Here is a 72,089-nt window from a genome sequence, read left to right as displayed (position 1 = left end):
GTAACCATAACGGAAATCCTGATGGAGAAAATTAGATCCTCTTGACATGGTCTTCGAGATTACTCTGAGAGTGCCGACCTTACCATTTAAAAATGACACATTTGATCTAAGGGTGAGTCAAAATTGAGTCAAGTCCCTTTAATATCGTAAGTCCTTGTAGACACCCCATTTTGACCGAACCCTAAACCCTTATTTTAAATAAAAATTCCTTTAAATAGGTGTTTTAGAGTCCCAAATCAGTGAATTAGGACCCCAAATTTCATCCTAAGCTAGGTTAGGGTCCCACCAGGGTCCCTGTAAAATTTTGTTGAAATCTGTGGGCATTTGCCTAAGCAGACAAGAGTCGTAGCATAGCATAGTGCAATAGGGGAGTGTTTTATCTCGCTTATAGGGTGGTCCAGTTAGAATAACTCGCGGTGGATGTGTGTCAATACCAATTTCCATGTGTGTTGTTTGTGAAGAGGGAGAGATTCCTTTCTTCCTCTCCAAGTTACAATTAGGCCTAATCATGGGTTAGTGTGAGCTTAAGGTTGGGATTAGTTGGGAAGGCATCTTAGGAAGCTATGCTTTTAGGGTGTTGATCCTAACCTCTCATTTGCAAAGGCAAAATGAAGGTTGAGATTAAGAAAGAGAGGAGAATTTTCTTACCCCATTTTCTGCTTGGACCACCCCCCTTGTAGGTCGAAAATTGTCAAAATTACACTAGAAGGGGTTGTTCAAGGCCAAAAATGGGAGGGGGGGGGGTATATAACATTTCTCTTTACAAGAGCATCGGTTGGGGTTTTTGGGAAAAAGCTCATTTGCAGAGAGAAGAGAGAGAGAGAGAGAGAGAGAGAGAAGTAGAGAGAGAGAGAGCTTGATGAAACCCTAGCTCCAAACCCTTCTTCTCCGGTCGAATCTTCTTTTCTCCGGTCATTTTTCTGATCAATTTCCAACCGGTTCGTTATTGTCGGCGGATTAGAGCTCCTGCTAGCACCACCACCACCATCTCCATGAATCACCACCATCTTCATCTTCCCCAAAACCCATCCGAGCCACCCACTCCCATTTATTTTTCTTCTTCCCCATTTCCGACCACAATCCGACACCATCATTAATCCTTCAAGGCCCAACTGCCATTTCTCAACACAACCTTCTTCTTCTCCATCTTAATCTCCATCTCTGTCAAACCCATTTTCATCTAGCTAAAAACCCCAATTACCACCCCTAACCTTCATCTCCTCCACCTCCAATCGGTTCCAACCCCGATTTCCACCCCCACCACCATCATCTTCTCCTCTACTCCATCTCAACCTCCATTGAAACCCATCTCTACAATCAACCACCTCCTCCAACGAGCCACCATCTCCGACCACCACTTCTAAGCTCCGGCAAATCAGAGCTTCGGCTCCACCATCACCATCTCTGCAACCTAACTCCACCGTCACCATCTCTGCAACCCTCATCCCATTTCTACCAAATCCATTTCAAAACCCTCTCCTCCACCCACAAACTCCGACAACCTCACCGGAATCCGGCATTCCTCCCTGCCAATATAACCCCCATCTTCTCTTCTACAATCTTTAAACCCATCCCCGTCTTTGTAGACACCCCATTTTGACCATGCCCTTAACCTTCCAATTTTATGCAAAATCCCATCAAATGAATGAGTTAGGGTCCCAAACTTCACCCTAGGCTATCTTTGGGTCTCATCTGAGTCCCCGCAAAATTTCGTCAAAATCCGAGCGCGTTTGCCTAGCGAACGAGCTAAGACGGTGCCGTAGTGTAAACCAGAAAAGGAGGGTGAATTATCCTTAGCGGTACAAATCCAAATCCGAATAGGACACGATTGTGTCGTGCGCCTATCAAGATTTGCACAACCGCGCGCTTTATCAAAATGGAGTGTCAATATCAATTTTTTTTTAAAAAATGTCTATAAATGCGAAATTCAAGCTCGTTTTTTTTTTAATTTTTTTATTTTCTTAAACTGAAAATCAGAGAGAACGAGAGAGTGAGAAATACCCCAAAAATCCAAAACCTTAAACCATGCTCTTCTTCTTCTCCGGCAAGGCTCCGGTCGGCATCCTCTTGCTACATCTTCTTTATTCTTCTGTAGAACCTTAGGTTTTTCTCCATACCCTTGTGTCAAACCCTAAATCTCAGATTTCTAAACCCTAACCCTTCGTGCTAATCTCCGGTCAGATCCTGGTAAATATCTGGCCATAGCTCCTTATTCTTTGTCTATTGTTAATTTTGCTTTCCTTATTTCTTCCTTTCATGATCTCAAATCCTAAATCTCAGATTTTTAACTCCAAACCCTAATTTTGTTTTTACTCCGGTCAAGAGTCATCTTCTCCGGCCAGATTCCGGTCGTTCTTGTCGACGGCGAGCTTTTCTTTGCTGAGTTTTCCTCTTGTGGCTTCATTAGCTCCTTTTCTTCTTCCTCATTTCTTGTTTTGAAATCCTAGTTTAGCTTAGAAATCATGGATTCGAGTTTTTTTTTTAACCTTAATAATCTGCGATCTGTCTTTTTTTTCTTTTCTTTTTCAAAGCCTTTGATCTACTGATTTTCAAGCTTTAAATTCTGGAATCTTACATTGAATTTTAGGATCTGTTGTTTTCCTAGCTATAGGAAATCGATTTAATATCTTGATTGAGAGCTGTTTATATTTATCAAAATTTCACTTCAATCAGTAGATGTGAGTTTTAGAAAAAGAAAATTTGAGATCTTGAGCAAAGAAATCAAGCTCTGATTTGAAGGTTCTCTGAAAAATTACATCATCATCTATTCACTGGAGAATTCTTCCTCTCTAATTGTGGTGAAAATTTCAATCAGGTAAGTTTTGTTTATTTTCTATAATTTTGTTTATATACATGAAAATTCAGAGCATGTATACTGTACCTTGTTTATCTGCACTTATTACATGTTCTAATTTAAGGCTGTAAGATTGTTGAGAATTATGATGTGAATTTGGGGGCATGGATTAGTCTAGGTAATTTGGTGGCTTAATAGTGATTTTTTTTAAAAGATTATTTTTCGATGGCTATTAGAAAGGTCTTATACATCAGTGTTACTTTCATCTCATTGTAGCAGCACATTTTTTTTTATGACCCGTGTGTTATTCTCCTTGTTCTTCTAAGTCACTGGCCCTCATTTTAGTGATATAATTGAGGAGAATATGATCCTTTGATTCAATGTAATTTCTGAATTTAAAATGAAACACTAGAGATTCAGGTGATTATTTGTTAACCAGTATTGCCGATGAAAATTAGTATGAAAGTGTTGAACTGTTTTATTTTTGATATATTTTCTTAAAATGGTTGGTAAAATCTGATGCTCTCTGTGAATGTTAGAATGAAATAATGATTGATATTGTTTCCCCATGACACATCAGTTTAGTGGTTGATTTAGCTTGTTGAATATAACATGTCGATATGGGTTGTGTACCCACGCTATTTGCATTTTTTGTTTTACTTAAAAGTCTTAGACAACACTTATACTTAGTTTTTTTTTATCTCAATGTAATTCCTGTGGTTATCACTATTTTTACCCAAATGTCCACTTGTATTACTAGGTTCCATTGATTGTGCAGACTTGGCCTATTTTAGAAAACTAGTTTATGATAGCCTCCACATTTTTTTTAATATATATTGGTAGCCCTCACTCCCCTTGATAGTAGCAGCCCTCACATTTTGATATTGATAGCCCCCATACCTTTGTGACAATAGCAGCCCTCATTGTGTTGTGAAATATGGCAATGCTCATAGCAGCCCCCCTTTTTGTTAATTCGGTTATGGTGATGTCTATAACAGCCCTTGTTTTATTAAAACTTGATGACACCCATAGCAATTTTTTTTAAGGTGGTACTCATGGTAACTTATCCTTTTACTGATGGGTAAAAGTACTGTTATGCTTTTGTATAAAATTTTCATGGTGGTCAGTACGGTTTGGTTGTACCATGAATTGAAGTTGAGGCCTATGATAGTTTTTTTTGTTTTGTTTCGATAACAGTTTAAACAAGTCCAAACTCTGTTGATTTATTATTTTTTAATTTAAATATTCTCAGTATGCATAGTCTTGTAATCATATAGATAGTTGGGAGTCCCTCAAGAAATTAGCCTTATCATGGTCATTGAATCATTTAATACTGCTTTGTATAAATTGGAATTTGGGAGGAGGGAAGTATAGAATCTTATATTAAATTTGAGGTCTTCTGTACAAATTATAAGTTTACTCGGTCAATTTGATTATTATCTGGTAAGAGTTTGAGTATAGTATTGAGGTGTTGACTACTTATTTGGTTCATTTGTCTCCTCTTGAAAATTGTGAAGTGTCAAGAGGAACTTATTATATCTAGTAAAGTAATATGAGAGTTTGTTTCATGGTAAAGTTATCTTCTGCAATAGAAACTTTTCGTCATGACTGCTTACTTAATATAGTTTTCCTAGTTGAATATTCATATATGCAGCCATTAAGTGCTAATTCTTCATCATATTTCACACGGTAGTAAATATAATTTGATCTTTGTGAACTATTATTTCTAAGGAAATGTATTGCTCAAAGTATATGTTGTTTTGTTTATCTTATCATATCTACACTAGTTCTTAGATTTGATTGATAAAACCAATTTTCTTCAATCAAGTTATGTATGTTCTAATTCTAACAAAAATATGTATTGCATTTGTTCAATTGCTTTGTTTCATTTAATATTTCTTCTTTATAATTTTGGAGGGCGATGAAGGAGTCATCCTAAGCCCATCTTTAGGAGACTAGCCTAGTCCATATAGCGTTCCCCTCTCTTTTCTTTCCTTCTAGAAGATTCTCTAAATTTTTAGACAATCCTCTATCATAGTATAGGGCTCTTTCAGTCTTATTACCTTGCTTGCCTTCTTCTTTTGATGAAAGGTTTTGTCTCATTTGTTTTAGGGATGTCACCTCCTTTAAACATGTTTTGTCTGATTAGCGTTTCACCTGTTTGTGAGCATGCTAGTTTACTTGTTTGTGACCATGCTGGTGTACCTGTTTGTGAGCACGCAGTTTACTTGTTTGTGAATCACACTTGTTTACTTGTTTAGCATCTTTATCTTGGAATATGTTTCGAACTACGTTGGCTTGATCCCTTTCCATAGGGTACGTAGTGCAGCTTGGGATCCATATCCCGAGTCCAGTCAAACCTTTAAAAATAAACTTTTCAAACCTTCCAAAAATACTAAAATCTTCGAAACCTTTTTCAAAAAGATCTTTCCCTAGAGTTAGGAGTAAGTCCTAGATATTTGGGGTGTTCTAGAGTTAGGAGTTTGTCCTGTTTGTTTTGATATGGTGTGTCCTGTCGTGTGAGTGTCCCTAGAGTTAGGATGCTTCGAGTCGATCGGTTAGACATTTAGTCGTACTGATGGCTAGACTAGGAAGCATATAGTCAGCCCATGGTTTTCATTAGGTTGTACAGCCTAGATACACATAGGATGTAGGGCCCACCTGCATTAACTTAAGGCTAATCAACTTGCATTAGTTAGGGCATATAGAGAGTCCTAAAAATTACAATTCACATGAACTTAAGCAATGATACAAAAAGCTTTAAAAATCAGTCGAGTCTAGTGGATCGAGTCTAGGATAGTGGTTCTAGATGGTTAGGCATTGTAGTTTAGAATAGGTCATCGAACTACGTTGACTTCGATTCTTCCCGAGGCCGGGATACGTAGAGCAGCTGGGATGGACGGCCATTTTGGTTCGAGTCAAGTCCTGTATTAGAGTTTTAGGATTTGTCTTATCGAGCCGTGTATAGAGTTGAATTATGTTGTGTGTTTTGTTGTGTTTTCTTACTTTCATGTACAGATCCTATACTTTTAGCTGTAGCGTGCATGTGTTTGTCCAACGGAACTTAGACACTCATTAGGAATGTCACTCATAATCTAGCTATGTTTAGGTGGCACCCTTCTTTCATTTATCTTTTGTATGCTTATTATTTCTATTCTCAGGAAATGCATGCTTAGGTAGACGACTCCTGAGGATTGTTACCATTTCATATGATTTTACCCAAAATTCTTTGGATCTAATAATAAATGGCATAAGAGACCAAGTGCTTGCACTCAGACAAATTGGAGGCGCTCTTCGGACCTTCTCCATTCGTAATCAGGCACGAACCCATTCATTTCTGGTTATCCATGGTATACAAAGCATATTTGTTTAAGGATCCATGGCCGTATACTATGGATGGCGACTCTGAGTTTGTTTAGGTACGTTTCGAATCCAGACTTGTTCCCGAATCGAGAGGTATCTCTTTTATATCGCCACTCGTGCTATGCTATGAGGGTGGCATTTGTGTCGAAAGTTCCTCGGTAGAGCTCTCCTTCACATGTGGATGATCCAAGAGGCCCCTGGGGGCTCGTCCCCCACCTCTCTCCCGGATCGGGGTTCACAGTCTTCGATCGACACCACCACCTCGGTCACCATTCCCTTTATTAGCCGCCATTTCTCCACCCACCATATTCCTTATTCCCTCTTTTTGATCCAAACCCTAGTCACACAGAGAGAAGAGAGGATGGGCTCCTCTTCTCCGATCAACCCACCCCTTCCTGCAATCGTCTTCTCCACATTTTCGCCTCCAACCTCCAATAGATCCATCCCACCACCGATTTTAAGAGGAAGAAGGAATAGAAGAAGTAGGGTTGGGCATAGAGATTGGAAGAAGTAGCGAGAAGAATAAGTGGATTGGGTTTTAGGGTTTCAGTAGGGTGAAATTGCAGCAGATCTGAGTTAGAAAAGGGGATTTAGGGCTCTCATTTCGGGAGAATTGAAAGAAAAGGAAGGCCGGCAAAAGTTAGCTCCGGCCGTAACCTGCCGGATCCGATTGTCTTCCCCGGCAATTCTAATTCTCCCTGCTATAGCTTTGGATTCTAGAGTGGCCACAAAATGTGAAGAGGATAATCTCGGAATCGGCGATTCTTCACGGCATCAAAGAGTCTTTCTCCGGCACAATTCCGAGCAATAACTTAGGTAATTCTTCCTTTCTTTTACTTTAATTAGCAAATAGCATGCAGATTGCATCTGGTCTAGAGTTCATCTGTTCTTTTTCTTTGCCCATTATTTTCCCATCATCAGATTATTCATTGAATTTCTAAGAGATTGGAAGAATTATCCATTAGTCTAAAGGGATCTGATGTCAATTTCTTTTTAGTATGAATTTCTTTAGTTTCATGATTCCTTGGTACCAATGGGTCTATTGATGTTCAATTGAGGCCTATTTTAGTGCCCTGGGCTAATCCAGACAAATTGTTGCAAGGGTAATTGAGCTCTATTATTTCGGTGTTCTATGTAGATGAAATTGACGAGCCAAATCAGACTCTAAATGATGTTTTGATTATATTTTTCATAGCAGTTTTTTATGCTTATATGGTGGTGTAGCTCCTATATTTTGTAGTCCAGGCTTCTATTAGATGGGAAATTAGTGCTAAAAAGTGTTCCAAGATTTCATTAGGCATGGGTAATCAGTACACTGATGTAGTTTTACTTGGTTGTGGCAATAGTGTTTCATGGTTGTTTGGGTTACATAACTGCTCTCACATGCTAAGCAGTTATCATATGATGCTTTATCTCTCCATATATGTTGGAATGGATGGGTTCCATGGTATGTGGTAATCATGTTCTAAAAGTGATAGTTACAGACACTTTACCATCCATTATTTGATTGTTGAAGTTTAAATTTTCATTTAGCCATGTGTTCTGATTCAATGATTTCCAACATTTGAATAGCGATTGTCTGCCCGTATATATATATATATATATATATATATATATATATATATATATATATATATATATATATATATATATAAAGAGAGAGAGAGAGAGAGATAATAGAGTTCTTAAGGTGTCACCTCATATAGCTTATATGAGGTGGCGCTTAAAAACATAAGGGGCCCACTTTGTTTGGGGTAATCCAAACCACTCATTTGAAAGGCCCTTAGATGGATATGGTGCCTACAAAAAATCAGGTCCATAGGATCATCCTAACCCTTCCATTTATGGAGGTAAAAAATGGGCATATTTATGGAGGTTTATACCCATCCATTTCAACCTCCACAAATGGAAGGGTTAGGATGATCCTATGAAGTTGATTTTTTGGGCACACCCTATCTATGTGAGGGCCTATCAAATGAATGCTTTGGATCATCCAAACAAAGTGGGGCCCTTTTGTTTTTAAGCGCCACCTCATATAAGCTATATGAGGTGACACCTTAGGAACTATATTCTCATATATATATATATATATATATATATATATATATATATATATATATATATATGAGGTGTTATCTGGAGAGAAGTAATTTTTTGCAATGATGGTTGGATGTCTGTTGATATATAGAGAGAGAATTATGTAGGGGGTAAGGTAACATCGAACCAATACTCTGAATGGTACAAAATTTAACCAATTGATTCGCATGATTACTAGATTAGTTTCTTTGCTCATTAATCGTTACTTGGAGCTATTGCGGCCTGTTATTGTATGGCAATACAGAAAGAATTAGGTCCGCTATAGCTCTTAAGTTAGGTTGTGCTCTTATTAATGTGAGCATGAGTATCAAAATTTAGGGCGATGAAGGCGTTAGCCCAAGCCCATCTTATAGGGGACTTACCCAGTCCTAATAGAAACCCCCTCTCTCACTTAGTTGATTTTCTTAGTCTTTTAGACGCTTATAGACGTTAGTAGTCCCTTCATTGCAAGGGCGATGAAGGCGTTAGCCCAAGCCCATCCTTAGGGACTTACTCAGTCCAAGTAGCATACCCCTCCTTTGTATAGTAGACTTGCCTAGTCTGTTAGACGCGTTTTAGATATTAGAACATTTCTCATTGCAAGGGCAATAAAAGAGTCATTTGGAGCCCCATTAGGAGACACGCTCTGTCTCATTAGGTGGTTCTCTCATGGTGACAAGCCTTGTTGTTTAGAGTCTTTCCCTTAGGGAGTTTGCTTTAGTTTTAGTAGAGAGTTTACCCATAGGAGGCATGCCTTGCCTCATTTATAGAACCCTCCCTAAGTTGTACCCTCTACTAGTTGAGGACCAACTTGGTCAATTAGTTGCCTCATTCCCTTTTCATCATTGCATGGGTGATGATGGGGATACTTGGAGCCAGCCTTTGTGTCTAGGAGGCATGTATTGCCTCATTTGCAGAGCCCTATTTGGAGACAAGCCTTGTCTCATTTAGAGAGTTTTTCTTTTAGGATGCTTACCTAGCCTCATGTTGGAGCCCCCCTTTCTTCTAAAGAGAGTCTTGGCTTATTTACCCTCAAATTTTGGTAGCGTTATTAGAGAGTCATCGACTCATTAGCACCCCTTCTTTGGTGTTGGTAGCTAGGACTTTCTCCTTTAGAGTCGAAGTCTTTCCTTTTTTTTAGAGACTAGCACAGTCTTATTAGAGCTTTGCTCGCTTGGAATTTTAGATTTTTTTTTTCTGTTCTTGCGACGCCTGTCTACTTGTTCGTGGATTATTGCATCTTGTTTTATGATACTAGTTTGTTGGTTTGAGGTTTCCCCTTTACCCTAAGGGTTTTACCCTAGGATGTTGCATTGTGTGTTCCCTTTAGCCTCTGACCAAATGGGTGAAAACATTTGAAATTTTAAAATCCATAAACATTTGAAATTTTAAAGTCCATAAACATTTGAAATCTTAAAATTACAAGAACATTGAAATCATTTAAAATCACAAAAAATATTGGAAAGCTTTAAACTCCAAAAAAATTAAAAATTAAAAACATCAAAAACATTTGAAAACATCAAAAACCTTAAAATCTAAGGTGTTGAGTTTTAGAAGCGTAATTAGGAAAGTTCATATTTGAACTACGTTGGCTTTATCCTCTTCCACGAGGTACGTAGTGTAGCTTGTGATTTTTATCCTAAGTCCAGCCAAACTTTGTAAATAAATCATTTGAATTCTTTAAAAAGCACAAAAATCTTTTAAAACCTTATTTTCAACAAGATCTTCCTCTAGAGTTAGGAGTTTGTCATAGATAGAGAGTTTTAGAGTTATGAGTTTGTCTTGGATGTGTTGTGTATTTTGTTTGTGTTTGTGTTAGGGTTAGGAGTTTGTTGCGCCTCCGTCCGGTCAGTTGGCGATTCACATCGCCGACTGATGACTGGGTCTAGGATGCGTTTAGTGATCCCATTGTTTTTCTTAGGACACACAGCCTAGTTACACATAGGTTGTAGGAACCACCAGCATTAGCCTAAGGCTAACCTGCATTTAGTTAGGGCATATAGGGTGTCCTAAAATCCACAATTCACTGAAATATAAATAATTGCACAAGAAGCTTTAATAACTAATCCGGTCTTTTAGGTTGAGTTTAGGATAGAGATCTAGATGTCTTAGGCATCATAGTTTAGAATAGGTGCGAAGAACTACGTTACTCTGATTCTCATGGAGGCGAGGATACGTAGGCGGCTTGGGTGAATATCAGACCATCCAAGAGTCGAGGAGTACGTGTAGAGTTTAGGAATTTGTTGTGTTGTGTCGTGTGTGGTATCGAGTCATATTGTATGTTTTGTTATGTTTTTTTACTTTCCTGTACAGACTTTATACCTTTAGCTGTAGTATGCATGTGCTTGTCCATCAGAACTTAGACACCAATTATGCATGACACTTATAACCTAGCTATGCTTAGGTGACACTTCTTTCATTATTTTGTGTGGCTTATTCTTTCATCCCCGAGTTATGCATGTTTAGGTAGACGTCCACTCGGAGATATTTGTTCCCATTTCACATGATTTTCACCCAAAACTCTTTAAGGTTAATAATAAATGGCATAAGAGACCAAGTGCTTGCACTCAGACGAATTGGGGGTGCTCTTCGGACCTTCTCTATTCATAATCAGGCACAAGCCCATATATATTTCTGGTTATCCATAGTATACAGAACATATTTGTTTTTGGGGTTCCATGGCCTATCCATGGATGGCGACTCTAAGTTATTTTTAGGTACATCTTGGTTTCGAGCCCTGGCTCCGGATCAAGATGTATCTCATTCGTTATGTATCGCCACTCGTGCTATGCTGTGAGGGTGGCACTTATTTTGAGAGTTCCTTGGTAGAGCTCTCCTTCACATGTGGAGATCTTTGAGGATTGCAGGGGGATCTCGCGTCCCTCAGCACTAGTCCTCACGATCGGGGTCCACAGTCCTCTTTTAAAGAGTCCATAGGAGTCTGTTCGTTGTTCATACTTGTTTTCATTTAAAATCCAAAGTGTTTGGCACTGGAAGAAATAAGTGTACACCTTCCAAAGTGAAAAGAGAAATCTACAGCGGATCCTGGTTTAGGATCCAAAGAAGGGCAAGTGGTGTATTTTTTTCAGACCTGCCTGAGTCATCAAAGCCTTAAACATTGAGCAAAAGGAAGAAATCCCAGATTCAGCCTTTGTGAAGATGGTTTTACCATTATACCAAAGAAAGAACCCATACAAATGTAAATTTTTCCTACTTACCTTGGTTTTGCTTTCTTAAGACTTTGTTGTGTAAGTACATCACAGTAGGAGCATCTTCAAACACAATCATAACTGGGACAACTATTCTCAACAAATAGAAACTAGAGAAGCTTGAACATACTCTTTGAGTTAAATTCCTTGATTAAATTGTCTCTTTTAGAGTGAAAGTTTCGAAAACTTTAATTCTCAGCGGAGTCTAGAATCTACTCTCGCAACCTTCAAACCACTGCAAAATGCTTTTCACCTGTTAGAGAGAGTCAATATCCAAAAATTTCATCAAGTTACTTGAGTTTTGCTTTCAACAAAGATCATGCACTCCTAGTTACTCTTGGCAAGAGATGACTAATCCATCTAGTGAAATCAATAGAAGTTGGTAAATATTTCCATCATTCAATAAGTTTTTAATAAGGATAGAAATTGACAGCTCTGTACTTCAGAGTCTGGTATTTTCTTCCATTATTTTGAGTTTTAATAAGGACAGAAATTGACAGCTCTGTACTTCAGAGTCTGGTCATATCTTCCATTGTTTTGAGTTTTAATAAGGATAGGAATTAACAGCTCTGTACTTCAGAGTTCGGTCTTTTCTTCCATTGTTTTGAAGTTTTTAATAAGGATAGAAATTGACGGCTCTGTACTTCAGAGTTTTGTCTTTTCTTCCATTGTTTTGAAGTTTGTAAATAAGGATAGAAATTGACAGCTCTGTGCTTCAGAGTCGAGTCTTTTTATGCATCATTTCTTTAGAGTTTGGTCTTTTCATCCCTCATTTTGAAAAGTTTTAATAAGGATAGAAATTGTTGGCTCCGTGTTTCACGGTTTGGTTTCTTCTTCCATCGTTTTGAAAAAAATTTAATAAGGAAGAATTTACTATATTCTGTTTTGCATGGATATATTCTTTTTTCCATCTTTTTGAAAAAAAAAACCTATCGTTTGCACTTGGTTTAATAAAATTTCAATACAACAAAAAAAAAACTCTTTGAGTGATTAGTGTGTACTTGTTTGATTTGCACATTTTGAGTATTTGGTTAGTGTCTGCTTTGGTAAAACCTTAATCTATAAAAAAAACTCTTTGAGTGTTTGGTTTGTACTCGTTATTATTTTTTTTAAGAAAAAAAGACTCATTAAGTGTTGCAGACTCTTTGAGTGTTGGAGGAGTGTTGGAGACTCTTTCAGTGTTACAGACTCTTTGAATTTAAATGTTGAGTTAGCTTAAATGTTGCAATACCCTAAGTATGAAGTTGAGAGGGTGATCCACAATGTGTCGCTACCTAACGAGTTAGGAGTCAGGCATATCTGCGAAGAGGTTTGTATGGAACCGTATTGCATGATGGGCATACGAATCTGGATTTATATAGGACAATTTAGCAGTACCATATGAATCCGGGGTGGCTCGCTACCTTGAAAGAGAGGAGTCAGAGTTATCAGGATAGCTAAACAGATGAATTTTCAGCAATGGTTTGTATAGCTATCGCCCTGGTATTAGATGTTTGAGCTTTGGTCGAATATACCAATACCCAAGTAATTAGTTGTTTGGTCTTTGGCCTGGTTGACAGTAAAAAAAAGAAAAAAATAATAAATTTCTCTTTGATTAATTGAGTTGAGACTTTTTGAGTGTTACATGTTGAGTTAGCTTAAATGTTGCAATACCCTAAGTATGAAGTTGAGTGGGTGATCTGCAATGTGTCGCTACCTAACGAGTTAGGAGTCAGGCATATCTGCAAAGAGGTTTGTATGGAACCGTGTTGCATGACGGGCGTACGAATATGGGTTTATATGGGACAATTTGGCAGTACCATATGAATCCGGGGTGACTCGCTGCCTTGAAAGAGAGGAGTCAGAGTCACCCGGATAGCTAAACAGATGGATTTTCAGAAATGGTTTGTTTAGCTATCGCCATGGTATTAGATGTTTGAGCTTTGCTCGAATATACCAATACCCAAGTAATTATTTGTTTGGTCTTTGGCCTGGTTGACAGTAAAAAAAAGAAAAAAAAAATTTCTCTTTGATTAATTGAGTTGAGACTCTTTGAGTGTTACATACTCTTTGAGTATTTGATTTGAGACTCTTTGAGTGTTACAGACTCTTCGAGTGATTGATTTGAGATTCTTTGAGTGAATTATTTGAGACTCTTTGAGTGTTACAGACACTTTGAGTGATTATTTTTTAGACTCTTTGAGTGTTACAGACTCTTGGAGTGATTGATTTGAGACTCTTTGAGTGTTACAGACTCTTTGAGTGATTGGTTTGAGACACTTTGAGTGATTATTTTTTAGACTTTTTGAGTGTTACAGACTCTTGGAGAGATTGATTTGAGACTCTTTGAGTGTTACAGACACTTTGAGTGATTGATTTGAGACTCTTTGAGTGTTACAGACTCTTTGAGTGATTGGTTTGAGACTCTTTGAGTGTTACAGACTTTTTGAGTGATTGATTTGAGAGTCTTTGAGTATTACAGACTCTTTGAGCGCTTTGAGTGATTGATTTGAGATTCTTTGAGTGATTGGTTTGAGACTCTTTGAGTGATTGATTTGAGATTCTTTGAGTGATTGGTTTGAGACTCTTTGAGTGATTGATTTGAGATTCTTTGAGTGATTGATTTGAAACTCTTTGAGAAGTTGATTTGTATATGTTTGAGTAATTAGTCTGTACTCGTGTGAGTGATGAGGTTTATACTCTTTGAGTGATTGAATTATGTTTGCTGTTGAAAAATCTTGATTTAGAAATAAAAGAGTGTGTTTGTGTTTGTGTTCGCTTACATTAATAAGAGTTAAATAGTTGAGTCATGAGTGTTAGAGAGAGGCCATCTCATTGAGATGCCATGATTGTCGAGTTAAGAGACGGTGAGAGGCTATCTCCCTATTGTTGATAGAGTTTTATTCTTGTGAAAAAGTCATTTTGCTAGTTTATCCTTTATGACTCATTTTAGAATCAAAATCCAGAAATTTTCATTGCTTTATTTTCGGGTCGATCAAAATGTGTTGTCTGTTCAGGTTTAGCATTTGCGCGTCAAGCACGCTCTACCAAAGAGGGGCATCTGGAGACACCCCATTTTGACCTGACCCAATTTCCTAAAGTCGAATAATCCAGATCCTGAAACCCAAATTCGTAGTCCCTAAGAATCAAGTCTCAAGTTCTTGAAGTGTATGAAACCGAGTCCCGAAATTCCTGAAGAACCGAGTCCCGAGTAATAGATAAACCCGAAGAGTCCCATTCACTGTTAGTTTTCTGAAATTTTTCGTAGCATTGATCCTCACACTCATTTTCTCGAAGTTCGCAAAAGTTGCAAAAATACACCTGAGCTTCTGGTATCGACACTCCTGTATTCGTACCTCTAAGCTCCAATGACATGTTGGATAGCTTATCTTCTTTAGGTGTTTAAGGGTTCATTAGTGATCATTGTCATTTATAAAATACGCTGCAAAAATCATAAGCGAAGAAGAAGAGACAAGTTGGGTTGTGCAAATATCGAAATTTAGTGTGTTGATATCATTTTCCTTATTCAAGGCGAAAAGAGGATTTGCTATCTTTATGAGGGTGATTTTGTAATTCTAGTATGCCTTGTGGTGCAAGCAATCTTTAATGGCTATTGGATCAAATCAGAGGGTTAGGATCATGTATAGAGAAAGGAATTTTTGCCTTGTTTTCTACTTGGATCACCCCCAGTAGTGCCAAAGAGTAATCATAATCATACTAGAAGGGGCTGTCCAAGTAAGTAAGGGATGGAAGGCCTGAATATAACATTTCTCTTTACAAAAATCCAACGAATGAGGGTTTCGAGGCTCTCTCATTTTTCGCCCACAGTAGAGAGAGATGAGCAGAGAGAGAGAGTGAGAGGGAGGAAGAGGATGAGGTAGAAGAAGAAGAAGAGAGAGAGCATCTGGCAATTCGTGCCGGAATCTGACCCTACCCATACGCCAATTTGGCTGAGCCGTCACCATCTCCAAGCTTCGGCCACCATTACCCTCATCTCTTCTTCTCCCATCCTCTCCTTCTACAACCACCATCACCATCATCTTCTTTGCTACAGCCACACCATCATCTCTGTCCCCATCTACCTCTACCTCCTTCTCCACATCTCAGCCACTAATCATCAAAGCCATATCCGATTATTAGCCTCCATTAGAACCCGTTCCATTTTCTTTAAAAAAAGAAAGAAAGAGAAAATCCAGAGAAAGGGAGAAGGGCCATTTCCTCACCAAGCTTGAGCTCCACCCCTTTCATCATCAATTTCAGCCACCACTTCCATCCTCTTGTCACCATTGCAGCCACCATCTACTCCTCAAACCATCTCATTCCAATTTCTTCTTCCACCACTACCCAAAGTCTCTTCCATTGCCAGCCGAGAACCACCTCCACCTCTTCTCCTTCAAATCTCCATCACTATCCTCTACAACCACCATCACCATCATCTCCTTTGCTACAACACCTTTCATCATCAATTTCAACCACCACTTCTATCACTTTTTAAAGAGGTTTTGGTCAATCAAAAGGTAAGAAAGAAATCTGCAATTCTAAAGGGATCAAGGATCAGTTCAGTGCATCGAATTACTATGAGTATAGATTGTTTATTTAATTCCTTTTTGTGTCTTATCCTTGATCTTATGATATGTTGATAGTATACATTGCTATAATAGTGCTGAGATTTTGTGCATTTTGTGTGCAATTTGAATTAAAAAAAATCATCACGTGAATGGAAGAATTCAGCTCAAAAAGGGGTTTAAATGAGGATTTTCGTGATTTCTGCTCTGATCCAATAGGATTTAATAAAAGCTTTGAACATGAAAGTTGTTAAGCATGATGTACAGAACATTTTTTATGTTCATAATATTTTTCGATTTGAAGTGTGTGAAGAGCTATAGTGAAAACGAGTTTCAGTTGCTTGAAACTCTATTTTCTTGGAATCAGATCGGAAATGTCAATTTACCGGCCATCACTAGCCAGATTTGGCCGGAGTGATGAACTAGAAAAGTGTTCTTTCATCTATTATTAAAACTTTGATGTTGAGTACTTTTCTTGAATAGGATATTTGAATGGTTAAAATTGTGATTCAAACTTTCCGCTATCTTGAAACAAAAACTGAGATTCTGAATTCTGACAGAGATGTCGATTTTCCGACCATCTCTGGCCAGATTTGGCCGGAGTGATGAACTAAAAAAGTGTTCTTTCATCTATTCTCTAAAACTTTTATCATGAGTACTTTTCTTGAATGTGATATTTGAATGGTTAAAATTGCGATTCAAACATTCAGCTGTCTTGAAAAAAAAACTGAGATTCAGAAATCTGACAGAAATGTTCATTTTCTGGCCATCTCTGGCTAGATTTAGCCAGAGTGGTGAACTAGAAAAGTGTTCTTTCATCTATTCTCTATAACTTTAATGTTGAGTACTTTTCTTGAATGTGATAATGAACGGTTAAAATTGCGATTCAAACTTTCAGCTGTCTTGATAAAAAAAACTGAGATTCTGAAATCTGACAGAGATGTCCATTTTTCGGCAATCTCCGGCGAGATTTAGCCGGAGAGATGAACTAGAGATATCTTATTTAATGAGTGTGCTAAAACTTTGTTGTTTTTAATTTTTAGTGAAAATGAAGTTTAGTGTGTGAAAAATTCAATGCAAAATCTCAATTTCTACACTAATGTGCTTTTAATGGCGATGAGCCGGAATGGCCTTTTTCCGGCCACTTCCAGCCGGAACCAGACGAAGTGGTCAATTGAGTAAATGTCATTCATGATGGGATCTACAACTTGGAATGATGAGATATTTGGTGGTCTTGATGTTTGATAGGTCCAAAATTCAACAAAAAGTGGCATTTTTCACACTAATGTCATAATTATGTCATTTTTTTATCATGGACAACTTGAGCTCTATTCAATTTTAATGATTATTTTGGATGTTTTGAGATTGGTGGCAAGTAATGAATCATCTTTTGGATGTCTTCCAAGATTTACTTGCCATTTTTGGGACATTTTTGTGAAAATTACATCCTTAGTTGTTATTTTACCTTTTATTGCTTTTCAATGCTATTTTGGACGTAAATTGATTTTAATGCTTATAGTTGGATATGATGAGCATGCTAACAAGTTTTAAATCATATATTTAATAATATTCATGAATTGTTTGGCATTCTTAACCCTTTTTGGTGAAAATTGCATATTTGGTAGAAATTTTGCCTTTTTTTTAAGGTTGTTTTGAGCTTAGATTAATTCAAATGAATGCTTAAGATGACTATGCAACATTGCAAAGAGAAGAGCTCTAGATGCAAGTATTAGCGAAATGTGATTTTTTTATTGCAAAGGCGATGAGAGCGTTAGCCCAAGCCCATCCTTTAGAGGGACTTACCGAGTTATGGTAGTACCCTCTATCTTCTTTCTCTTTCTTTATGTAGATGCCTTATAGTCTTTTAGACAACTTTTGAACCCTTGCCCCCTTCATTGCAAGGGCAATGAATGTGTTAGCCCAAATTCATCATTAGGGAACTTGCTCGGTCCAAGTAGCACTCCCCTCTTTATTTAGTAGACTAGCTCAGTCTTTAGACACATTTAGCTTTTTAGTAGCTTTATCATTACAAGGGCAATGAAAGAGTCATCTAGAGCCCCCATTAGAAGACTTGCTCAGTCTCACTAGCACCCTTGTTTATTTTCTTCTAATAGAGAGTCTTTGACTTATTTACCCCCATTTTGGCAGCGTTAATAGTGATTCTTGGACTTATTTGCACCCCCTCTTTAGTGATACTGGTTTATGAGTTTATTCTTTAGTTTAGGGGTTTATCCTTTAGTTTAAGAGTTTGTATTTTAGTGTTGTTATCACTCTTCTTTATTAAATACTAGTACAATCTTATTAGAGCTTTGCTTACTTGTGATCTTACCATTTTGTTTTAGTTGGCACACTAGTTTACCTATCTGGGGTCATAGAACATTTTCATTTAGTGGGACACTAGTTTACTCGTTTTGAGGTCATTTCACTTTTAGTGACTGTTTGCTTGGGGTTTCCCCTTTACCATAACGGTTTTACCCTAGGGTATTGCATTGTGTGTTCCCTTTGGCCTTTGACCAAAAGAGTGGAAGTTTTTTAAAAATCTAAAAAACACTCGAATATTTTAAAATTCAAAAACATTGGAATTATTTTAAAATCCAAAAACATAAGAAATTAGAAATCTAAAAAAATCAGAAATTCAAAAATTCAAAAACCCTTTGTAAACTTAAAGTTTTTGTAGTAATTAGGAAAGTTTGTTTCCGAACTACGTTGGCTTGATCCTCTTCCACGAGGTACGTATGCAGCTCGGGATTCTCGTCCCAAGTCCAGTCAAACTTTGTAAATAAAACATTTCAAACCTTCAAATTTCGTAAATAAATCATTTAACCCTTTTAAAAATACAAATTTTTTTCATGAAACATGTTTTTGAAAAGATCTTTCTCTAGAGTTAGGATTTTCTCCTAGATGTGTTGTGTGTTTGTATGTGTTTGTTTTGGTTATTTTGTATTTGTGTTAGAGTTAGGAGTTTGTCCTAGCTAGGAGTTTAACGCCTCCGTCCGGTCAGTTGGTGGTACTTTTCGTTGACTGATGACTAGATATAGGATGCGTTAGTGATCCCATTATTTTTCTTAGGATACACAGCCTAGTTACACATACGATGTAGGACTATCCATGATGCTCTCACTGCATTAGCCATGGATGTCTCTCTTAGACATGGGATTCTATTGATCCCTCTTATAATATCTAAGTTCTATAGATTTAAGCTTAATTGATAATGTATATAATCTATTATTATTTCTCCTTGTATGCTACTGGGTACATGGTAAAGATGGTAAACTCAAATTTAAAAATCACTCAATTGGTACTCTTAGTCCTCTTACCTTGTAAGTTGGAATGTGTACACTAACCTTTAATTAAAACACTAATTTCTTTGGCTTCTAGCCAACATATTAACCATGATAAGCCATATGGGTTGTGTATGTTATACATATATTATATGCACATATTTAGGGGAGCATGATATGCTAGGTTGATACCTTAAACCTTAGCAAATCATGCATTAATGGCCCAAGGGTGGTTTGAAAATCATTCACCTTTAAATCCCTTAGTTTCCCTTTGGTTGGAAAGCCCTTTGGATTCATACATTGTACGAGTCACTTACAAAGGGAGAGCTATACATGCCCAACGTCTGTCCATCCATCTTATCATATGATGTTTGAAGTGCACGGATCGTGTAAATATGGGTCGAACTCAGGGAAGAAAAATTCAGTTGTCAATCCTATTCTTGTACCGATTAGAATACTAGCTATGATATAATGTTGCCTGGAATGGACTCAGGATTTCCGTGGACTTGACCTCGGAGCCAACACTATATATAAGCGTATATTCTAATCAATCTAAGAATCAAATTTAACTAAGATCTTTTTTATTTAAAATCCTAATTTAGGCAAAGTGTACTAAGGTTCTAATGATCTCTTTTAACTACTTATCTAATTTAATTAGATAACCAAAATTCTAAGGGCCTAAGTTAATTGGAAAATTACAAAAGTAATTTGGAATAGTGTAAAAACCTTAATTCAATATAAAAGATTACTTAGGGTTAGAATCCACCATGGGTTTGGATTAAATTGAATAATTAAAATAATTTTTGTGTATTGAATTGTATATTTGATAATTAGTCTATGGGGAATAAGATCAATGGATGTCATTGCCCATGAGTAATTTATCAAAGACATACTCCAATTTTAAAGGCTATTTAAATATTTATAATGTTCATAGCAATCACTCATATGAAAGGGGAAAGCCAATGGCATGAATGATTGGTATGCAACAATTATAAACCATTAATTCCATACCATTAAATTTAATTAAAAACCTTTCTCCTTCCCCATGGTTTCATCTAAACCCTAAGTATATAGGATTTAGTTACTGAAAATCCGATATAGGGGGTCCCAAGTTATAATAGAAATGGCAACTATGAGGAGGGAGAATACGGTTGTTTAAGAAAACTAGAATTTATCAATTTGAAAAACTTAAACCGATTAAGAGATCAAAAACAATATTTTAAGCATACAAGTTAAATCTAATGGTGCAATGCAAATGAAAGAGCAAAGAGATAGAAAGAGTGCACCCGAGATTTAAAGTGGTTCGGTCCTCAAACCCGAGGCCTACTCCACTCCACCAACCAAACCCGTTGATCGCTTCACTATTTGATCTTCTTAACCTTGGCGAAGATCGGTGCCAATTACAATTGCTTTAACCTTGGTGGCAATCCTCACCACGGAGAAAAAAAGGGCTCCGCTTCTCCGAATACTCGCCCGAATACAAATCTTGAAAGATGAAAGAAAGAACTAAAAAATCCCTTCAATAGGGTTACAAAAGATGTACAATTGAGAGCCTATGATCCAAATCCTAGAGTTGGTGATGAGAGGCACAATTGAAGCTTGATTCACTCTTGGGTATTCAAATGAAGTTTAATAGTGTTAGGATTGATAGTTTGTATGTTTAGAACACCCATATTTATAGGAAAAACAAAATATGACCGTTCAGTGGCATTACGGTAATTCCAGCAAAATTCCAAACGGCTTTTTTTCAGACCGTTGGAGTGTTCTCGGAGTTCCGAGAATTCTCGGAGTTCCGAGAAAAAATCTCGGAGTTCCGAGAAGCCACACAGAAGTTGGAAAAAGTCTACTGGACCATTTCTCGGAGTTCCGAGAATAATTCTCAGAGTTCCGAGAAGCCTATGCAGAGCAGATTTTCAATTATGTTTTTGGGCTTCCAGTTCTCAACCAAGATGGGATTGCTATGAGGGTTCCAAGGTGTTGGAACTCCACAAATACAATCACTTGTTTATTTAGGGTGTGTGAGATTACTTTGATTATGCCTCTAAAAACCTAATCTAGGTTTGGATCAATTACATTCTAAAAGACAAAAAATGGTCTTCAATATTAATTTCTTCATGTCTTCAAGTCTTCATGACTTCTTGCTTGATGACTTTGGCCTTCCAATTAGTGGTCCAATGTGGGCTTCTTGGCCTTCAATCCAAGCATCCTTGATCTTACTTTATCAAGATCTACAACTTAGACAAACAAACACATTAGTGATAAATGATCACTTGTGTATTGGAATCATCAAAACAAGATGGGAATGCCAAGGTAAAAACCATTGGGCTTACAATCTCCCCCTTTTTTATGATGACAAGCACAAGAGATTTACAAATCAAAGCATATACTCTTTTCACATTTTTCTTACACTAGAGACTTTACTCTAGATTCTTCTCCCCCTTTGTCATCAACAAAAAGAAGGGGTAAGAAAAACAAGGGTTTAAAATTTACAATTTTAAAGCTCCCCCTTTTTCAAAGAAAAATTCAATTTTAACTCCCCCACGTTAAAATAATTTTACAATACAAGAGGGGTTATAAAAAAAAACATACAAATGAAATATATTCAATTTTAAGTTCAAAAACCCCTAATCTACACAATATGAATATCATCATATGGGGGTTTTGGGAACCCAAGATTTCTTGGTCCCACATCTAGCCCTACTCTTGGATGCACATTGGAATTGGTAATGACCATTCATTCCACAAAAATGGCATCTAACAAGAGGGTTAGATACACTAGTCCTATCATGATAAGCATGTTGAGGTCTAAGACTAGTTTTACTTAGGATTATGTCAATAATTTTATTTCCATTTAGAAATCCATGTAAACATAATCTAAGTCTTTCATTTTCATTATGAAGATGGGATGTTTGAACTAAAAGCTCATTTCTTTCATCTTCATAAGAATTGGAGGAGCTTGCCATATTTTGAAATTTTAAAAGTTGGCAAGTTTTCTCATCCAAACTACCCTTAAGGGTATTAATCTCAAGTTTATGATTTTCAAGTGTAACTTATTCTTGAGATATGGAAGAAGATAAATCACTTTTCAAAAATTCAAGTTCTTTTTCTAACTTTAAAATGGATTTTTTAAGAACTTTGTTTTTGGAAATTTGGGTATGCAAGGTTTCACATAATTCATCATAAGGTATGCTATCACTTTTACTACTAGATGAAGAATATGAGGGGTTAGAGTTTACCTCAACTTCATGGGTGAATGTCATGAAGCAAAGATCATCTTTTTTATTTTCTTCCCCTTCACTTGAGCTTTTGCCCGATGTGCTTAACGCATCCCAACCGGCGGCAAGAGCCTTATGCTTCTTCCAATCCTTCTTACCCTTGTACTTAGAGGAAGTTGATTTTAGAAGTGGACAATCCGGTCTTTTATGTCCTATCTTCTTGCAATTGAAGCATCTTAAGGCTCCATCAACATCACTTTCTTCTTTCTTTTTCTTATCTTTCTTATGCTTCTTTCTCCACAAGCTCTTGAATCTTCGTAAAGCTTCTTCTTCGTCACTATCCGCTTCACTTGATGAGTCTTCCTTGGAAGCCTTGAGTGCTAGGGATCTAAATTCCCTCTCCTTCTCCTTTGGCTTCTTTTCCTCTTGTCGGCTAGTAAGGAGCATCTCATGGGTGATGAGAGATCCTACAAGCTCCTCTATGGTTAGCGTCTTGAGATTTTTTGACTCTTGAATCGCGGTCACCTTTGGATCCCAATGGGGAGGAAGAGACCTAAGTAACTTACTCACAAGCTCATCGTTAGGATAAGATTTACCAAGATTAGCTAGTTCGTTAGAAATAATAGAAAAACGAGTATACATTTCCGAAATACTCTCGTTTGGACTCATTCTAAACATTTCATACTTGCTCTTTAACAAGTTTATTTTGGAATCCTTGACTTGTGATGTTCCCTCATGGGTAGTTGCAAGGGTATCCCAAATAGTCTTGGCGGAATAAAAAAGAGCAACTCTATTAAACTCCTCGGTAGCTAAGGCACAAAACAAGGAATTTATTGCTTTGTAGTTCAAATTAGCTTGCCTTTTCTCTACCACATTCCATTCTTCAAAAGGTTTGGAAGGTACATTGTATCCATTTTCAACAATGTACCAAAGTTCCACATCTATCGAAAGAAGATAGATGCGCATCCTTGTTTTCCAATGTCCATAGTTTGACCCATTGAAGAAAGGAGGTCTAGTTGTGGAATGGCCTTCCGGAAGTCCGGTTCCAATTTGGTGTGCCATTTCACAATTAGAAGTTGCCAAATAAAATATTTCCCTAGTTAGATTTTGAAATAACTTTCACAAAAAATTTTAAAATCTTTTAAGAGCCAAGGCTCTGATACCAAGTGAAAATCCGATATAGGGGGTCCCAAGTTATAATAGAAATGGCAACTATGAGGAGGGAGAATACGGTTGTTTAAGAAAACTAGAATTTACCAATTTGAAAAACTTAAACCGATTAAGAGATCAAAAACAATATTTTAAGCATACAAGTTAAATCTAATGGTGCAATGCAAATGAAAGAGCAAAGAGATAGAAAGAGTGCACCCGAGATTTAAAGTGGTTCGGTCCTCAAACCCGAGGCCTACTCCACTCCACCAACCAAACCCGTTGATCGCTTAACTATTTGATCTTCTTAACCTTGACGAAGATCGGTGCCAATTACAATTGCTTTAACCTTGGTGGCAATCCTCACCACGGAGAAAAAAAGGGCTCCGCTTCTCCGAATACTCGCCCGAATACAAATCTTGAAAGATGAAAGAAAGAACTAAAAAATCCCTTCAATAGGGTTACAAAAGATGTACAATTGAGAGCCTATGATCCAAATCCTAGAGTTGGTGATGAGAGGCACAATTGAAGCTTGATTCACTCTTGGGTATTCAAATGAAGTTTAATAGTGTTAGGATTGATAGTTTGTATGTTTAGAACACCCATATTTATAGGAAAAACAAAATATGACCGTTCAGTGGCATTACGGTAATTCCAGCAAAATTCCAAACGGCTCTTTTTCAGACCGTTGGAGTGTTCTCGGAGTTCCGAGAATAATTCTCGGAGTTCCGAGAATTCTCGGAGTTCCGAGAAAAAATCTCGGAGTTCCGAGAAGCCACACAGAAGTTGGAAAAAGTCTACTGGACCATTTCTCGGAGTTCCGAGAATAATTCTCGGAGTTCCGAGAAAAACTCTCGGAGTTCCGAGAAGCCTATGCAGAGCAGATTTTCAATTATGTTTTTGGGCTTCCAGTTCTCAACCAAGATGGGATTGCTATGAGGGTTCCAAGGTGTTGGAACTCCACAAATACAATCACTTGTTTATTTAGGGTGTGTGAGATTACTTTGATTATGCCTCTAAAAACCTAATCTAGGTTTGGATCAATTACATTCTAAAAGACAAAAAATGGTCTTCAATATTAATTTCTTCATGTCTTCAAGTCTTCATGACTTCTTGCTTGATGACTTTGGCCTTCCAATTAGTGGTCCAATGTGGGCTTCTTGGCCTTCAATCCAAGCATCCTTGATCTTACTTTATCAAGATCTACAACTTAGACAAACAAACACATTAGTGATAAATGATCACTTGTGTATTGGAATCATCAAAACAAGATGGGAATGCCAAGGTAAAAACCATTGGGCTTACAGTTACTCATGAAGAAAGTCAAAGAAACAAAAATAAAAAGTAGAAAGAAGAGAATTGCCATTAAGAACTTGAAAAGGAAAAAGAAAACAAAAAGAACTCTTCTTTAATTGAAATTGAAAGAAAAAATACATCAAATTGTAATTTAAAATAAAGAGCAAAATAAGAAAAACTTATTCTTTTTCTCATTCAATGGTTGAATTATTGTCCTCCTTCAAGCCTTGATCGGATTCTTCTCGTCGATACGAGTCCAACGGATCCGACCACGCACGAATCGGAGCTAAAACGAAGAAGTTATGGTCCGTTGATGTTTTAGAAAAAAATAAAAAAACTGCTGAATAAGCGACGAGACGAGACGAGACTAAAAATTCAAGAAGATGGGAGAGAGTTCAAGAGAGATTGATATATAGATTTTGGATGAGAAATGTTGCTAAATTAAGGGATTGAAAAAGATGAAAGGTGGAGATTAAAAAGCTAATCTTAGGAAACAAATGAAATGACAAGATTAAGGCTTGAATGGGCTTTCTCTATCTCTTCTAAAAAACACATGGGTTACTTTCCTTCTTTTTTTTCCAAAGGTTTGTCTAAAACCTTCTAATTATTTTGTCAAGCAACTTTCTAAATGGTAGAAAAATAATGAAAAGTTTCCAAGTTGAGGAATATGTGCATGAAATGACCAAATTGTCCCTATCTTTCGAATGAATTGCAATCATGCCATATACTTTCGCAAATGGCAAATCTACCCTTCCTTTGTAATGCACATAAACAACAAATAATTCATTCTCTTCTCTTGATCATTTCAATCTCAACCATTGGAATTAAGATCCTTTCTCTTCTCTTGTTTTTCATCATCCATCCATGAAATTTCATCTTTCAAAGCAAAGTAAGGGGGTGTGGCATTATCAATTTGATTCTACTAAAGCATCATGCCAATTCGGCCAACTAAGGCATCTTGGAACTTTGGATTCTCATGGCAATTGGTCATTTCTTCACTATTTTCATATGTTAAGCTCCATTTCCTTCATAATTCCAATAAAACCCCTGAAACAACAAAAATACCTTAGTAGCACCGCTTAAAACATAAAATATGCATGCATCCTACCACTACCATTCACACATAAATGTGTTCATCAAATTCCCCCATACTTGAGTTTTGCTTGTCCTCAAGCAAATAAGAAGAAAATAAAGAAAAATAGAAACAAAATAAAATCCTAACTTATTTTCGTAAGAATCACGATTGCACTTAGCATGTGCAACAAGCCTTTAAACCCCTAGGTTACCCTAGTGGACGAGTTGTGTCTCGTGAGTGTTTGCAGTGAATATACACACAAAATTTGAAAATTTTAACTTTCTAAAAATAAAACTTTCTTTTACAAATCCAAAATATAGAATAAAGCCAAAGATTTCTGATTCTTTTTTCTTTGATAAATTACTCAAAATAAAAGAACAGAAGTACCCCATAATTAAACTTTGCATCCTATTCCAAGTTTGAAAATTAAAAAGATATTTTAATCAAAGAATCCTCTTTTGAATTTGTCCTACTTTGCTCCCTTAAACTTGCCTCTAATGTAATCGTACCATAAAAGAAATTTGATTTTGAAACTTAATAGAAAAATTGCAATCTTATATGGTCCACCATCCTTTACACTTTTCCATTACTTTCTAAGAATAGAACTCAGTTTTTGTAATCCTCTACTGCTTTTTGCGTGAATGACATGCAGGGCATGCACCAGACACCCAGGCTACTAAGCAGTGTCCGACTAATCTTTGATTTGCATATGTTATAGACATTGATGTATATGAGTTCAAACTTTATCTTTGATTACGTGCAATGCTTTGATTTATTAAACTTTCTAATTGACCCATGTATGGAGTTTTCAGTCAGTTGCTCTCAAGCCAGTTGGCTTTAAGGAACTGGGCATAAAAACCCTTCAGACTTAATAGCTCAAGTAAAAAAGGCTACAAATCAAAACTATAATCAAGAAGCAAACTTTCTAAAAATCATTCATTCTTTCTTTTGTTTCAACATTTCTTTCCTTTTTATCCATACCATATAAAAAGCAAGTTTCTATTTCTATTTCTTATTCAAATCCTTTTAAAAGAAAGATTTCAAAAGAAAACAAAACTAAGAAAGGAAAGTATTCTTTCTAATTTTTCAAATTCCAAAATTAAAATATACACTAACTTTCTTTCTTAAAATAGGAAAACAACTTTCTTTTTAAGAATACCAAGTTCTTTTTAATTTGAAAAATTACCAAAAACAAAACGAAAAGAAAATTTCTAACTTTAACTTATAGAAAAGACTAGAAAATGAAAGTTTCTAAAAGCTACCCCCCATACTTGAATTATGCATTGTCCTCAATGCATGCAAAAATAGAAACAAAAATATGAGGACTAAAAATAGAAAGGAGGGTACGTACCGTATTTGTTTAGGCATGACTCGAATAGGAAGGTTCATGGAGATCCATGACCTCTTCCATATCCGGCTTTGACAACTCAATAAATGGCTTTAATCTTTGACCATTAACTTTAAAAATTTCACAATTGCTTGGATTTAGAACCTCGACCGCACCATGAGAGAAAACTTTATTAACCACATATGGTCCATCCCAACGGGATCTTAACTTACTTGGAAAGATATGCAATCTTGAATTGTAGAGAAGCACTCTTTCGCCCTCTTGAAATGATTTTCTCAAAATATATTTGTCATGAAAAGCTTGTGTTTTCTCTTTATAGATCTTTGCATTCTCGTACGCTTCATTGCGCAACTCCTCCAATTCGGAAAGTTGTAATCTCCTTTGAACACCTGCAGAAGTCAAATCAAAGTTTAGTTTCTTAATAGCCCAAAAAGCTTTATGTTCCAATTCAACCGGGAGGTGACAAGCTTTGCCATACACAAGGCGGTAAGGAGATTGACCAAGATCAGCCTTGAATACCGTCCTATGAGCCCACAAGGCATCCACTAATCTAATGGACCAATCTTTGCGGTTTGGATTCACTGTCTTCTCCAAAATTTGCTTAATTTGCGTATTTGAAACCTCTACTTGACCACTCGTTTGAGGATGATAAGGGGTGGCCAACTTATGAGTAACTCCATATTTCTTCATAAGAGCTTCAAATGGTCTATTACAAAAGTGCTTACCCCTATCACTAATGATGGCACGAGGTGTACCGAAGCGCGAAAAAATATTTTCTTTAAGAAACTTGACCACCACCTTGTGGTCATTGGATTTGCAAGCAATGGCTTCAATCCATTTCAACACGTAATCTACACCTAACAAAATATACAAATTTCCAAAAGAGTTGGGAAACAGACCCATAAAATCAATACCCCACACATCGAAGATTTCTACCACTAAGATCGAGTTGAGAGGCATCATATTTCGCTTTGTAACTCTTCCTAACGACTGACAAGATCTACATGCCCTACAAAAATCAAAAGCATCCCTAAAAAGACTTGGCCAATAGAAACCACATTGTAAAACTTTGTGCGCGGTTTTCTTTGCACTAAAGTGGCCACCACAGGCTTGATCATGGCAAAAAGATAGAATCGATTGGTGCTCATGATCGGGCACACATCGTCGGACAATTTGATCCGAACAAGTTTTGAACAAATAGGGATCATCCCAAAAGAAATACTTTACCTGTGAGTGAAACCGGTATTTGTCTTGGTTGGACCAATGATCCGGTATAACACCTATAACCAAGTAATTCACAATATCCGCATACCATGACTCACTAGAAATAGCGAACAATTGCTCATCAGGGAAGTTTTCATTAATTGGACCTTCGTCATTCTTTGCATTAGGAAGTCTAGACAAGTGATCGCCAACCAAGTTTTCCGTACCCTTTTTATCTCTAATCTCCAAATCAAACTCTTGAAGAAGTAAAACCCACCTAATGAGGCGAGCTTTAGCATCCTTCTTTCCAACAAGATACTTGATTGCCGAATGGTCGGTATAAATTATCACATGCGATCCAATCAAGTAGGACCGAAATTTCTCTAATGCAAACACAACCGCTAAGAATTCTTTCTCGGTAGTGGTGTAGTTGAGTTGTGCATCATTGAGAGTTCTACTCGCATAATAGATTACATGCGGTAATTTATTGAATCTTTCACCCAACACGGCTCCTATTACAAAGTCGGAAGCATCACACATAATTTCAAACGGTTCGGTCCAATTAGGTGCTTGAATGATGGGAGCCGTAGTTAGCTCCTTTTTCAAACACTCAAAAGAAGCGAAGCATTCTTTGGAAAACTCAAATTTTTTATCTTTTGCTGACAAGTTGGTTAGAGGCCTAGCATTTTTAGAAAAATCTTTTATAAAACGCCGGTAAAAACCCGCATGGCCCAAAAATGATCGAATATCCTTCACACTTTTGGGCGGTGGAAGATGGACAATGAGATCCACCTTGGCTTTATCAACCTTAATTCCCTCTTTAGAAATCACATGTCCTAGAACAATGCCCTGTTTTACCATAAAATGACACTTTTCCCAATTTAGGACAAGGTTCTTTTCTCTACTCCTTTCTAAGACCAATTTTAAGTGATGTAAACATTCGGCATAGGTGGAGCCATGAATAGAAAAATCATCCATAAAAACCTCTAAGAAGGTCTCCACCATGTCAGAAAAGATACTCATTATGCATTTTTGGAAAGTTGCCGGTGCATTGCATAACCCAAAAGGCATGCGTCTATAAGCAAACGTTCCAAAGGGGCATGTGAATGTCGTTTTCTCTTGATCTTCAGGAGCTATGGGAATTTGGTTGTAACTGGAATATCCATCAAGAAAGCAATAATACTCATGACCCGCTAACCTTTCTAACATTTGATCAATAAAAGGCAAAGGAAAATGATCCTTCCAAGTAGCGGCATTAAGCTTTCGGTAGTCAATACAAACCCGCCACCCTGTTTGAATACGAGTAGTAATAAGTTCATTGGTGGTGGATTGTATAACGGTACCTCCCGACTTCTTAGGCACTACTTGGACGGGACTCACCCATTGGCTATCCGAGATGGGATAAATGATCCCATTATCCAACCATTTTAAAATCTCTTTTTGGATGGCTTCCTTTATCACAGGATTAGCCCTTCTTTGATGTTCCCTTGAAGGTTTGGCAGCCTCAACGAGATGGATGTGATGTCGCACAATCGAAGGGCTAATTCCTTTGATGTCGGCCATTGTCCAACCTATGGCTTCCTTGTTATCTTTTAGCAATTTAATGAGTTCCTCCTCTTGAGGGGAGGTTAGGTCCGCAGCAATTATTACAGGCAAAGTACAATTATCACCTAAAAATGCATAACGTAAATGAGAAGGCAAGGGCTTCAACTCCAATTGTGGCGCTTCTTCGATTGATGTCTTTGGGAGAGATGTTGCGAGTGGTCCAACGGGCTCCACATTTTGAATGGCAAAAGCTTTAGAAAAGAAGTCATCTCCTCCATCATCTCCTAGTGCAGCCAAGCATTATTGGAATCCTGCATCAAAATCAATTTCAAAATTAGAAACAATATCGTTAGGAAAGGAATGCAACATATTGATTTCTTCATGAAAATTTGGTTGCTTACCCAATCTAAAGACATTAAAATCAACCGATGTGTTTCCAAAAGACAATTTCATTAATCCATTTCTACAATTAATTAGAGTGTTGCTAGTGGCAAGGAATGGCCTACCAAGGATGATAGGAATTTGATCCTTGATATTAGCAACATGCTCGGTATCTAACACAACAAAATCTACGGGAAATAAAAAATCACCTACTTTAACTAACACATCCTCAACCATCCCTTTGGGTGTTTTAATTGATCTATCTGCCAATTGAAGAGTGATGGTGGTTGGTTTGAGGTGTCCTAATCCTAGTTGCTTAAATACAGAAAAATGCAAGAGATTTACACTTGCACCCAAATCCAAAAGAGCATGTTCAATATTTGTGTTACCAATAATGCAAGAAATAGTAGGACATCCTGGATCCTTATACTTAGCCACCATTTGTTGAGACAAGATGGAACTTATATTTGCGGCCAAGAAAGCTTTCTTGGGCACATTAGTTGTGCGCTTTTGTGTGCACAAATCTTTCAACACTTTGGCATAAGTAGGAACCTGAGAAATCGCATCTAATAAAGGAATGTTAATTTGCACTTGTTTAAACACATTTAAAATTTTATCCATGGCATCCACCTTCTTATTATTAGCAAGTCTCCTTGGAAAAGGAGCTTTAGGCACATACTCATTTTCAGGTGGAGAAACAGCCTGCTCTTCACTTACCTGTTTGGGTTCCGCAATCGAGCCTGTTGGAGGGGAGTCTTTTCTTACCTCTTTGGATGTATCTTGTATATCTATAGAATGTTCAGATCTGACCTCCTCCTTGTGGTAATCTCTACCACTCCTTAAAGCATATACGGCATTACATTCGTTGGAGGGCTCTTGCGGTGGCAAAATTGGTTGAATGGCATTCAACTGATTTTGCGGTACCTGTTGATTCACATTCATATTCACGTTCCTTGGATTAGGAACGGGTTGACTTGGCATCTTCCCCTTTTCCCTCTCATGCAACGCCATGGCAAGTTGGGAGATTTGCTTCTCCATGTTGTGTTGGCTTGTCATGAAAGTGCTAGTGAGAAGTTCTATGCTTTTTTCTAAGGAAACTATGCGTGACGACTCTCCTTATTTTTGAAAACCCGGCGGTTGCTGATTTGAAACATTATTAATCATGGGGTTTTGAAAAGTAGGAGGGGAAGGGGATGGCCGAACAAAAGTGGGAGGGAAGGTGGGCCTAGGTTGGCCGAATTGGCCTTGGCCTTGGAAATTAGATAACCCACCTTGACTCCATGAAAAGTTGGGATGATTTCTCCATCCCGGAATATAAGTGCTAGAATAAGGATTATTAGAATACAAAGCACTTACATTCTCATTAGAATTACCAAATTTAGCAAGAGTTGGGCACTCTTCTATGACATGGTCCGTGCCTTGACACCAACTACACATAGGAACACTATGTGCAATTTGATTGACTTGTGAAGGTCCTTTGACAACTATTGCTTCTAGTCTTTTGATAAGGTTATCAAGATGGGCCTCTTTTGCCAAGGCACCCTCTATTAGAAATCCCTTACTTGAAGTGGCTCTCTCACCGTCTTGAGTGGATTCCCACTCTCTTGTTTTTTTTGCCAAATCAAGTAAGAAGTTCCATGCCGCGGCCTCATCCGTGAAAGATGTAAAACCGTTAGAACACATGGATTCAAGAAGTTGCTTTGTTTGGTAATCTATGCCCTCATAAACAATTTGGCATAAGTGCCACAAATCAATTCCATGGTGGGGACACTCTTGGAGTAGGTCTTTGAACCTCTCCATAAACTTAGAAAATGACTCTAATAGCTTTTGTTTGAATTGTAAAATATCGTTCCTAAGCTTATTAGTTTTATGTAATGAAAAAAACTTTTTTAGGAAAGCGACGGCGAACTCCTCCCAAGTGGTGATAGAGTTCGTTGGTAAGCCATAGAGCCACTTTTTGGCTCCATCCTTGAGTGAAAACGTAATAAACCGCAACTTTACCGCATCATCGGTAAGTTGTTGCAACTTAATCAAAGCACATACATCTTCAAACTCACGCAAAAATAAATAAGCATCCTCTGAAGGGAGGCCATGAAAATGAGGAAGCAAAGAGATAAATTGCGATTTTAGCTCAAAATTATTGTCATGTGCAATCGGCAATCTAATGCAAGAAGGTTGCGCGGTTCGTGCCGAATAGAAGCGATCGCGTAAACTCTTTGGCGGCTCTTGTTCTTCCGCCATGACTACTTGATTTGGATTTGGTTCGATGTCTTCTGCCGTCTCTAACCTGTTAGTTCTTTCTAATCGATTGGCAGGGTTCCGCACCCAACCTACGGTCATAAACAAAAGAAAAGCAAGTAAGAGAGATGGATAGGCAAGAAACCAAAAATATAACTAAACTAAAAATAACTAATAATCTAACACTTCAAATAATTAAGATTCTAATGCAACTCTCTTCCCCGGCAACAGCGCCAAAAACTTGTTTGAAAAATTAAATAGTCGCAAGTGCACGGATCGTGTAAATACGGGTCGAACTCAGGGAAGAGAAATCTAGTTGTCAATCCTATTCTTGTACCGATTAGAATACTAGCTATGATATAATGTTGCCTGGAATGGACTCAGGATTTCCGTGGACTTGACCTCGGAGCCAACACTATATATAAGCGTATATTCTAATCAATCTAAGAATCAAATTTAACTAAGATCTTTTTTATTTAAAATCCTAATTTAGGCAAAGTGTACCAAGGTTCTAATGATCTCTTTTAACTACTTATCTAATTTAATTAGATAACCAAAATTCTAAGGGCCTAAGTTAATGGGAAAATTGCAAAAGTAATTTGGAATAGTGTAAAAATCTTAATTAAATATAAAAGATTACTTAGGGTTAGAATCCACCATGGGTTTGGATTAAATTGAATAATTAAAATAATTTTTGTGTATTGAATTGTATATTTGATAATTAGTCTATGGGGAATAAGATCAATGGATGTCATTGCCCGTGAGTAATTTATCAAAGACACACTCCAATTTTAAAGGCTATATAAATATTTATAATGTTCATAGCAATCACTCATACGAAAGGGGAAAGCCAATGGCATGAATGATTGGTATGCAACAATTATAAACCATTAATTCCATACCATTAAATTTAATTAAAAACCTTTCTCCTTCCCCATGGTTTCATCTAAACCCTAAGTATATAGGATTTAGTTACTCATGAAGAAAGTCAAAGAAACAAAAATAAAAAGTAGAAATAAGAGAATTGTCATTAAGAACTTGAAAGGGAAAAAGAAAACAAAAAGAACTCCTTTAATTGAAATTGAAAGCAAAAATACATCAAATTGTAAAATAAGAAAAACTTATTCATTTTCTCCTTCAATGGTTGAATCATTGTCCTCCTTCAAGCCTTGATCGGATTCCTCTCGTTGATACAAGTCCAACGGATCTGACCACGTGCGAATCGGAGCTAAAACGAAGAAGTTATGGTCCGTTGAAGTTTTAGAAAAAAATAAAAAAAACTGCTGAAGACGCGACGAGACGAGACGAGACTAAAAATTCAAGAAGATGGGAGAGAGTTCAAGAGGGATTGATATATAGATTTTGGGTGAGAAAGGTTGCTAAATTAAGGGATTGAAAAATATATAAGGTGGAGATTAAAAAGCTAATCTTAGGAAACAAATGAAAGGACAAGATTAAGGCTTGAATGGGCTTTCTCTATCTCTTCTAAAAAACACATGGGTTACTTTCCTTCTTTTTTTTCTTTTCAAAGGTTTGTCTAAAACCTTCTAATTATTTTGTCAAGCAACTTTCTAAATGGTAGAAAAATAATGAAAAGTTTCCAAGTTGAGGAATATGTGCATGAAAGGACCAAATTGTCCCTATCTTTCGAATGAATTGCAATCATGTCATATACTTTCGCAAATGGCAAATCTACCCTTCCTTTGTAATGCACATAAACAACAAATAATTCCTTCTCTTCTCTTCTCTTGATCATTTCAATCTCAACCATTGGAATCTTTCTCTTCTCTTGTTTTTCATCATCCATCCATGAAATTTCATCTTTCAAAGCAAAGTAAGGGGGTGTGGCATTATCAATTTGATCCTACTAAAGCATCATGCCAATTCGACCAACTAAGGCATCTTGGAACTTTGGATTCTCATGGCAATTGGTCATTTCTTCACTATTTTCATATGTTAAGCTCCATTTCCTTCATAATTCCAATAAAAATCCCGAAACAACAAAAACAACAAAAATACTTTAGTAGCACCGCTTAAAACATAAAATATGCATGCATCCTACCACTACCATTCACACATAAATGTGTTCATCATGCATCACATATGATAAGTGCACTCATGTGGAGCCACATTGCTCCATATGTGTTGTAGTTGGGTCTTATCCTATTATTTAAAGTTGAGATCATCTCTCATCTATTGACAAGTTCCCTTGGCCTAATGCTTCAGTGCCATATCCTTTTAGGCCTTATACTTATCTTGGATAGACTTATGTGTTTCTATCTCCGCCAATGATAAGTATCTTGTTATAGAGTTTGAAAGATCTCTAGAACCCTTCTTCATTGGACAGTGCTTGAGATGATCATCTCATTGTCTATGAAGTAATCTCTTATCATGTATTTTTGAATGAAAATATATTATCATGATAAGACCCAATGGCTGTGCTTTTTACATTCATATCTAAGCCATTGTATATTGTCAGGCCTTATATTATAAGAATTATCAAAGGCCAATGATAATTTCTTGGAAGAAGGATGATTTAAAAATATTTTTAAGTTTGTCATGTCTCATCATCTCTTCCAAGATTCTAGCTTTGGAGGACTCCACTCAAATCATATGTCCTTCGCAGCTTGTTTATGGTACTTGTCTCCTTCCATAGTGCCAGATGTAATAAGATGGTAGATGTACTCAATTTTCCTATGTTCATCTCTACATTTTTTCACAGTGAAGGATGTACATAAACTAAGAAAATTGAAGATTCATGTCTAAAAGCTGGCATGTGCACTTCATGCTCATCCTCTCATGGATGACTCTTTGATGAAGGAGAAGATTTAAAATAAGTACACAATCTCTCAATCCGGAAAGATTTGTCAGAAGATGCTCCCTTACATGGAAGAAAGGGTCAAGCATTGATCTAAGCTCTTCTAAACACTCATCAGTAGAAGAGTTCCGGATAGAAGAAAAGAAGTTTAATTTTACTTCTTTCGAGAGATTTTTAAATACTACTTTTATCATTTATTTTTTATCATTTATTGAAGTGATAAAAGCAATGTGGTATTATTCTTCCATTTTGATCATGTATATTGAGCTTTATTGTTCTTATCTATGTATACATGATCTTTTGGTTGCCATGGATATGTACCTCATTGATTTCATTATCTTATCCTTGTGTTTATTAGACCATCTGCCTTAAACTCGTATCCTCTGTCTAATATTCATCAATTCCAATTCAATATGTGACTATCATTTAAATGGAGCAACTCAAAATGGTTAAAGGTGATTAACCTTGAATCAAGGGCTTATGTGCTTGGAACTCTAACATTTAGATTAGATGCACATAGATAGGGGAAGCTTTCACTTTAATATGTGTGAATCTCTGTAAGCAAGAAATAAGTAATCTCAAAAAGACATATTATAGTTCAAAGCATATCTATGCTATGGAAGAGACTTGTCTACTTACTGTCAAGAGATCCCCTACATAATGTAACTTGTGAACTTGAAAGTTATGTCTAAGACTTGAGTATATCCTTGCTCAGGTAGAGACTTATCTGCTTCAAGAAGTTGTAAATGAAGCTCAAGTGTTCAAATCACTCACCTTTCAACCATTCTATCCTTGTCATGCCCTAACATAGGTTTCACCTAGGGCCTCTGACAAATACATAGGGGAGAGATAAATATTTATATACTCATGATTATATAGATAATTATAATATGTTCAAATGATCTATTTCCCCCTTAGTTGTGCTTAATTTGAAAATCTTTAGATCAAAATAAAAAAATAAAAAAATATGCTTATCATGCATTTTACCTTGTTTTATATTTTGATAAGTATTATATGAGTTCATTGACACATCATATTAGTTGTGCTTCATTGACACACATCTTGACACCCCACTTGCATTTTCACTTGCATATCCTTCATTTTTGCTGTTGCCAAAAGGGAGAGAGTTTTTGGGAATTGATTACGTAGTTCATATTTTGTATGCACCACATGCTTTACATTATCCTTTTAAACTTGTGCAGATAATGAGGGGGAACATTGCTTCATTGTTTATAGTGTTTAATGCTTGTTCATCTATTTGTTTAAAATCTCCTATCTCCATAATCAATTTGTTTGCCATCAACAAAAAGGGGGAGAATGTAAGCCCAAGGGTTTCCATGGGTTAATCATTCACCTTACCTTTTTATTTTGATGCTAGCAAACCAAATTGATTAGCATTTATGGACAGATGTGTTGCTTTGAGGTGTTGTGTTGTATACAAGAATTTCATGTCATAACCACCATTACACAACTCTTCACAACACATGGCTTGTGGATCGAGCAAAGGAACCAAGAGCTTGCACCTACAGTGAAGACATCCTCATTTGAAGATGTTAAAATCAAGAAGCTCGTCATGAAGATTCCACAAGTTCCCAACAAGTGTCAAGAAGTAGCTTGGAGTTGAACATGCCATGGTGACACCTCATGTACCTCAACATGTATTGAAGATTGGAGGACAAGTCACAAGAGCCAAACAAGGTCAAGAAGTTCACTCACAAGCCGAAGAAGTCCTAGAAAGTGCAAAGGAGCCGACACATTCCAAGAAGACTCATGGTAGTCATTTTTAGAATGTATTTGGAATCCTCTTGATTTTATGTTTAAATGCACTTTCAAAAGGTTTACAAATGGTTTTCATACTAAACTTTTTACATCTTTGAAAACCATACACACACCCAAAAATGTATTTTGAAAACCTAGGACATAAGCCCAAAGACCATGGCCCAAAGCCCCTGATCTTTAAATTTAAAAATGAAATTTTACACAGGACCGGTCGACCGGGCTATGTCGGACGACCGCAGGATAGAACCTGGAATTCTAAGGCATCTCGAAAATTATCGGGCCGGTCGACCGGGTCAAGCCGGGCGACCACGGATATGTGTCTGTTTCAAAACAGAACAATCTGTCATGGGTTTGGGCGGGCGACCGTCGTGGGTCAGTCGACCGAGAAAGGTTTTTGAGCCAATTTTTTTGAGCAAATAGGTTCACCTTGCCGGACGACCGCCATGGGGCCAGTTGACCGCGACGGTAAGAAATTTAAAAATATAAAAGGGCGCCTGATAGGGGCGGGCGACCGCGACGGCTCGGTCGAGCAAACTAGCCGTTGGGGCTTTTTCTGCTTGACGTTTTCAAGCCAGTTATTTACAGTTTTACCCCAAACGGTCATATTTTCAAATACACTATATATACATGATTAAAACCTATCTTGACAAACTTTTGAACATTTGAGAAACAAAATATTCCATTTCTCTTTGAGCTTCAACTTTTCATTCAAAAGCTAAAACCTCTTTGAACTTGTATTTTCACATTCTTTCAAGAGGCACTCCATAGGGCTTTACATTTGTATTTTCTTGGAGTGATTGTGAGCTTATAAAGTTCTATCAAGAGACATGGGAGTTTTTATTTTCTTTGTTCTTCATTGAGGGTCTTCTCTTCGACCCGTTACGAATCGTGAAGACGAGGGTCTCCTCTTCGGCCCGTTAAGAAAGGTGAAGACGGCATATGAGGGTTTGTCCTCACGCCGAAGGCTTTGTGAAGATGGGCTTTGCTTTGGCCCTTGAGAATGGAAAAGCTTGGTCATGTAATGGCTCATTGATCCGGCCTTGAAGGAGGATCGAGATAGTGGAACTCACGCGCAGACGTGAAGAGTGGAGTAGGTCTTGTGATAGACCGAACCACTATAAATCTTATGTTCATTGTCTCTCTCTCTCTCTCTCTCTTCCTTTCCTTCTCTTGCACATGTGGTGATTGGTAATCTCTAACCCTAACTTGTTTATTGTTTTAATGGAACAAGGGTTAGTAAATGCACTTAAATTAAATGTATAAACCCTAATTGCAATTATATATCTATTTGAACAAGGGTTAGTAAATGTGCATGATTAGAATGTCTAAACCCTAGCTATGATCAATATGCCTATTTGAACAATGGTTAGACTAATTAGTTCTTAGTTAAATGGATTAATTTTTAATCTTCCACTAATTAAGCCTAAAATTTCTAATTGACCAATTCACCCCCTCTCTTGGGTTTTCACACTTGTATTTCAGAATGTCTTTGCTCCTTTGCACTTTCTTGGGCTTCTTCAACTTGAGTGAACATCTTCAACTTGTTATGGCTCATGTGACTTTCTCCTCCAATCTTCAATGCATGTTGAATGGTACATGAGGTGTCACCATGGCATGTTCAACTCCAAGCTCCTTCTTGACACTTTGTTAGGAACTTGTGGAATCTTCATGTTGAGCTCCTTGGCTTAATCATCTCCAAATGGTGATGACTCTAATGTAGGTGCAAGCTCTTGGTTCATTTGGTCCTTGATCTACAAGTCAAGTGTTGAAAAGAGTTGTGTAATGGCGATTATGACATGAAATTCCTGTATACAACACAACACCTCAAAGCAACACATTAGTCCATAAATGCTAATTAATTTGATTTGCTAGTATCAAAACAAGAAGGTAAGGTGAATGATTAGACCCATGGGAACCCTTGGGCTTACATAAGTAATTTCCTTAGAGAGGTATGCAAAGATGGTTGATCTTCTTGGAGGCGTTTTTGCAAAGAGGGTTTGTTCCTTTAGAGGCGGTGTTCATTGTAAAGTTTGAGGATTCAGCATTTGAAGAACCCCATCATACTGAAGAAAAATCTCAAGGAATGACCAAGTACATGGGTAGTGGAGTAGGTCCGTTTGTGACCGAACAACTATAAATCTTTGTAGGGTCTCCTTGCTCTCCTTCTTGCCTCCTTTGGGTGTTTGGTAACATCTAACATTTATTTATGATTATGCTTAATTGAACAAGGGTTAGATCTAAACTTGTAATATTTTTAAAATCCTAACTAAATTTAATTGTAAATTTTAATTATCCAATTCACCTCCCTCTTAGGTTGCCCTTTGGGATTCAGAAGGATTCAACGGACCTGAATGCCACGTACACTGCAGCTAGCTGTTTCACCTAGACATATGGTATTTTAACATTAAAAGCCTTATTTAAAACAAAAATAATTTTATTTTTTTATTTGGTTCCAGATTCTCATCTCCCTCAAATTTCTATGAGGTTATTTCACCTCCAGTGCGTAGCCCAGAAATCAGCCATTCACTATTTTGTGATGGACTGTGATTAATCTCAATATAAGGCATGCTTTCTATTCTTAGCCTTTGAGAAAATAGTGAATGGTTGATTTTTGCGCAAGGCACTTAGTCGTCAGTCATGACACGGATGTGAAACTGTTTCTATTTTTATATAAAACATATGTAGGACTTATGACACAAAGACAGTTACCCCAAACTATATCGATAACCCAAACTGTGTAAAATCCAAAAAAACAAATTGATTAGGATGACCCATATTTAGACGAGGTGTGACGGGACTGATTATATATAACCTAGACATAAGTGGTGCAGATCGGCACCCGCACATCCTGACGTAGGACGAAGAGCTCATTTATCAAAATTTTCATTGGTGAGATGGCAAAGATCAAAATTTCCACAATAGAGCTCATTTTTTAAAATCTTCATTGGTGCATTATCCAACTATATACCAAACCTATTAGTAAGGGAAATACCGGAATAATCAAGACTGACTAGACCAAAAACACCTCCTTAGGTACTTCTAATATTTGTTACCATGCGAGATAAGCATGAGTAGTAAGTCGGTCTCACATAGTTGAGGTCACCCATGCCTTAAAAGTACCTTGCCCAGCCACATGGGATACAACCAGATGCTAACATGGTACGAATTGCCTGAAAATCCATGGACAGACAAAGTCTTGATAGTGACAGATCCTCCACCACCCAGACCCACAGCGATTCGAAGTAGATCCGTTGAGACCTCTATTCAATGATTTTGATTAGAAAGAAACGTCCCCATTTTATTTCCCTCACCGGTTAAGTCGTTAATTTTTCCTGAATTCTCGAATAGAAATCTTCTTCTATTTAAAGCTCAAAGATTTCCCAATTTTAGAAAGGGAAGTGATATTTACGCCCCTTTTCATCACCTGGGACACCCAGCGTCAGTGTATCAATGGCAAAAAGGGACCTAATGTACTTTATGTCAGAAAAATCCAGTGGTTTGGATTGCAAAGTACACTGGCAAATGGGTGTCCCTAGTGATAAAAGGGGCGCAAATATCATTTCCCTTTTAGAAATGCTTAATATATTGGAGAAAAAATCATATGATGCTATACACAATTTACGTTTCCAAAAAAATTAAAGTGCCTTTTTCGTATTCTTTTTCTCTCAACGGGAATACGTCTTTACTCTCCCTCGCTCCCTCTGTTGTTATCTCTTTCACTTACATTGCATATAAAATCTCAAAAAAAATCTGCACAAATTTGGCAAGAAAATCTGCCCATAATCCTCCAAAACATTCTCTGCTTGGTTATTAGTTTACCTTATTCATCCCAAAGACTTCCTAAAACCTCTCAGTATTTCTTCCTAATATCATCCTCTTTCTCTCTCTATCTAAGGAAAGCTAAAAACATTAGTTCTTAGCTAATGATATGATGATTTAGTATTTAGTATTGCTTCATTATTAACAGATTCTTCGTTGGTGATGGAGAAAGAAAATTTGAGAATCATGGTTGGTACGACTCGGGACAGACAATAATGCAAGGATCAAATATTTGACAATGGATTTTGAAAATTGGGGTTTAGAGCTTTTCTTTAGATTCAATGTATGAAAATTTGGGGCGTAGTCCTATGTATTAGAAGGTTTAGGACTTTTTGAGGTGTTTATATATATATATAGAGGAAAATGATTGTGAGCTTGAAGCTCATATAGCTTATATGAGCTTGAGGGCCCAAACACATGTGGGCCCACATTGTTAGGATGATCCAAAGCATTCATTTGAAAGGCCCTTACATAGATAGGGTGTGTACAAAAATTCGGCTCCATAGGATCATCCTAACCCATCCAAAAGTGGAGGGCAAAATGGACAGACACCATTTGCCACAAATCTGCCCATTTTTGCCCTCCACTTTTGGAGGGGTTAGGATGATTCAATGGAGCTGATTTTTGGTACACACCCTATCTATGATGGGGCCTTGCAAATGAATGGTTTGGATCACCACAAACAATGTGGGATGTATGTGTTTGGGCCCTCAAACTCATATAAGCTATATGAGCTTCAAGCTCACAATCATTTTTCTCATATATATATATATATATATATATATATATATATATATATGAGTTAAGTGAATCTACACATACGTGTAGCTAACTTAGCTACACCAACGGCTTAAAATACAGTGTGCCCACATTGTTTGGGTGATCCAAACCATTCATTTGATAGACCCTCACATTGATAGGGTGTGCCCAAAAAATCAGCTCCATAGGATCATCCCCACCCTTCAAACTGTGGAGGCAAAAATAGACAGATTTGTGAAGGTTTTTACACGTCCATTTTTGCCTCCACAAATCGTAGGGTTGGGATGATCCTATAGAGCTGATTTTTTGAGCACACCCTATCTATATGAGGGCCCATCAAATGAATGGTTTGCATCACCCAAACAATGTGGGGCCCACTGTATTTTAAGTCGTTGGTGTAGCTAAGTTAGCTACACGTATGTGTAGCTACACTTTTCTCTCTCTCTCTCTCTCTCTCTCTCTCTCTATATATATATATATATATATTGTTATGTAGTTGTTTTTTTCCTAAAGGTCTAAAATTATGATGCAATTTTTAACCAGCTCTGCCTTTGTTATAATCATGGCAATGTTTGGTCTTTTACAGATTTCCCCAATCTTTATTTAATTTCTCACTAAGAAAGCAATATTCCTGGTAATTTTTTTTTCTCATCTTCAATCTATTTTTTTTATTCTTGGTAATTTATAAGTTGTTTTTGTCTTCGTCTGCCACATAACACCATATTCCTGATAATATACAATCTCGTTTTTTGGAGCTTCAATAGCAGTCGAGCAGTGGTTTGTGAAGATTTTCAGAAGATTTTTGTGAGTGTGAGGAACAGAAGTTTGTTCCAATATGGTTCCCACCAAGTGGGTAACTTGAAACTTGCATACTGAAGAATTTTCATACCCTCAATCTTATGTATCACCAAGTGGATTACTTTTAATTTTCTTTTGACATGTTTCTTTACATTGTTAAAAACATTGAAATATATTAGTTATTAATTATGTACTTTGTTTATTCCATGGTTTTATGATTTTATTCTATGTAGGCATCAAAACCATCAAGGATTGGTGTAGGGTTTTATGCAGTCGTTCTCTGCAACAGGTAGGCATTGTCTACTAAACCCATATGGGATTAGTATTTATTTAGTAATTAGATGGGTAATCATTACTTTATGTGTTCGGTTTAGAGATTTAGGAGTTTTCAGTTTTGGGCTACCATATTGGTCTGGTAATACTAATCATATTACATCTCTCTTTATAATAGGTTATGTGAAAAAGCGGAATCCTCTAAGCTGTGGTGGTGCCACGTGGCACCCTCCTATACCCCGTTCTTCTATACCCAATCAATTCTGGCCTATCCGTTACGATTTCCATTTATTTCAATAATTACTCAAGACGTCATAACGTTTCTTTCCAAATAAGTACCCATTAGTATAATGTAAAATGATACTTAATAACCGTGGCAGCCCCTCCTCTAAGACGTATGTTAGCAAATCTCATAAATTCAGCCGTTTTAACGTAGGAATATTTAGCAAATCCCATAAATTCAGCCGTTTTAACGTTTTCTTTTCCTAGAAGAGGTTTCATATGCAAATTGTCCTTTTGTAGGGATAAAAACGTATATTAGCAAATCCCATATGTTCAGCCACTTCTCTCTGTTTCTTCTGATCCCCAAATTTGAGAGCCCAAGAAACACAGACCAAACCTACAAGAAGTTGGATTTCTTTCTTACGTTAAAAATGGTGAATTCAAAGGTTTTGAAGGATGAAGAATACATTCTTGGTTTGTCAATCTTTAGCCGAAAAAATTGTATTATTCTTTCTTCAATCTCTTCATATTTCCTCTTCTCTTTTCTTCTTTTTGGCACACGATTGAAGTGTACATGCTTCGTCAATTTCCAGTTTTGTTAGATTTCGTTGCAATACCACAAATTTGTGCTCTTCTTAATATAAAATTGATGACCTATTTGGTTGTGAGATTTTACATTTGTTCTTCTGTTGTTCTTAGTATAAATTTGAATACCTAGATTTCTTTCCGTGAAACTTAATAGAATTTCTTGACATATTTCGATATTTGTTTCTTGTGATTCCATCTAGCTAAAGATGGAGAGAGATAGAGAGCGATAGCCAATTGGCTCCGATCTTGATCTCTATCATTTCATATTCCCATGATGAGATCTATCTTTTCGTATCTTTATCTCTACAGACACCTTCCTCAAGCAAAACTCTACAAAAACTTCTCTGAGATTTTTTATTCCTCAAATCTCTCTCTTAACGATCCACTTTCTTTTCTTTTCTTTTTTTGCAGGATTTTTTGCTGCACACGTCATGAGTTAGGTAAAAGGAAACGGCCTCTTATTTAAATAATAGAGTTTTTATATGCTAAGAAAAAAAAGTGAACAATGGGGCAACATACTTGGATTAGGGAAGTGGAGGTTTTATATGGTGTAAGCCCGTGAAGTCCAGTTTTTTTTTTTTTAATTACAGTACGGCTTACACTATAGGACGATCCAAACTGTCTGTTTTATGTGTCATACAATATTCCCCCAAAAATTGTTTCGCTAGGATGATCCTACCCTTCTGATCTATAGAGTAATTGCATATTTTGTAAAACTCTATAGATCCGAGGGTTGGGAGCATCTTATGGAAAAGTGATTGCTTTTATGATAAATTATATGCTGGACGCCGTGCATGCACGTGTGGCCCAAAAAACATTGTCGCACACATTTTTTTGGATGATCGAAACAATTTATTTGTATAGGGCCCTGATGTAAAAAGGGTGTGCCCAAAATTTCTTCTCCATAGAAGGATACTAACTGTTTGATTTATGGAGGTTTAAAATGGACGGTTTAGATTACCCGTATTTGTGGTGGGTTTTAATTTACTCAACTGCTCTACCATTATTTGAGAGTAATCTAATATCCCGTTTTCCTCCTCTTTTGGTTCGAAAATTTTTGCAATAAAAAAAATAGGCGAGAGAATCAAGGGGCAAGAACTATAAAGATGAATGCCGCACCTGGCAGCCCTCTAAATCCCGTTTTCCTCCCCTTTTGTTTCCAAAATTTTTGCAAATTCGCCCGGAAGGAAATGGGAAAAAATGATGCAAAAAAAATAAAAAAGAGGGTCAAAATAAAAAAGTTTCATTTAATTTTTCATTTGGAGCGCACACGGATATGCAACTAGTAGCTTAGAAAACGTGTACTACTCCAACATATGGTTGGTCCCTAACCTTTTTCTAGTGTCTACACGTTACCCCACGCACGAGAGTGATAGTGAGAGTGAGAGATCATTAGTCGTTTCATTGGTTTGTATTCTGAGAGACTGTACGGTGGATGAAAATTTATAATTCACGTTTACCAAAATTTACAGGCACTCTTAAAAGTTTAAAAAGAAAAAAAAAGGTCAAAAAAAGACATAAAAATATCTAAAAAGAAAAAAAGAGAAGGGAGGTGTTGAAGCTATAGCCTACAAAGCGAAATTTACAGTTTTTGAGAAGGGAGGGGGTGCTCATCTACGCCTGGGGCGCACGTTAACGGTGAGAGGCAAGCACATCTCGCACGATAGCCTGAGAACCTCGGTTAAGTTAACCGGGGTTAGCTCCGAGGGTAACCATGAGTACTCATGTAGAAGTGTTGCAACCCAGAAGCTGACCGTGGTTAGCCCTAGGGCCTTTCCTGGGCAGCTCCTCCTGCCCGACCCGAACGGGGCAAGACGAAGGTCCGAACCCATGACCGAGAATTCCACGTCACCATCCTTGGTAAGGAACCTCTCGGGCTGGAAAACCAAGGGCTGGGCCCACACGGATGGGTCCCTCGTGATGGCCCACATGTTCACCATAGCTGTTGTACCTGCTGGCACATGTCGACCATCTATGATCGTATCTGATATGGCCAACCGGGCCCACGAGAGGAGTGGGCCAGGTGGGTGAAGCCTCAACACTTCTTTTATCACCGCCGAGACATAAACCAGCTCCGGGATGTCAGATTCCGTCACCGGACGGGATTTTCCGACGACTTTGTCTAGCTCTCTGTGAATATTGCCTTGGATGTCTTGATGTAGTACTAGCCTCGCCAAAACCCACTCTATCAAAACCGCCACTGTATCTGTTCCTCTAAATATCATTTCCTATCATTGGAAAAGGAAAAGAAAAAACAGAATTAGATAAGTATTTAACGAGATTTTATACAGTGTAAGCACGTCCAGTATTTTTCAAAAAAAATACTGTACGGCTTAAATAATAGGATGATCCAAGCCGCCCATTTGATGGGCCATAATTATAAATAGGTTGTATCCCAAAAATCATTTGCATAGGATGATCCCAACCCTCCGATCTTTACAGGTTTTCAAAATATGCAGTTCATCTGTAGATCAGAGGGATAGGATCATCCTGTGAAAAAAGTAAATAGGTTGTGCCTCAAAAATCATTTGCATAGGATGATAACACCTTCCCATCTATGGAGGTTTTGATAACATGCAGTTCATCTTAGGATCAAACGGCTAGGATCTAATGATCTTTTGGACATAACCTACCCATCAAATGGACGGTTTGGATCATCCTGTGGTGCTTTTTGAAAAATACTGAACTATAGCGGCTTACACCATATGAAAACTCAGTAATTAACAATTTTTTAAAGGGAAGAGAAAAGGTTGTCTCTTCTTTTAGCTAATGTTGCTTACCCAAAGAACCGCGACCATGTCCGAATCCGATAACTTATCGGATCCTTGCAGAGATAGCAATACGTCAAGAAAGTCCTGGTTTTTTTCTCCCCCTGTTTGAGCTCGGCGCTGGTCGATAATCCTGTTCACGAACCGGTTCACTTTGGGCACTAGTTTCGAGCAGCGAAACCGGATCCTTTGTGGGTCGAGTCCCCATAGGAAAGGAAGATGATCCGACCAATTCAGCTTCCCTAACAGATCATACCCTTCTTCCACTAAACTACTCAGTTCTTCTCTTTCTTTGCTAGCAGAGCAGAGCTCATATTTCGCCCCAAATACAGAGCACATCATATTATTCAAAGAAGCCCGTTTCAGAACAGTCCGAACCCGAATCTCTCCGTCACGATCCAAAGCAGCCACCATTTGAGCAGCAATCTCGAACCTCTGATATTCTGAACCGTTGATCTGTTTCGGGCAGAAGAGATGTGTGGCCGCTATCCTCCGCAGGGTCCTCCAGTAAACTCCATAAGGAGCGAAACCAATAGCACGATGGAACATCAAGCTGTAAGCGGACTCCTTAACCGGACGGTCCACGAAGGAAGAGCTGTTCAGAATCTCCTTCGCTACATCAGGGTTACACGTGATAACCACACGTGTCTCTCCTAAGCTGAAAGCCATGAGTCTCTTAGCAGCACAAAGCTCGGCCGCGGCAGCTAGCCGACGGTGGGCCAGGCTCGCCATGAGATTCATGCTACCCAATAGAGGTAAGCCTCTGGGTCCGGTAATGTAATTCGAACTTTTCTTATGGGTTTTCAACCAGTACTTGCCCCAAGCCGGGCCTCCGGGAAAAGTCCAATAGAGAAAAGACATGGCTAACCATGCTAGAAGTAGAAGAAACACAAAACCGATAAGGTTTTGGGACGAATTATGTCCACATTTTGCAGCTAGGGCTAGGACCCACCAAGTCTCTGTACCTGTATCCATGGCTTAAAGAAGAGCAAGAGATGTTTTGAGAAAGAGTAGAGAGAACGGGTATATATAGAAGAGTACCGGTTAAGGGGTAGTAGGACCGTCATATTATAACGGAAAAGAGAGAAGGGAGCCGCACGTGCTGGAAGATTAAATGAATGACAGTACATTGCGGGCACGTGGCATTTTGGTGGCGGACGTTGTCGGGTTAAATGAGGGGAAGAGCACATGAAGTTCATGCACGGTGGGCCACGTGGCAAATTTTGCTGTGGTGAATGAACATGGAATCATGCCTTTGCCCTACGGCCTTGGGCATGCATGAACATGACTGCTCTCTTCTTCCCGCGCACCAAAGCTCCTAGAGCACGGGTTTTAAGACGCTCTCTCGTAAATTTACTTAAATATCCCCGCAATGAATTGATGGGTAGTTTTGGTTGATCTGAGCCGTCCATCTCGTTGTCTCTTTGTTTATAAATAAATCTCCAGTGGTGGCACAGAAATGAGAAATCATCCCTCTCCCTGGTCCACCTGTTGGGGTAAAATCGGTATACACGGTACCGACTCTTGTAACTATCCTCCGGCGCCCTTCCTGATCAATCTGAACCTCACAAGTAACATTCATTAACGAACGTGACAAAACTTCAATACTTCTCCTCAGATCAGTGCCGAATTTCAAAGGGAGACAAACACAATCGCGGGGATCTCGCTTCCAAACGACTAATCTGGACAGGCGTTATACGTAAGGCACGACTTTTGAATTTAAAACATCCAGCCTAAGTCACCATCCCCGATCTCCGTCCAGAATCATCGAGAGTCATATCTCCACGATTTTATTCTCCAGCCATCACGCTCCATGTGGGCTAAATCAAAGGTATGATTAATATCTCCATGATTTTATTCTCCAGCCATCACGCTCCACGTGGGCTAAATCAAAGGTATGATTGATATCTCCAAGATCGTGGATCTCCCTCCCCTATAAAAAGGGGCCACGCACTCAAGCAATGGTAGTTCAAAATCACTTCTTCTTCTCCTTATACCTTCTTTGGTCTGGTAACTTATCTTGGCCATCCCCCCTATCCACCGTTCATTGTCTGTGATTGCCTATCTCTGACTTGAGTGTCGAAGTGGCCGTCCGGAGCCACAACTCCGGGCCCACTGACGCTTTCTTTGTGAGTGCAGGATTACAGGTTCTGCGAAGCTAGTTCGTGTAGTCAGATTTTGGGCGTCATCAGATTGGCGCCATCCGTGGTATCCGACAATGCCAAAGTCGAAAGCTACCTCCCAACCTAATGGTGGAATGGTTACAAGAAGTCAAGTAAGCCAACAAGACCGCGAACCGCTGGAGGAGACGGGAGAAATGGTTGCTTTCGACGACGTTACAGTAACGATGACCGTCTTCAACCAACTCACACAACAATTGGAAGCATCACGGCCGCTCTCCAACAACTACTCCAAAGGATTCCCCCCAACCGACGGCTCCACCTCCACCTCTAAATCCACCGGGCGAAGGAATTATTCCTGCTGGAATTTCAGAGGAGCGAGGATCCTCAATTAAAGCATAAACATAAGTAAGGTTAGAGATTACCAATCACCACACGTGCGAGAGAGAGAGAGAGAGAGAGAGAGAGAGAGAGAGAGAGAAGAGCAACAATCCACAAGGCACACGATTTATAGTGGTTCGGTCATAACTTGACCTACTCCACTCTTCCAAGTTTACCTCCTTGGGGTCTCCACTAAAATGATGAAGCCGTGCACCCGACTCCTTCATCTCTAAAGGGACCAAACCCTTATTTTTCCATTCTCAAGGGCCAAAGCGAACCCCATCTGCACGAAGCCTTCGGCGAGAGGACACATCCTCATATGTCGTCTTCACCTTTCTTGGGCCGAAGAGGAGACCCTCGTTTTCACCTTTCTTCACGGCCCGAAGAGAAGACCCTCTTCTTCACAATTATTACCGGGCCGAAGAGAAGACCCTCATATGAAGAACAAATAAAATAAAAACACTCAATGTCTCTTAATAGGCAGATTACAACTTTGTAAGCACACAATCACTCCCAAGAAATAGTAAAAGAAAAGCCATATGGAGTGCCTCTTGATAAGATGTAGAAATGAAAGATCAAAGAGTTTTTTTAGCTTTTTAAATAAAAATGTTAAAGCTCAAAGAGAAATGGGATTTGATCTTTCTCAAATGTTCAAAAGCTAATAGAGATAGGTTTTAATCATGTATAAATAGTGTATTTAAAAATATAACCGTTTGGGGTAAAACTGTAAATCATTGGCTTGAAAAAGTCATGCAGAAAACACCCCAACGGCTAGTTTGCTAGACCGCGAGGGTCGACCAGGCTACGGCGGTTGCCCTCTCCTATCGGGCGCCCTATTCTATTTTTAAATTTCTTACCGTCGCGGTCGACCGGTAACATGGCGGTCGCCCGGCAAGGGCTAACTGTTTGCTCAAAAATTTGGCTCATAAAACCTATCTCGGTCGACCAACCCACAGTCGTCGCCCGCTCTAGACCCAAATTGGATTGCTTCTCTAGAAACAAAAGCGCATATGCGGTCGTCCGGAGTAGCCCGGTCGACCGGCCCTGAGTGAAATTCTATTTTTAACTTTAAAATCTATGGGCTTTTGGGCTATGGTCTTTGGGCTTAAGTCCAAAGTTTTCAAACACATTTTTGGGTGTGTTGATGGTTTTCAAAGATGTAAAATGTTAAGTATAAAAATCATTTGAAAACCTTTTGAAAATGCATTTAAACATAAAATCAAGAGGACTCCAAATAAATTCTAAAAATAAGAACCTTGACTCTTCTTGGAATGTCTTGGCTCCTTTGCACTTTCTTGGACTTCTTCAGCTTAGGTGAACATCATTTCCTTGTCTTGGCTCCTGTGACTTGTCCTCCAATCTTCAATGCATGTTGAGGTACATGAGGTGTCACCATGGCATGTTCAACTCCAAGCTCCTTCTTGACACTTGCTAGGAACTTGTGGAATCTTCATGATGAGCTTCTTAATTTAAACATCTTCAAATGAGGATGTCTTCAATGTAGGTGCAAGCTCTTGGTTCCTTGATCCACAAGCCATGTGTTGTGAAGAGTTGTGTAATGGCAATTATGAAATGAAAATCCTATATACAACACAACACCTCAAAGCAACATATCAGTCCATAAATGCTAATCAATTTAGTTTGCTAGCATCAAAACAAGAAGGTAAGGTGAATGATTAATCCTTGGGAACCCTTGGGCTTACATTCTCCCCCTTTTTGATGATGGCAAACAAATTGATTAGGGAGGCAGGAAATATTAATCAAATAGATGAATAAGCCTTAAACACTATAAACAATGAAGCAATGCTCCCCCTCACTATATGCACTAGTATAATAAATGAATATAAAGCATGTGGTGCATATACAATTGGACTACCTAATCAATTCTCAAAATTCTCCCCCTTTTGGCAACAGCAAAAAGGTAGGGATATGCAAGTGTGATTGCAAGTGGGGTGTCAAGATGAAGAACAACTCATAAGAGTTATTCAAAGTGTATATGATGTGTCAATGAAGCTCCTATGATGCTTATCAAAATGAAAACAAAGAGAAATGCATGATAATCAAAGTTTTTTTTTTTTTTTAAGATATATAAGTTAAGCACAATTATGGGGGCAATAGACTATGTGAGCATATCACAATGGTCTATATAAACATGAAAAAATAACCATTTGGCTCTCCCCCCCTTTATTTGTCATTGGCCATAGGTGAAACCTATATGATAAGGCATGACCAGGCAGAATGGTTTAAAAGGTGAGTGATTTAAACACTTGGGCTTCATTTGCAACTTGCAAGAAGATGAGTCTCTACCTTAGCAAGAAAATGCTCAGATGTAAGACATAACTTTTAGGTTCACAAGTTTCTTGATATAGGGGACTCCTTGACAAGAAGCAGACAAGTCTCTTCCCGAATATGAATATGGTCAGAATTATACAATAACTTTTGAGCACCAGTTGCTTGCCCTTAGAGGATTGTATATTTGCAAGTGAAAGCTCCCCCTGAATATGTGCATCTAATCTAAATGTAATAGTTCAAGGCACATAGAACCCATGATTTAATTAATCACCTTTAACTATTCGGATTGCTTCATTCATAAACCAATCACACTTTGAATATTGGACATAGAATATGAGTTTAAGGCAGATGGTCTAATAAACACATGGATAAGAGAATGAAATCAATGAGGTACATCTCCATGGCAACCAAAAGATCATGTATACATAGATGAGGACCATAAAGCTCAACATACATGATCAAGATGGAAGATTAATACCACATTTCTTTTATTACTTCAAGAAGTGATAAAAGTGGTATTTGGAAATCTCTCGAAAGAAGTAAAACTAAACTTCTTTTCTTCTATTCGGAACTCTTCTACTGATGAATGTTTAGAAGAGCTTAGATTAATGCTTGACCCTTTATTCCATATAAGGGACCATCATTTGACAAATCTTTCCTGATTGAGAGATTGGGTACTTGTTTTAAACATTCTCCTTCAACAAAGGGTCATCCTTGAAAGGATGATCATGAAGTGCACATCCCAGCCTTTAGACAGAGTCTTCAATTTCCTTAGTCTCTGTTCATCCTTCACAGTGGAAGAATGTAGAGAGGGACAGAGGAAAATTGCGTACATCACCATCTTATTACATCTGGCACGATGGAAGGAGACAAGTACTATAGACAAGCTACGAAGGGCATGGCCTGAGTGGGGTCATCCGAAGCTAAAATCTTGAAAGAGATGATGGGACATGACAAACTCATAAATATTTAAATCATCCCTCTTCCAAAAAATTGTCATTGGCCTTAGATAATTCTTATAATGCAAGGCCTGATAATACACAATGGCTATAGATAAGAATGTAAAAGTACATCCATTAGATCTTATCATGATTAAAGATGTTCTTATCTTTAAGATTACATGATAAGAGAATACTCCATAGACAATGAGATGATCATCTCAAGCATTGTCCAATGAAGAAGGATTCTAGAGATATTTCAAACTCTATAACAAGAAACTTATCATTGGCAGAGATAGAAACATATAAGTCTATCCAAGATAAGTATAGGGCCTGAGAAGATATGGCACTTGGCACTGAGGCACAAGCAAAGGGATCTTGTCAAAAGATGAAAGATGATCTCAAATGTAAAGAATAGGACACGACCCAACTACAATACACATGGAGCAATGTGGCTCCATATTAGTGTACTTATCATATGTGATGCACATCAAACATCATATGATAAGATGGATGAACAGACATTGAGCATGTATAGCTCTCCCTTTGTAAGAAACTCATACAGTGTATGAATCTAAAGGGTTGTCCAACCACATAGACACCAAGGGATTTAAAGGTGAATGATTTGCAAACCACCCTTGGGCTACTAATGCATGATTGCTATAGGTAGTCATATGATATCCAAAGAGATGACAACCTAGCAAACCATGCTCCTCCTAAATATGTCCAAATAATATATATGTATATATAACACACAAGGCACATATGGCTTATTATGGTTAAGATGCAGGCTAAAAGCCAAAGTAATTAGATGTTTTACTTAAAGATGAGTGTACACTCTCCATCTTACTAGGTAAGAGGACTAAGAGTACCAATTGAGTGATTTTTAAATTTAAGTTTACCATATTTACCATTTACCAAATAGCATACAAGGAAAAACTATAGAATATATATTATCAATTAAACACAATTCTATAGAACTTAGACATTTTGAGAGGGATCAATAGAATCCTAAGTCTAAGAGAGACATCCATGGCTCATGTAATGAGTGCATTCATGGATAGTCTACTATGTTTAGAGACAAGAATCATGGTGCAAACATCTATGCCTACATCCATAAATCACAAACCACCATACAAAAATAGGACATTTAAGCACAAAGTGCAAAAGCCCATGGAAAACCAAAATGTATGGAATACAAGTGTTCTCATTACATGATAACCACTACACTGAGAAACAGCCCAATCAATGGTACTAGATTCCTATGACATTTTCAATTTTACTCAATTGAGTTTAAAACATTGAATCTAGACTCATTTTCAAGTCTCTACACAAACAAAGATATTCATGCAGGACTGTAGAGAATAATCCAAGGACTTCTAGAGAATGTTAAGTGATGAACACCTTGGAGACATGTAATCCAAAAAGAACTACTATGACTAGATAATTTTATCTTAATCGTGAGAGGATATTCATTTTAGGCATTTTTAGAATACATCAATTTAACCCATCAAAATTTCGTATGCATTTAATGATAATCATTAAGCACATAAGAATGGGTTAGAAGGACAACTAGGTGGATAGTAATAAACATACTTACTCACCTACAGCAAAAGAGATGTCTAAGAAAGGATCTGAGTGGATTACCTTAGACATGGCTTTTACTACTCAATCTTGCTAGAAATGATATTCTTTCTAAGTTGAATATACTGAGATCTAGCAAATGCCAAGATTGTCCTAAATAAAGTTCAAGAATGATAGGAATGATCTTGAAAGATCAATTTGAACTCAAGGGAAAAAATGATGGTTAATTTTTATGGAAGCACATATATGGTTTTCACATTAAATTTTCTAATGTGGATTTACTTTGTGGATGCTAAGTGCACAAGTGATGTGATTTGCACTTAGATAGGCTTAATCAAGAAAGATATTCAACAAGGCACAAAAATAAAAAAAGATGTGATCATTTAAGCACAATGAGCAAAGATACAAACTATTAAGAACATGAATAATGATGAGTATCTAATGCTTAAAATTAAAAAGATATATCATTAAGCTCATAAAAACTAGATACGAAAAATATTCAATGAATTAAAGTATCTAGCAAGAATGTGAATGATAAAATAATTTAGCATAACCCCTAAACTAACTCATTCACTAATTAGATTAGAGGGACTCTTTTGGAACCTAAATCACTTTGGTTCCATCCAAGTTTGTTTGTGGGAGTGTACCTTTTCCTATCCAAACAAACTTGTTAGATTTCACAATTCCAAGCTTACACTCAGAATTGTGATGCTCAACTCTACCACAATAATTATGATTGGTAGATGAGGAACAATTAGAATCATAAGACTTTGAAGGTTGTTTATCTTTTTCTTCATGAAGTCTTTGATTCTTAATGGAAAGTTCTTCATTCATTTGTTCTTCATTTTCACAAACATGTTTATATTTTTCAACAAGTTCAATGTTTGTGATTTTAAGGCTTTTAATTTCTTTCTCAAAGGCATTGCATCTTCGAAATAAGTCAACATTTTTATTTATAAAAATTTGCTCAATTGACTTAATTTTTCATTTCTTTTCAAACTTGCATTTATTTCTAATTTCAAATTTTCAATTTGAATTTCCAAATCATGAATTAAATGTTTGAAAGAAACTTCATTTGCAAGATTTTTGTAAAGTCACTTTTTGTCTAAGAATTTAATCATTTGAAAAGAGACAAACATTTTTCTCAAAAATATTTTCTAATGCAGTCCAAATATCTTTTGCATTTGATGCAATTTGAAATTTTGTCAAAAATGTTAGGAGTTAAACCACAATACAATAAGATAATTGCCTTTGAGTTCAAGGAAAACAATTTTATGTCACTTTCAGTGCATTTTCTTGAAAAAGAAATACCCTCTTTAATGACATCTAAAATGTCATTATTTATGGATTTGAGATAGGCTTGCATTGGTGCTTTCCAAGATCCATAATTCGGTCCATCAAAGAATAGAGGAATTAGGGTGGATCGGCCTTTCTCAAAATCCATAGGGATTGTCACAGATCTTTTCTCTTGTAGATTTTTAAGATTTAAAAATCTCTTTAAGAGCCTAGGCTTTGATACCAAATGAAATACAGGTGTGACAATCTAAGACGAGGGGGGTGAAATGGTCAATTCGAAATTTTAGGCTCAATTAAGGGAGATTAAAAATTAATCCATTTAATTAAGCACTAATTAGTCTAACCCTTGTTCAAATATGTATATCAATAAAATCTAGGGTTTAGACTTTCTAATCATGCACATTAAGCTAACCCTTGTTCAAATAGATATTATAATGCAATTTAGGGTTTAGACATTTAACTTAAGTGCATTCACTAACCCTTGTTCAATTAAAGCATAAACATAAGTAAGGTTAGAGATTACCAATCACCACACGTGCGCGCGCGAGAGAGAGAAAAGAGCAAGCATTCACAAGGCACAAGATTTATAGTGGTTCGGTCACAACTTGACCTACTCCACTCTTCCAAGTTTACGTCCTTAGGATCTCCACTAAAATGATGAAGCCGTACACCCGACTCCTTCATCTCCAAAGGGAACAAACCCTTGCTTTTCCATTCTCAATGGCCAAAGCAAAGCCCATCTGCATGAAGCCTTCGGTGAGAGGACACACCCTCATACGCTGTCTTCACCTCTCTTGGGCCGAAGAGGAGACCCTCGTCTTCACCTTCTTCACGGGCTGAAGAGAAGACCCTCTTCTTAACAATTATTACCGGACTGAAGAGAAGACCTCATATGAAGAGCAAATAAAATGAAAAACACCCAATGCCTCTTAATAGGCGGATTACAACTTTGTAAGCTCACAATCACTCCCAAGAAATAGCAAAAGAAAAGTCCTATGTGGTGCCTCTTGATAACATGTAGAAATGGAAGATCAAAGAGGTTTTTAGCTTTTTAAATAAAAATGTTGAATCTCAAAGAGAAATGAGATTTGATTTTTCTCAAATGTTCAAAACCTAATAGAGATGGGTTTTAATCATGTATAAATAGTGTATTTCAAAATATGACCGTTTAGGGTAAAACTGTAAATCATTGGCTTGAAAAAGTCAAGCAGAAAATGCCTCAACGGATAGTTTGCTCGACCGGGCTATGGCGGTCGCCCGCCCGTATCGGGCGCCCTATTCTATTTTTAAATTTCTTACCGTCGCGGTCGACCAGCCACATGGCTGTCGCCCTGCGAGGGCTAACTGTTTGCTAAAAAATTTGGCTCATAAAACCTATCTCGGTCGACCGACCCACGGCGGTCGCCCGCCCTATACTCAAATTGGATTGCTTCTGTAGAAACAGAACCGCATCTGCGGTCGCCCGGATCATCGCGATTGACCGGCCCGATAAAATTCGAGATGACCTGGATTTCCAAGTTCCATTCCGCGGTCTTCCGGAGTAGCCCGGTCGACCAGCCCTGAGTGAAATTCCATTTTTAACTTTAAAATCTAGGGGCTTTTGGGCTATGGTCTTTGGGCTTAAGTCCAAGGTTTTCAAACACATTTTTGGGTATGTTGATGGTTTTCAAAGATGTAAAATGTTAAGTATAAAACCCATTTGAAAACCTTTTGAAAGTGCATTTAAACATAAAATCAAGAGGACTCCAAATACATTCTAAAAATAAGAACCTTGAGTCTTCTTGGATTGTCTTCGCTCCTTTGCACTTTCTTGGACTTCTTCACCCTGGGTGAACATCTTGTCCTTGTCTTGGCTCTTGTGAGTTGTCCTCCAATCTTCAATGCATGTTGAGGTACATGAGGTGTCGCCATGGCATGTTCAACTCCAAGCTCCTTCTTAACACTTGCTAGGAACTTGTGGAATATTCATAATGAGCTTCTTGATTTGAACATCTTCAAATGAGGATGTCTTCAATGTAGGTGCAAGCTCTTAGTTCATTTGCTCCTTGATCCACAAGCCATGTGTTGTGAAGAGTTGTGTAATGACGATTATGACATGAAAATCATGTATACAACACAATACCTCAAAGCAACACATCAGTCCATAAATGCTAATCAATTTAGTTTGCTAGGATCAAAACAAGAAGGTAAGGTGAATGATTAACCCTTGGGAACCCTTGGGCTTACAGGATGGCTCCTCCAACGCTGGAGGCAGTGGCGCCGGCTTGGTCATAACTGTAGACACCCACATTTTGCTTTACTTTAACCAACAATAACCTAATATATTGATCCGTAGAATTTCATTGGTAAAGTATGCATCCTCAAATTTTTTGAAAAAATAAAATGATAAAGAGATGTACCTGGTGAGATGATTAGATCCGAAAAATTGAAAAATACCCTGATTGGTGAATTTAGTGTGTTAAATCCATGTGAGAACCCCCTCTATCATTGATTTATATGTTTTAGGTCATTAATATCTTGATCTGATTTTACGGATCATCAATCGGGACAAAATAAGCTAAGGTCACTTCATAGCCCGGACCCTGATTCCATTCCGAGACCCGATTTCCGTAAATCGTTAGATCAATGGCAGATCTTGACCTGGGTCTAACCATCCAAAATCACCTAACCTCTCCTCTCATCCTAACCATCCAAACCTCACCTAACCTCACCTAACCTCTCCTCTCATCCTAACCATCCAAACCTCACCTAACCTCACCTAACCACCTAACCTCACCTAACCTCTCCTCTCATCCTAACCATTCAAACCTCACCTAACCTCACCTAACCTCACCTAACCTTACCTAACCTCACCTAACCTCACCTAACCTCCTATCCCATTCTCCTATAAATACCCTCTCATCCCACCATCCAAGAGAAGAAGAAAAGGAACCCCTCTCTTAGAAAATTCATCCCTCTCCCTCATCTCTTCAAGGGTTCGGCCATCCTTGCCGGATCGGGTGATTTTATACGTTGGGTGATATATATCAAAAGCAGTCATTATCAAGCAAGGAATCATCTTCAAGGAATTAACATCAACGAAAAATCAAACACAAAGTGGATTTTCAAAGAGGTAGGCATTTATTTCAATTCTATGTAGGGTCTGCTTTCATGCATATCTTTTACTTTAAAAGAAAAACCATGTTAGGAAGCATCTAGGATCAATCCTTAATCATATTCTTCTTGATGGTAGACTTTGAAGTTATACATGTTTCCCTCTTCTCTTAACCCATCTTATCTTCATTTTTATTTTTCCCTAATGGTTCACACCCTGGTTCCCCCTGGTTAGCCTCTGGTTAGACCCTGGTTGCACCCAGGTTCGTTGCTGGTTGCACCCAGGTTCGATGCTGGTTGCACCCTGGTTCCCTGCTGGTTCGCACCCTGGTTCCCCTGCTGGTTCGCACCCTGGTTCCCTACTAATTCGCACCCTGGTTCGCACCCTGGCCAGCCCCTGGTTGTACTCTGGTTCGCACCCTGGTTCACACCCTGGTTCCCCCTGGTTAGCCTCTGGTTAGACCCTGGTTGCACCCAGGTTCGCTGCTGGTTGCACCCAGGTTCCCCTGCTGGTTCGCACCCTGGTTCCCTGCTGGTTCGCACCCTGGTTCACACCCTGGTTCCCCCTGGTTAGCCTCTGGTTAGACCCTGGTTGCACCCAGGTTCGCTGCTGGTTGCACCCAGGTTCGATGCTGGTTGCACCCTGGTTCCCCTGCTGGTTCGCACCCTGGTTCCCTGCTGGTTCGCACCCTGGTGCACCCTGGTCCGCACCCTGGTTTGTACCCTGCTTCCTCCTGGTTAGACCATGGCTAGTCTCGGGTTTGCTCCTAACTTAGACCCGACTCACTAAACCCCATACCCATAAGCCTTAAACCCTATAACCATAGCCACACATCAACCCAAGCCATACCTTTGTCCACTCACTGAGGCACACCATTTATCCATAAATTTGGTTACATTAAATCTAACCCAGCCAGGCCACCTGCAGCTTAAGTCAAATCGCCCCAATACAATCCAACCAAGTGGGATCCCAACCCAGCTCAACTGAGTCAACTCTAGCCAACCTCCCTAGTCGAGTTGACCCAACTCTCTAGTCGAGTATGCTCAACCTCTTTAACTAATTGGACTCTCCCCTTAGTTGACTCAATCCAATTCCTTAATCAACCCATCCCAATGCAACCGAGTCGCATTCGACCAAGTTGCGGCCTTCCATGTCACAACCGAGTCATTCCCCTATTCTACTAATGCCCTTTTACACCTAATAGAACTTCCTCCCTTTTGCCTAACCAAGTCATATCCCAACACAATCTGAGTCGCATGTTTGAATCCATTTGGCCGAATCTCATAAGCCCGCCCATTTTGAATTCCCAAAATTCAAACCCTTGATGATTCCTGTATGCTCAATTCTTTGATGCAAATTCCCAATTCCAAAATCCCATTGCTAAATCAATGTTTCTGAATCTCAAGTCCAATGCTCAAATACAAACCCGATTCCAGATCCAAATACCAATTCTGTCTTCCAAAATCCAAGCAACCTCCCCAGTGGAACTACGTGTGGCTTGATCCCCATCACGGGGTACGTAGGCAATTTGGCACTCCCAAGTTCAGTCGCACCTTTCTCTATCTTTCCCATTCCCTCACACTATTCATCATCTCGATTCATCTCGTGTCTCTCGGAACCATTGGATTATGGTTTCCGTCGTAAGGACCCTTAGAGCCCAATTTAGGAACACCGGTGTCGTGTCGTGTCCTAAGTTTTAGGGAGTCTCAGGTTTTAGGGAGTCCTAGAGTTAGGAGTCCAGCCTCATCACGGACGTTTGCTATGTATAGCAACCGTGCCATAGGTCTAGTTACACTAGTCACCCAATCTTTCCCTAGGACAAGCCTAGTAAACTAGGATGTAGGCAAACCTGCATTAGTCTAAGGGACCATTTGCATTTAGATGAGAATCATATAGCATCTTAGATGAAATCCTAAGATAATAAAATCCTCAACTTGAATTAAATAACTTCTCCTAAAACTGTTGAAACAGTCAATCCCGTCTAGGTCGGTGTCCTAGTTGAGTTAGGCATAAGTAGCTTAGCTTAGGTGCACCGAACTACGTCGACTCTGATCCCAGTGAGGCTTGGGTACGTAGGCAGCTTGGATGTCTGATGGCATACCACCCGCGAGTCGGCACCACAACAAATTGTGGTGTTTTGTATATTAATTTTCTTGTAAATACTTAATCAAATCACTTATGACTTTCCATGAAATTAGAATTCTAGGAGAACTTTCACTTAGATTGAATCCAGACAAATTAATAAATCAAGATACACATTTAGGATTCACATTGAAATTAGATGTTAGGATGCATGTCACTTAGTTCGCACTTTAACATAGAGTTGAATGAGCCATTTAAAATAAATTTAAAAGAGTTAGCTTTTGGAATCGAAGACCGATTATCGGGCAGGAATGGTGCATGTGGTGGATAACTCCCCATACCTTCCATTCTCGTAACCAGGTAGCGAGTCTAGATTTCTGGTTAATTTCGGGTCCTAGATCCCACATCTAGGTGGCGACTCTGTCATTCTCTTTCGTGTGGAGTTCGGATTGCCTTAGTGATCCCAAGTTCACATGAAAGATGAATTCAAATCAATATTAAAATGCACACGCCAATCGCGTGGACACGAGAGACCAAGAGAAGAGAGCGCGGCGGCTCGCCCCACGCCCCTCTCGCGGGATCGGGTCCCACAGTTTGGCGACTCTGCTGGGGATCACCTAACTTCATTAAAATTTCAAAAGATAATTCATTTGAATTTAATTTAACTGGCTCATAAAAACTCTATACTTGATAGATTACTTTGTCTTGTTTTATTTTCTCATCACATTTTACTCAAACTTAATCTAACAAAACCTGAAGGCATCATAGATCGCGCGAACTTATTGCACACACTTACATCACTTGCATCTAAACCCTTGCATCTCACGTGCACACACGTCCTATTTTAGGAACCCGGAGTGTTATCTAGCATGGTTGACTGGGATTTCATCACCTGGTGCCTCTGTGCTAGAGAAGCATTCCACCCTTAGCCTGGTACCTTTATGGTACGTAAACGGATCTCTTGTTCACGTACTGATACGCCGGACACTGGTACAGTATATCGAGCAGGGATTCGCGCTAAGGGAACTCTTGGCCTTACCCCTAGATTAACCCACACATGCATGTAGTATACGAACACATGTGCATCACGTGTGTGAGCCTAGTTTAGGATATCCTACCCATTGGTGTCTAGATTAGGCCGTGGTCCATCTTCCACTGGTCACGATCGGTCCTTATATACACGAACAAAGTCATGAGTCGAGATTCTCTCTCCACTCCGATAGATTAGGATTAAGGTTGATGCCTTCAGGTAACACTGATAAAATGTGAAAAAAAAATTCCCTTTGAGTTAGGATATAAATCCCATCATTTCCAAAGATCTCATAGGATTAGTCATTCATGATCTATCCGTTGAAAGCAATCTTATGCTATCTCATCTAATCTTTTGATCGTGCGTCTTTCATTCTTCTGTCATACGATTCGATCGTATCTTCATGCCATCCCCTAACTGGCAGATGCAGAATCTCACAATCTTTCGATTATGCGTTCTCATGATCTGATCATGCCTGGTCCAGATAATCCAATCTTGCTTGTACCCCTGGTCTGTTCCTCCTCTAGGGGCTACCTTTTTCAAGATTATTTTGCTAAGTCCTTCAGAGTTCACTCTCAGAATCCTTGAGCTAGGGGCATTTCCCTATGCGAATCAGTCATCATTGTCCAAAATTGAAAGTATCAGCCATGATGATGTTCAGAACGAACCAGCCTTCGCCGAGCCTTCAACGCCAAACAGTTGCAGCAGTTAAAGTTTTAGTCACTTACTATTTTATGTTGAGTCAGTCATCATGGTCAGTATAATTGTTGAGTCCGGTCTTACAGTTAAAGGTCAATGCCTAGTCCAGGCAAGTTATCTTCTGTTTCCCTTTCTTATTTAGAGTTACGAATCCTGAGCATGTTCAGGATAGGTCGTCTGATGTAATAGCTTTTCTTTAAATAAAATTTCAGTCAGTTCCAAAAAGTTCACTTGTGTCTGTTCTTAAGTGTGCTTCTGATCTTAAAATAAGACTCCCTCTTCAAATGAGGACAAAATTGACGAAACTCCACTTGAGTCACAGCAATTACTTGAACGAGAGGAGGAGCGCCAATCCCAGCTTTTCAAAGATGAAATTGAAGTGGTAAACACTGGCACTGAAACTTTGATTCAGTGAATGCCGATTGAAAATACATTACCCTCTGAAGAGTGTGAAGAATTGATAAAATTATTTCAAGAATAAGAAGATTGTCTAGAAAAGCTACAACCGATACCAGGGGCAAGACATGGATGGAAAGCTCAAAGAAAATGAAGAAAGTGAGAAGATATATGCTATACAAGGGGCATAGAGTGGAAACAACTTTCATATTTTCAATCAATGACGTTGGTTCTCAAATTCATAACATAAAGCCAACAAATTCAAGATAAGAAGTTCAAGAGCAAGCATTGAAAAGTGATCATCAGATATCAAGAGTACGAATCCATAGATGGAGGATGTCAAAGAACAAGTTTCGCTCTATGAAAGTCTACATCACGCATTAGAATCTTGAAAGAAGAAGATCCATTATCTTACCTGGAAATGCCGTCAAGCTCCGTGAAAAAAAAAAGAAAAAGAAAAAAAAAAGAAAAATAAATAAATAATCAGTACCAGAGGGACTCTAGTAACCTAGATCGATTCTCAATCTGAACATCGGAAGGCCTCCTTTGGCCGAATAAATCTCAAAATCAGAACCCAATGTCAAAAGAATACCGATTTGCAAATCCTCCGAGCCTAAATCAAATTTTCTTGAAAACCCATCAAACTCGGGGCATTCGCCCCGAACTACGCGAGACCTGATCCCTACACTGGGGTACGTAGGCAGCTCGGTTAAACCGAGTTCGGTCGATTCAAAGAAAAAAAGAAAAGAAATTCAATCGTTTCAGAAAAAAAGAAGAGGGACAAGTTCCAACAGAAGAGAAGTCAATCATTCCAAAAAGAACGAAAAAAAAGGAAAAATCAATTAACCTTCAAACAATTTATCTTCAAACTAGGGGCATTCGCCCTGAATTACACACGACCTGATTCCTACATGGGGATATGTAGGCAACCTGTTCATAGGTTCGGTCGAAATCTTTGTCGAGCCTTAAGCCATTCTTTGTAAAGCCCTATCCTACCTATGAAGTCCTCCCGATGTTCAGAACTAATGATCTAGGTCTCGAGACACGATAAGAAAAAAAATGATGAATAAGAAAAAGAACGGAGTTTGAAGATCTGCTAGACTGAAAACCTGAAAAGGCGGTTTAGGCAAAATTTAAGATCATTCCCCTGCTAAGTTGAAAACCCGAAAGGACGGCTTAGGCAAAAGCTAAGGGGACAGCCTGCTGAATCGAAAACCTAGAAAGGCGATTCAGGCAAAAGTTAAGGCTAGCACGGTCCGCCAAGTTAAAAACCCCAAAAAGGTGACTTGGTCACGGTAAGAGAATCATTATAAGAAGGCCACATCCGATATCAAGACTGAAGATTAACTGAAGTTCAAACAAATTCAAGTAACATCCTCAAAACTGGGGGCATTGAAGCTAAGCAATCTTAGGGGTCGTAATTAAATCCTTGAGGCATTACTGTTTTAAGGAAAAGGTCCAGTGTTTACCAATTGAAAAACTATTCCTCGAAAGGATAGACTTACCAAACAAAATATTAACTAAGTCAGAAGCATCACTGTGTCTGTCAGTGTAGTCAGTCAATCTTTGTTATTCTAAGTTCACTCATTCAGAGCTCCTCAGTCCTTTGAGTAGTGCCTTTTATCTAAGTTTTCTCTTTAGAAAGAGTCGATCATTGTCCAGTTAGTCAAATGTTACAGCTGTCTCGGTAAAAGATGCCTGGTGTATCTAACCCCCTGCAATCGTTCCAGAGCTAAGTTAATCCGCAGGCAAGGATTTCAAAAAAAAAAAAAAAAAAAAAAAAAAAATCCAATCCTACGAAAAATCTCTAAATTCTTCGAGCCCGTTTGAGAACGGTGCCTCTTTTCTTCGAGTCCATACAACTATGGTCTCTTATCCCCTTTGAACATCATACAACTATGATGTCTCCTTTCCTTGAATCCGTACAAATACGGTATTTCATTCTCTTCGAGTCCATACAACTATGGTCTCTTATCCCCTTTGAACATCATACAACTATGATGTCTCATTCCCTTGGAATCCGTACAAATACGGTATTTCATTCTCTCCTAGTCCATACAACTATGGTCTCTTATCCCCTTTGAACATCATACAACTATGATGTTTCATTTCATAAAATTAAAAAAATAATAATAAAAATAATAAAAAATAAATTTTTTTTTATCAAATCCAATCCCCGATTCAAAAAAAAAAAAAATAATAAAATAAAATCCAATCCTACGAAAAATCTCTAAATTCTTCGAGCCCGTTTGAGAACGGTGCCTCTTTTCTTCGAGTCCATACAACTATGGTCTCTTATCCTCTTTGAACATCATACATCTATGATGTCTCATTTTCTTGGAATCCGTAAAAATACGATATTGCATTCTCTTCGAGTCCATACAACTATGGTCTCTTATCCCCTTTGAACATCATACAACTATGATGTCTCATTTCCTTGGAATCCATACAAATACGGTATTTCATTTTCTTTGAGTCCATACAACTATGGTCTCTTATCCTCTTTGAACATCATATAACTATGATGTCTCATTTCCTTGGAAGCCGTACAAATACGGTATTTCATTCTCTTCGAGTCCATACAACTATGGTCTCTTATCCCCTTTGAACATCATACAACTATGATGTCTCATTTCCTTGGAATCCGTACAAATACGGTATTTCATTCTCTGCGAGTCCATACAACTATGGTCTCTTATCCCCTTTGAACATCATACAACTATGATGTCCCATTCCCTTGGAATCCGTACAAATACGGTATTTCATTCTCTCCGAGTCCATACAACTATGGTCTCTTATCCCCTTTGAACATCATACAACTATGATGTCTCATTTCCTTGGAATCCGTACAAATATGGTATTCTCTTCGAGTCCATACAACTATGGTCTCTTATCCCCTTTGAACATCATACAACTATGATGTTTCATTTCCCAAAAATAAAAAAAATAAAAAAATAAAAAAATAAAAAAAAATTCATCAAATCCAATCCCCGGTTCAAAAAAAAATAATAAAATCCAATCCTACGAAAAATCTCTAAATTCTTCGAGCCCGTTTGAGAACGGTGCCTCTTTTCTTCGAGTCCATACAACTATGGTCTCTTATCCTCTTTGAACATCATACATCTATGATGTCTCATTTCCTTGGAATCCGTACCAATACGGTATTTCATTCTCTTCGAGTCCATACAACTATGGTCTCTTATCCCCTTTGAACATCATACAGAATCCTTACAAATACGGTATTTCATTCTCTTCGAGTCCATACAACTATGGTCTCTTATACCCTTTGAACATCATACGACTATGATGTCTCATTTCCTTGGAATCCGTCCAAATACGGTATTTCATTCTCTTCGAGTCCATACAACTATGGTCTCTTATCCCCTTTGAACATCATACAACTATGATGTCTCATTTCCTTGGAATCCGTACAAATACGGTATTTCATTCTCTTCAAGTCCATACAACTATGGTCTCTTATCCTCTTTGAACATCATACAACTATGATGTCTCATGTCCTTGGAATCCGTACAAATACGGTATTTCATTCTCTTCGAGTCCATACAACTATGATCTCTTATCCCCTTTGAACATCATACAACTATGATGTCTCATTTCCTTGGAATCCGTACAAATACGGTATTTCATTCTCTTCAAGTCCATACAACTATGGTCTCTTATCATCTTTGAACATCATACAACTATGATGTCTCATTTCCTTGGAATCCGTACAAATACGGTATTTCATTCTCTTCGAGTCCATACAACTTTGATCTCTTATCCCCTTTGAACATCATACAACTATGATGTCTCATTTCCTTGGAATCCGTACAAATACGGTATTTCATTCTCTTCGAGTCCATACAACTATGGTCTCTTATACCCTTTGAACATCATACAACTATGATGTCTCATTTCCTTTGAATCCGTATAAATACGGTATTTCATCTTGCCCAAGCCCATTCAAAAATGATGCTGCGTTTTCATTAAGAATCTTTCAAAAGTCATCCATTATTCTCTCTGAGACCATTTGAAAATGACGTCTCATTTCCTCTGAAGCTGTTCAAAAGCGATATTCCTTTCCCTCCGAAAATCCATTTGAAAATGGTATCCCATTTCTCTCGTTGCCAGCGGCACCGCAGCGGGCTTGTTTTATTGCATTCCAATTATAGGATTTCATCTAAGGTCTTGCATTATATTAGGTTGCATTGTGTTTAGGGGGTCCTTTGTCGATTAAAGGTACGCAAAATGGTTCTGTCATTTTGACTTTGGTATTCGATGACTACGTCGTCTCTACCAAAGAGGGGCATCTGTAGACACCCACATTTTGCTTTACTTTAACCAACAATAACCTAATATATTGATCCGTAGAATTTCATTGGTAAAGTATGCATCCTCAAATTTTTTGAAAAAATAAAATGATAAAGAGATGTACCTGGTGAGATGATTAGATCCGAAAAATTGAAAAATACCCTGATTGGTGAATTTAGTGTGTTAAATCCATGTGAGAACCCCCTCTATCATTGATTTATATGTTTTAGGTCATTAATATCTTGATCTGATTTTACGGATCATCAATCGGGACAAAATAAGCTAAGGTCACTTCATAGCCCGGACCCTGATTCCATTCCGAGACCCGATTTCCGTAAATCGTTAGATCAATGGCAGATCTTGACCTGGGTCTAACCATCCAAAATCACCTAACCTCTCCTCTCATCCTAACCATCCAAACCTCACCTAACCTCACCTAACCTCTCCTCTCATCCTAACCATCCAAACCTCACCTAACCTCACCTAACCACCTAACCTCACCTAACCTCTCCTCTCATCCTAACCATTCAAACCTCACCTAACCTCACCTAACCTCACCTAACCTTACCTAACCTCACCTAACCTCACCTAACCTCCTATCCCATTCTCCTATAAATACCCTCTCATCCCACCATCCAAGAGAAGAAGAAAAGGAACCCCTCTCTTAGAAAATTCATCCCTCTCCCTCATCTCTTCAAGGGTTCGGCCATCCTTGCCGGATCGGGTGATTTTATACGTTGGGTGATATATATCAAAAGCAGTCATTATCAAGCAAGGAATCATCTTCAAGGAATTAACATCAACGAAAAATCAAACACAAAGTGGATTTTCAAAGAGGTAGGCATTTATTTCAATTCTATGTAGGGTCTGCTTTCATGCATATCTTTTACTTTAAAAGAAAAACCATGTTAGGAAGCATCTAGGATCAATCCTTAATCATATTCTTCTTGATGGTAGACTTTGAAGTTATACATGTTTCCCTCTTCTCTTAACCCATCTTATCTTCATTTTTATTTTTCCCTAATGGTTCACACCCTGGTTCCCCCTGGTTAGCCTCTGGTTAGACCCTGGTTGCACCCAGGTTCGTTGCTGGTTGCACCCAGGTTCGATGCTGGTTGCACCCTGGTTCCCTGCTGGTTCGCACCCTGGTTCCCCTGCTGGTTCGCACCCTGGTTCCCTACTAATTCGCACCCTGGTTCGCACCCTGGCCAGCCCCTGGTTGTACTCTGGTTCGCACCCTGGTTCACACCCTGGTTCCCCCTGGTTAGCCTCTGGTTAGACCCTGGTTGCACCCAGGTTCGCTGCTGGTTGCACCCAGGTTCCCCTGCTGGTTCGCACCCTGGTTCCCTGCTGGTTCGCACCCTGGTTCACACCCTGGTTCCCCCTGGTTAGCCTCTGGTTAGACCCTGGTTGCACCCAGGTTCGCTGCTGGTTGCACCCAGGTTCGATGCTGGTTGCACCCTGGTTCCCCTGCTGGTTCGCACCCTGGTTCCCTGCTGGTTCGCACCCTGGTGCACCCTGGTCCGCACCCTGGTTTGTACCCTGCTTCCTCCTGGTTAGACCATGGCTAGTCTCGGGTTTGCTCCTAACTTAGACCCGACTCACTAAACCCCATACCCATAAGCCTTAAACCCTATAACCATAGCCACACATCAACCCAAGCCATACCTTTGTCCACTCACTGAGGCACACCATTTATCCATAAATTTGGTTACATTAAATCTAACCCAGCCAGGCCACCTGCAGCTTAAGTCAAATCGCCCCAATACAATCCAACCAAGTGGGATCCCAACCCAGCTCAACTGAGTCAACTCTAGCCAACCTCCCTAGTCGAGTTGACCCAACTCTCTAGTCGAGTATGCTCAACCTCTTTAACTAATTGGACTCTCCCCTTAGTTGACTCAATCCAATTCCTTAATCAACCCATCCCAATGCAACCGAGTCGCATTCGACCAAGTTGCGGCCTTCCATGTCACAACCGAGTCATTCCCCTATTCTACTAATGCCCTTTTACACCTAATAGAACTTCCTCCCTTTTGCCTAACCAAGTCATATCCCAACACAATCTGAGTCGCATGTTTGAATCCATTTGGCCGAATCTCATAAGCCCGCCCATTTTGAATTCCCAAAATTCAAACCCTTGATGATTCCTGTATGCTCAATTCTTTGATGCAAATTCCCAATTCCAAAATCCCATTGCTAAATCAATGTTTCTGAATCTCAAGTCCAATGCTCAAATACAAACCCGATTCCAGATCCAAATACCAATTCTGTCTTCCAAAATCCAAGCAACCTCCCCAGTGGAACTACGTGTGGCTTGATCCCCATCACGGGGTACGTAGGCAATTTGGCACTCCCAAGTTCAGTCGCACCTTTCTCTATCTTTCCCATTCCCTCACACTATTCATCATCTCGATTCATCTCGTGTCTCTCGGAACCATTGGATTATGGTTTCCGTCGTAAGGACCCTTAGAGCCCAATTTAGGAACACCGGTGTCGTGTCGTGTCCTAAGTTTTAGGGAGTCTCAGGTTTTAGGGAGTCCTAGAGTTAGGAGTCCAGCCTCATCACGGACGTTTGCTATGTATAGCAACCGTGCCATAGGTCTAGTTACACTAGTCACCCAATCTTTCCCTAGGACAAGCCTAGTAAACTAGGATGTAGGCAAACCTGCATTAGTCTAAGGGACCATTTGCATTTAGATGAGAATCATATAGCATCTTAGATGAAATCCTAAGATAATAAAATCCTCAACTTGAATTAAATAACTTCTCCTAAAACTGTTGAAACAGTCAATCCCGTCTAGGTCGGTGTCCTAGTTGAGTTAGGCATAAGTAGCTTAGCTTAGGTGCACCGAACTACGTCGACTCTGATCCCAGTGAGGCTTGGGTACGTAGGCAGCTTGGATGTCTGATGGCATACCACCCGCGAGTCGGCACCACAACAAATTGTGGTGTTTTGTATATTAATTTTCTTGTAAATACTTAATCAAATCACTTAGGACTTTCCATGAAATTAGAATTCTAGGAGAACTTTCACTTAGATTGAATCCAGACAAATTAATAAATCAAGATACACATTTAGGATTCACATTGAAATTAGATGTTAGGATGCATGTCACTTAGTTCGCACTTTAACATAGAGTTGAATGAGCCATTTAAAATAAATTTAAAAGAGTTAGCTTTTGGAATCGAAGACCGATTATCGGGCAGGAATGGTGCATGTGGTGGATAACTCCCCATACCTTCCATTCTCGTAACCAGGTAGCGAGTCTAGATTTCTGGTTAATTTCGGGTCCTAGATCCCACATCTAGGTGGCGACTCTGTCATTCTCTTTCGTGTGGAGTTCGGATTGCCTTAGTGATCCCAAGTTCACATGAAAGATGAATTCAAATCAATATTAAAATGCACACGCCAATCGCGTGGACACGAGAGACCAAGAGAAGAGAGCGCGGCGGCTCGCCCCACGCCCCTCTCGCGGGATCGGGTCCCACAATAACAGGGCCGGAAAATTTCATTGTTGAGTACGCCCTGTGGTTAGATTTCAAAGCATCCGACAACGAAGCAGAATACGAAGCTTTGATCGCTGGGATAGCTCTTACCACCGAATTACGAGCCAATCGGATCAGAGTTCACAGTGATTTGCAATTGGTGGTGATCCAAGTCAATGGCTTCAGCAAAGCTAAAGAAGAACGGAAGATCAAATACCTAGAAAAGGTGAGAAAGGAAATCTCCACCTTTGAAGAATTCTAAATAGTACAGGTTCCCCGAACCTTGAATACCCGCGCTGATGCTCTCTCCAAGATGGCCTCGTCCAGAATATTTGAACCAGAAAACATTTATACCGAGATCCTCCCCCAACCTAGCGTTGAGAGAGAAGAAATCCTACAACTCAACGAGGAACCTAGTTGGATGGATCCTATAGTACGATAGTTAAGAGACGGTGTCGTACCCTCGGATAGGAAGGAAGCTCAACGCCTGGTTGCCAAGGCCGCCCATTACATCTTCGATGGACATGAGCTGTACAAGCGGTCCTTTTCATGGCCTTTATTGAAATGCGTCCGACCCTCCGCTGCAGAACTCGCTATGAGAGAAGTCCACGAAGGAATCTGTGGCGATCATTCAGGAGGAAAGGTGTTAGCTCACAAGATCCTCCGTCGAGGTTTTTCTGGCCAACCCTCTAATAAGACGCATCTGATTTCGTCAGAAAATGCGAACAATGCCAGAAGTTCGCTACCGTACCTCGTCTCCCTGCAGTTCTTTACAAACCCATCTCCAATCCAGTCCCGTTTGCTATGTAGGGAATGGATTTGCTAGGGCCTTTTCCAAACTCGACCAAGGGGCACCGAATGATGTATGTCGCCATTGACTACTTCACCAAATGGGTCGAGGCCAAGGCAGTGAAGAAAATTACTTCCAAAGAAACAGAAAACTTCTTGTATCACGGTATCATTTGTAGATTCGGTATTCAGCGGGTCCTTGTAACTGACAATGGAACCCAATTTGCGAGCAGGCGGTTCAAAGACTTTTGCGGAAAACTCGGTATCGAACAACGGTTCACCTCAGTCGGCCATCCACAAGCTAACGGACAAGTGGAAGCAACCAATCGAACTCTCTTACAGGGATTGAAGAAACGCGCAGAAAATGCCCGGGGCTTATGGGCAGAAGAATTATCGAATCTCCTCTGGGCCTATCGAACCACCCCAAGGACCACAACAGGAGAGTCGCCATTCAGCCTCGCCTTCGGGGTAGACGCGGTCATACCCGTCGAGATTGGAGCCCACTCTCCGAGGCTTAAGGCATTCAAAGAGAGGGCTAATCCCAACCACCTAAGGAGTAGCCTCAACCTCGTTGAAGAAACTAAAGAAAAAGCCCGAGTCAGGATGGCCGCGTATCAGCATAGAGTCGCCCGATACTGTGGACCCAGATCCTAAGGACGGGTGGACGAGGGACACGAGATCCCAAGTCAGTCCTCTAAGATCTCCACAATGTGAAGGAGAGCTCTACCAAGGAACTCTCGAAATGATGCCACTCACAGCATGGGTGGCGATATAAATGACATACCTCTCGATTCAAGGACCAGCCCTGAACCAAGATGTACCTATAACAAAGAAGAGTCACCATCCAAGGAAGTAGGCCCTGGATCCCATGAAATACTCTGTTGCAACGGATAACCAGAGATACAAAAGTCCGTTCCTGATGACGAATGGGGAAGGTATTAAGCGCCCCCAATTCGCGCAAGTGCAAGCACCTGGTCTCTTATGCCATTTTTAATTATTTTTGAAGAGTTTTGGGCTAAAATCATGTGAAATGGGAACGAGTATCCC

The 72,089-nt window shown here is 38.6% G+C and overlaps 1 protein-coding gene across 1 annotated transcript; it reads right to left on the bottom strand.

Annotated features, from left to right (window-relative positions):
- Positions 1–45,205: 45,205 nt before the first annotated feature.
- LOC143883649 (cytochrome P450 78A9-like) lies at positions 45,206–47,559 on the bottom strand. Its single transcript, XM_077386984.1, has 2 exons — positions 46,554–47,559; positions 45,206–46,001 (listed from the first exon to the last, which is right to left on the bottom strand). The coding sequence occupies exons 1-2, from the start codon at positions 47,514–47,516 to the stop codon at positions 45,384–45,386; spliced, it is 1,581 nt and encodes a 526-aa protein (XP_077243099.1). The 5' UTR covers positions 47,517–47,559; the 3' UTR covers positions 45,206–45,383.
- Between the last annotated feature and the right edge of the window lie 24,530 nt (positions 47,560–72,089).

The sequence above is a fragment of the Tasmannia lanceolata genome, unplaced genomic scaffold (assembly GCF_043159265.1).
Source record: "Tasmannia lanceolata isolate RefF3 unplaced genomic scaffold, GAP_Taslan_0.1 ptg000008l, whole genome shotgun sequence".
In the NCBI taxonomy this organism is placed as follows: domain Eukaryota; kingdom Viridiplantae; phylum Streptophyta; class Magnoliopsida; order Canellales; family Winteraceae; genus Tasmannia; species Tasmannia lanceolata.
The sequence above is the reverse complement of the archived record's forward strand: the minus strand, read 5'-3'. Positions and strand labels throughout refer to the sequence as shown.

Coding starts and splice junctions, on each gene's coding strand:
- LOC143883649 (XM_077386984.1), bottom strand. CDS start 47,516: ATGGATACAGGTACAGAGACTTGGTGGGTCCTAGCCCTAGCTGCAAAA. Junction 46,002..46,553: donor ACATGGTCGCGGTTCTTTGG/GTAAGCAACATT, acceptor TTCCAATGATAG/GAAATGATATTTAGAGGAAC.